The sequence below is a fragment of the Bubalus bubalis genome, chromosome X (genome assembly GCF_019923935.1).
Source record: "Bubalus bubalis isolate 160015118507 breed Murrah chromosome X, NDDB_SH_1, whole genome shotgun sequence".
NCBI lineage: Eukaryota > Metazoa > Chordata > Mammalia > Artiodactyla > Bovidae > Bubalus > Bubalus bubalis.
In genome coordinates, this window is record NC_059181.1 from 57,087,950 (window position 1) to 57,153,951 (window position 66,002).

The window sequence follows — 66,002 nt, forward strand, 5'->3', positions numbered from 1 at the left end:
AAGTACCTACAAGAGCACCTACCTGGATAACTACTTGGTGAATAAATGAATGAACAAAAGGGGAGTCGATCCTGGCCAGGCAATGATGCTGTTCCCCACACAAGGCTTACTAGCTAGATCCCCGTATAATCTAGCTCCTATCTGTGCAGAGAACAGTGAACCTAGCACAAGTGCTCTCCTAGGAGAGGCCTCCTGGCCAGTTTGGGCCTTGGCTGCAGTCTGGAAACCTGGATTTCAAGAGAGTTCTTGCTATTCTCTACCTGGTAAAGGCTGCTCACTGTGCCTAGGCTGCTTATGCAAACCCTATGGTTTAGGCCAAACTCCTGCTCTCCTTCTAGGAGTCTGGAATTTGGGGATGTTCCCAGAAGAGGGCACCTACATGACCAGCCCACCGTAAAATCCTTAGGTACTAGGTCTCTTACAAGCTTCCCTGACTGGCAACATTTCACATGTGTTGTTGCAACTCGCAACTAGGGGAATTACAGGTGTCCTGTGCAACTCCACTGGGAGAGAGTCTTGGAAACTTGTGCCTGGTCTCCCCCAGACTTCACCCCATGAGCCAACTTCTCTTTGCTGATTTTGTTATGCATTCTTTCACTGGAAGAAATCACAGCCCTGAGTATGACTATATGCTGAGTCCTGTGAGTCCCCCTAGTGAATCACTGAACTTGGGACCCCCAACACACTGTCCCAACCAGCATTCATAAGAGGTCAAGGGAAAAGAAAACAGAAGATGAAAAACGGTGGATTCAATGGAAGGGTACTCAGCGTTCATTGAACGAGTGACAGAAACTGAGCAAGAGCTGAAGGAAAGAAAAAGGCAGTAAAGCCCCCTTTCTAGGAAGAATGGGAACAAAAGACAAGAGGAAAACAAGATGACAAAGTACCACCTCCACCCCCCATCACACTCACAGTGACATCCCAGGGCCGGAACAGAAACTGTCTGTTCAAATTTGACTTCTCAATGGTGTCCATGTCTGTGACAACAATTTCTCCATCTTCTGCACAGCCCAGCCCAATCATGGCAAAGTTCTTGAGCAGTTCACAGCCAATGGCCCCTGCACCCACCTAGAAGACAACCAAGAAAAGACACAGAGTGTCTGAGTCAGGGTGATGCAGGTCAGCGTGAAGTCACTCATCACTCTGTACTCTCACTCCCCAGAAGACAGCAAGAGGGGTGTCTAGTGCCACATCTTTAAGTGCCACGACTGTGAAAATAACCTAGTCATCTGAGGGTGGGGGCACAGATGGGGGAAACAGAAGGACATTCTAGGCTTTCCCAAGATAAAAAAAAAAAGGCACAAGTCATGTGATACAGATAAAAGAACCAAAAGACACTCCCTCAGGTGGCAAGAGACCCCATAACAGGTAGCCAGGGGATATGAAGGAAGCAGGTGTCCCAGCGGATCACTCACCAGGAAGTACTTCTGCTTGCCCAACCTCTCCTGCAGGTCTGAGCCAAATACAGCCACCTGCCCATCATAACGGTTCTGGCGCTGAGGAATGCAAAGGGAGAAAGGTCAGAGAGAAGCCTCACCAGAAATGCCACCTATGTCACCTCCCCCAGGGCCCTACTCACATACCGGGAGGCACTTGTCCTCCGTGAGGGCCTCTTTGTCCTCAGGGAGACACTCAAGGGCATCAAAGTACAGCCACTGCATGATGGGCATAAACTTCCCAGAGCAAGCCTGGAGAATGGACAGGAGAGGGGAAGTAGTCAGTGCTTACCTGGGGCCTCATGCAGATGGGACAAGTGATAGAGGCAGGGAGGCGCCTGGCCTACCCCAACCCTGCCCTTTTCCACCTATGCTGACCTTCATGACCTCCTGGGCAGCAAGGCCCCCAATGAAGGCATTTATGGGAGCCAGGTCCCCAGCAGCCACATATGCTAGCTTCCGGATGAGGTCCTCATCCAGGCTGCCCTGCTGCACTGCGGGCAGGGATCGAGCGTTCACAGCCTGGGCTATGGTCACCAGCTCTGCTGCATCCTCCTAGTGGGGCCAAAGGAACCAAGAGCACGCCTGTTAGGTCACTGTGTCGGGGGCGAGAGGTATAGGCAGAGGAGCAGAATGGGCCTGCAGTGCCAAGGTCATCTGCCCTGGCTTGGCTCACCCTCACGCACCTCATTGTGGGGCCGAGGGGACCGGCCATGCTGAGCACAGAAATGGTGCAGGGCCTGGAAGCCAATGTGTAGCTGGGCAGGGCGGGAATACTTGGCGAAGTCTGTCATCACAAAGTCAGGCTCTGCTAGGGAGGCTGGCAAGGATTTCTGTGGGAAGCGGGGCATCAGGAAAAAAAAAAAATCAGAAGAGAAGAATTGAGAACCGTGAGATACCCAGCCCCAGCCCCCACATCCCACACAGCCCACCGCCCCTCACACTCACAAAGCTGATCTTCTTGGGTACTTTGACCTGGCTGACGATGCCTCCGCGGATGTAGTCAGAGAAGTTGGAGGTGTCACAGATGCTAAAGGTGTAAGGACCTAGGGTAGACAGGGAAATTGTCAGGATACCCACTCTCCCTAAAACCTACAACCACCTACGAGATGAGGGAAAATCCATTCCTGACCCAGTCGGACATCAGGAGTAATCTCCTCTCCATCCTGAGTTCTACTCGAACTTCAGAAACCATCTCCCCTCTACCCCAGACCCAGCACCCATGGGACCCCATGTCTCTGACCCCAAGTCTACAATGGAAGACGTTCTCTGTTCCCTGTCTGAATCAGCTCAGACACAAGTGGATCCTCTGATCTTTGTTCAAACACCAGAGACCTCGCCTCCCCTCAGTGCAGACATCAGGGGCCTATTCTACGAACAGCTCAAACACAAGACAGCACTTCTCTCCCACACCCTGCTGGGTAGACCTTAGGAGACTCTACCTTTGGTTCATCCCAAATACCCAGGATGTGTCTCCCCTCACGCAGAGCCCAGGGAAACGCCTCCTATGTCCCCTGGTTCCCCCCTGGCCCTAGCTCACCCAGAACTTTGATTTCCATAGGCTGACTTCCATTGAGTTCAATCATGCCCTGTACTTCCGAAAAGGAGACGAAGTCGCCACTCTCAAAGCCATGTCGGGCCTCATCCAGACAGGTAACAACACCGGGGTTGTCCTGGTTGAAGGAGGAGTACCTCAGAGGTAGGCTCAGGGTACTGGGAGTAGACAGGAAGGCCTGTGACCGCCCATCCGCCTGCCAGGACCCAAGGCTGGCCTCCTCACCTTGGTGACCATAGAAACCATAGCACTGAGCGGCTGCTCCCCATTGGAATCAGTGAGGATCATTTCCTCTCCAAAATCACAGAAGAGCTGCCTGTAGAGGGAGGCAACAGGGCTGATGCCCGAGTCCCATGCGCACTGAGACTGCACGTGTCCCTCAAGATGCAGTGAGTATTTGCTGAGCAAATCAGCCCATCACTGTTGGGAATCAAGACTATGCTCATGCTACGTGGGGCAAGGTAAACACACAGCATCCAAAACCCAAAGGCCTAAGGGGGGCTGAGGGCAGTCAGAGCTTGGGAGTCTTTTCTTGAACAAGGCAGGGGTCGGGGTGGAAAAGAGCGGGGGTACTCACCCGAACAGGCCCCGGGTGTCTGCCACCACCAGCTTGATGCCATGGCTGTGACAGAACTCACCTACCCGCAGCTGGTCCTCCAGGGGGCTGTTAGTGAGGACCACCACCTGTGGAGAGGTGGAAGCTCAGGCGAGGGCCCAGCACCAGGGTGAAGGGTAAAGGGAGCAATCATAGAGGAGGGCTGGTAGGAGGGCTCACGGGGTCCTTAAGGCTTTGCTGGTTCAGCTCTCTATCACAAACAGAAAGTATCTACCACGTATCAGATTCAGCCCAAGCAAAACTCAATGAAAGGAAATGTGAATCTCTAGACTATGGCAGGCAAGGTAAAGAGGCAACTGGGAGGACAGAGTCTGGATAACAGCTGACTCCTTCATTTGCCAACACCCACTGCTGCCTGTTTACAGCCCTGCCATGCCCTGGGAGACACAGAAGTAAAACTTTGTCCTTAGCCAAAGTCTGAGCTCACTCCTACCACACCCACTTGCTCCCAATTCTTAAAACACCTGCTCAGCCATGAGTCTCTGCTGAATGCCTACCCATTCCCATCAGGGTGAGCTCCCATGGCTACAGCAGGGTTCAGCAGCAGTGTCCTGGCTTGCTGGGACACCCTGGGGCAGAATTTCAGCTCCCACAACTCCTCTTTCTGGCCCAGAGTTTTTATTTAACCAACAACCAGCTGCTAGTCCATAGCCCTCACAAAACCTTTATCAAGTCAGCATTACTACCATTCCCATGTCCGCAGACAGACAAAGGCAGGAACAGGAGACTGACTCCATTACCGGCCCGACGTTATGCAAGTACAATGAGAGACTCGTGCCAAGGCAGTTTGGCTTCAGTCTGTGCACATAACCACTATGCCTTCCCGCCTGCTGGCTTACAATATTCCTCCTAAAGAGGCAGGCCCAGGGTCTAAAGCCTGCTCGCATTCCCTTGCTGCAGCCTTAGCGGGAAACCTGACTCACAGGCTAGCCCATTAAATGTTTATCAAAAGAATAAACCAGAGCTGGGCTCTGAGAGAACTGGGCAGGAGGCCCATGGTACCTGGAAGTCACTGAGAAAGTCCTCCACAAGGGGCCCGGTGTAGGCACTGACAGGCACATAGCTGTTGAGCTCAGCGAGGCGGGGCTGGGAGACCTCAGCTCGGTTTTTTCCTATGTCTTCTTCCCGCAGGTAGAACTGCAAAGGAGAGTGTAGGAAGAAGTGAACTGGCTGTGTAGCCCAGAGGGCTGGGGCCTTGGCAAAGAAGGGGGATGGAAAGAGGAACCTGGGAGGAGAGGTCGGCCCACTGGGCAGTGCCCTGGTCATGCAGGGTGACAGCCTTGACCCCACCGAGGATGATGTTCTTGGCAATCTCCACGCCCAGGCCCCGAAGGCCTGATACCAGTACGCTGGAGGTCTGGAGCCGCTTCATTGCCTCATGGCCCAAGACATACCTGCCGGGTTAGAGGGTGTCACAGGTCAGAGTCACGCCCTCCTGACCCTATCCACTCAGAGCCCCCTCCCACCTCACAGTCCAACTTCAGCCTCACTCACAGCTGCCGGGAGTAAAGGCCTTCATCTATGTCTGCGTCACTGACATTTTTCGCCATTCCCTAGAAATGGAGGGGAACACTAGGTTCAGGGAGATGTGCAGGAGGAGGGACGGGACAGACAGGACAGGGACACAGAAGATGTTCCCACCCACCACCCCACCTGCCAGTCTCTAGGAAGAACACACTCACGTTAGTTGGCACCGAGGGCACTTCGGACAATACGGAGTGGGCAGGGGAACAGTTAGAACCCGGCTTTGGATCAGGCCCGGACACGCGACGTTTCTTGGACAGCGGCGAGCTGGACATCTGGAGAGCATAAAAGAAATCAGAAGTGAGCCTGGGGCACGGGGGTGTTCCTGCTGGTTAGTGATGACTGGGGGGGAAAAGGGAAGATGTAAGGGCTAATATCCCCATTTTACAGAAGAGGAGACAGGTACAGAGAGGTGAGGCGACTTTCCCAGGGTCACATAGCTGTCAGAGCTAAGATCTGAACCCAGGTGGTCTGGCTTGCAATCCATGCTGCTGACCACCAGGCCATTCGCTTTTCTCCCCAGCCCAGCATAATGAGGGAGAGACTCCAATCCTGTGGGGGGAAAGGAGTGACAAGAATGTACTTGTCGGGGAGTCAGAGGAAGGATGTAGCTTCAGGTCAGACCTTGCCACTCCTCAACAGATATCATTTAACCCTTATGGGCTTGGTTCCCTTGCCTGGAAAACACAGGTGAGAATACCACTTACCTACCCCATGGAGTTGAAGTGATGAGATATAACACAGACCAGAGAGCCTGACATGGAGCAGGGAGGGAAGCAACAGCAAGGAGCCATTCTCCTCCCCCTTAATCCCAACGACCGGGGTTAGAGAGGGAAACGTGGCTTGGACATCCACCAGGGTGGCATGATGGCAGGAAAGATTATGCCAAGAACTCAGCTCCCAGAGGGGCTCACAGAAAAGAGTTTCACAAAGTCCAACCCCCTCCCCACCACCTCCAGCTCCAGGAGGGGAAAACACTCAGAGCCAATAAAAGAAGTTGCAGACAGAAAGAGGAAATACACACTTCCCAAGCCTTGTCCCTGTGTGGAGTCCTTTAAACAGGTCAACAACGATAAATGAATATTTATTAGGAGTCCTCCTTGTGCCAAATATCAAACTAAGCACTTTATGAGCTATGCCTTACTTTGTCCTCAGGGCACCTCTGTGGGGTTTGGACTACTATCAGTAAGACCGCCCCCCAGCTCACACTGGAAGAAAAAAATCCACTCAGGGACTTTGGAGACTTGACTGAGGTCCCCACAAAGTGAGTGGCCAAACTGGAATCATACTAGGACCTGCTGACCCTGGAAGCCCAGGCTGCTTCCTAACCTTATGGTGTTTCATCTACTCAATGGTCCTGACCCTGCGAGGCAGGGCTGAGTGTCCTTGCCAGACAAATGGAAAAACCTGAGCTCATGAGGACTAGGTCCCAGAGACAGAATAATGCAGCCTGTTGTGAAAGTGAGATCTTGGAGCAAGGGGGTGACTGGACCCAGAGGCTGGAGATGACAGGACTCTGAATCATTTCCCCTCATCCCCAATGCACCTCTAAGCCTCTGTTCTCCTACACTGAGCCTTTTCTGACACCCAATCACACCAAGTACCCCCACTGTACCTGAGGCCACCTTGGCACTTGTCATATGCTAGCACTAAGCAAGATGACAAGAGCACCCTAACATCTACTAGGAGCTTACTGCCAATCAATCTCTGGGTAAGGGGCTTTGTCTAGTTCTAACAATGCTCACAAACCAAATAACCTTATACCTATGCCACAAATAAGAAAACAAGGGCTCAGAAAACTCCAGTCACTTGCCCAGCGTCATGCAGCTGGTGCTAGACTGTTTGCCAAATGCCTCCTGGGGGAACAGAGTCAGGACCCAGCTTGGGGCACAGTCCACATGGCTGACAGATGAGAGGTGAGGGAGGGGTACCCAGGAGGCAGGAGGCTGTATACAGTCCAAGGCACCCAGCTGAACTGCTGGGAATACCAAGAACCAACCTAGGTAGAAGAAGCTTGGCGAGTTAGTTGGGAGACCACGGCAAATCCTGAGACAGAGTAGGGAGCTCATTTCCTTTGAGCCCCATTTTTTTCCCCCCCGCAAAGCAAGGACAAATGGAAATACCCTCAAGGGGCTGCTAGGGAGGTTAAAAAAGTCAAAGTCTGTGGTCAGAACTCAGCGACTTAAGCTCCTCCCCAGATACCTCCAGAGAGACCTCTATTACTTAGTTATCTCCTTGCCTTGCCATTGATTTGGTTGTTGAGCACACACCATCTCCCTGCACCTGAAATTAAAAATGGTCCAGGGCCAGAGAGATCTCTGCTATCTAGACTTTGACATCGGGATCCCTAGTGCTGGCAGTGAGGGCCTAAGCAGGTTTCAGCAGATGGTCTGAGAGATTGCAGAGATTGGGAACAGGCCAGTCTCAGGGCAAGCAGAAAGGGGTCTGGGGCAGAAACCCCAGAGCAGATCTAAAGATCCTCCACCCCAAGTATAAAATCAATACCTTTTCTCTCTCAACACATGCTCAGGCCCTAATTAGGACACACGTACTACCAAATGTTCAGCAAACCTGAACCAGGACTCAGAGAGCTTCAGAGCTTGCCTGAGATCTCCAAACTGCTGATTTTGAAGCCTGAGCATTCTCTACCACCCAAACCAGAGGCGGTGTGAGGCAGGAGCCCTGGAGCAGGCTTGAGAGCAAGCAGCCACAGGGTCAAGACATCAGCATGGGGAGAAGGTAGGGCACAGGATGCTGGGGCCTGTCAAGCCTCCTAAGAGGGATTAACTGAGAAATCCCTAGGAATATAAAAGAGAAGAATCAGGAAGCGGTTGCCTGAGCCTCTGGAGGGTCAGAGGGAGACAGGAAAGGGGATGTTACAAGTCCGGGGCGGGGGGTGGGGGTGGTGTGTGGTGGACAGCCAGGGTGTGACTGGGCAAGGTTGTTAAGACTTAAATCAGGGTCTTTGGATAAGGAGCTTTCAGGAAAGGGCAGGAAAATTGCACTGGAGGCCCCAGTGGCTACACAGGGAATGGATGGGGGATTCTGGGGCCCATCCTCCCATCCAGGAGGTTTCAGGAAGATGATGGGGTCTGGGGGGCAGGGGTGCTCTCCATGAGGAGAATGCTGGGGCCCAGGGGGTCTACACTGGTGGCAGAGGGAAATCTTTGACCAAAATTAACAGGGACTTGCAGGGGAAAAGGTGTCTCTGACCTCGATGTCAGAGATCCAGGAGGCTACAAGGGTGGATGCCGAGTGTGGGGTTGTGGAGGGATTTCTAAAAGAGCAACAAGGCCTCGTGTTGATCTCTGATTGGTACATGCTAGGTACTGCAACGGCTCTGAGGAATGGAAAGGGGAGGTTGAGCCCAGACAGTTCTGGCCCCAAAGATTTCAATAAGCAGGGTTTCTCTGACCAATTATGTGGAAGCCCATGGAGGCTCTGAGAGTCAGTGCTGAGGAGGGGTTTTCTACTCTGATGGAGAACAACTGGACCTGTTGTGGGAAGGGACAACTGACCATGATGTTGGGGTCCAACGAAGCTGAAACCCTGAATGAAGATGCTGGGATCCTGGAAGGCTCTGAGGGCAGATTCTGAGGCCTGATGCAACATTAAGCGATCTGTGAGAGAAGCTAGAACCCTGGTTGGCTTTTGAAGGCAGAGGTTGAGTGAAGGGTGGGATTTGAGAGGCAAGTCTCTGATGCAAGGGGCTAGGAGCCAATAGGGTCTGCAAGGGCAGAGGCTGGCAGAGACATCGCTGATGGAGGATTATGTGTCCAAGCAATGCCTCCCTGGTGTCTGGTCCCCTGGGAAACTCTGAGGGAAGATACTGAGGGTTAGGAGTGTCTGATGGGGGAGATGTTGAGGCCCACAAAGGATAGTCTCTAAAGAGAATACTTGGACCACAAGCCAAAAGGAGGCACTCTTAAAATAAAGAAGTCTTTAAGGACAGATTCTAGGAAAGAAAGCAGTCTCTAAAGGTGAATGCTGAAGTGGACCTCTGAATAGAAATGCTGGCCCAGAAGGGTTTCAGAGGGAAGATGCTAGAGCCAAGGTGGGTTTGGAGACCTCTGATTTGTGGAGGAGTTGTCTCTGACATGGAGGCCAAGCACAAATAGCCTTTTACAGGGTCTAGACTCCTTGAAAGCTCTAAGGGCAGACTGTGTGTGTGTGCCTATGCGTGTGGAGGATGGTTCTGAAGGAAGATGCTAGAGAAGGTTAAATGAAACCAAATGGACCCTTCCTGAGGTTTGGCCCCTCTTGGAAGCTGCGAGGACAAATTCTGAGGAACGAAGGGTGAATGAAGAAAGCTTCTGGGGGTAGGTCTTTAATGACATACACCGGTAGGAGGCTTTGACCAGGAATGTCGATCCCGTTTAAGTCTCCATTGCTGACTAGGGGAAGTTCCGATCTGCCATATAAGATGCAGGACAGAGCCAGGTCCCTGATTAGGAATGCTGGCTGAGTCTCTAATAGCAGATTCTGGAGGTCTGAGCCTAAGGTCAGATTTTGGAGCCCGAGGTACTGGGCTGGTCCCAGATGGGGAATATCGGCCCCGCCCAAAATGGACCCCCGACTTCTCTTCAACGATCCCTCCGTCCAAGTCATCACCACTCGCCCCGACATTAGCTTGGCCCAGCACCGGCCCAACACCATCCAATCCCGAAACCCCTGCCCCGGGCAAGGCGCTGAGAAAGGCCGTTTGTTACCAATGCCGGTTCCCCGGGTCGCGCCGCCGCCAACTCCTCTAGGAGCCGAAGACAAGCCCGGCCGCCACCCTCCTCCTCCTTCTCCTCCTCCTCCTCCTCCCCGCCGCCTGGGCCGCCTAGAATCACCGCCGCCGACTTCTCCTCCCGCGTCGTAGTGGTTCTGCTCGTTCCTGCCACCTCCTTCACCTCAGCCGCCGCCGACACAAGATGGCGGCCGCGAAGCCTGAGGCCGGAACAAAACCTTGGGCCCCACCCCCCAGAAACCCGGATGTACGCAGGCCGCGCCCATTCATGAATTATGTATGATGGCCCCCGTTTGTAACTCATTCGAAGGGGAATACCACCATCTCCTGGCTACTCTGGCAGTAACTAGGCAAACAGGTAAGACGACATAGAGGGCACGCCCGTCAAACGTGAATAATGAATACATTGTTACAGCCAGGCTACCATGGAAACCCAGAAAGGCCACCAAAGACACACTTCCTGATTGTGAATTATGCATGAGGCCGGGTGGCTGGTTGACTAACACCCCGCCACCAGAAAGCCAATGTTAAAACATGGAAGCCACACCCCAATGCTCATGAATAATGAATAATCTTGCTGCAGCCTGGAAGCCAAGGAGACTGAGGCCACATCTCATGAATAATGCATAAGGTGGGCAAGGACAAAAGAGACAGGTCCACCCACTGCTGCATCTAATACCCTGTAAACAGGGAAATAGGGCTAACACAAGAAAACACTCTCACCTGGCTCATGAATAATCAATAGTGATACTGCAGCAGCCCAACCTGGAAACTCAGAGAGGTCAAGAAAGGTCCCACCCAGTTACTCATGAATTATGCATGAGGCTGCATGGCCAGAAATACTCCAGCCAGCCCCGCCCAGCAAGTAAGGATTATGGTATTCCAGCCAAGACAACATGGTCACCGCTTCCTGTTCATGAATAATGAAAGATGCTGCAGAGCCGCAGGGGAAACCCAGGGGGAAGTGGAGCTGCCTCCTCCCCACCGTTAACTAAAAGCACGTGAACCAGAGCTGCTTTGGTCCACCCAAATCCAGGTTTACTACCTGCGTTTGGCAGTTGCCTCAGTTTCTACAACCGTAAAACGGGGGTAGTAGTAGAACCCACCTACATCATAAAGGCAAAATATGTCACTATGAAAACCAGAGAGTATAAACTATGAAATGAACTCAGAGCAGTGCTGGCACAGAGCACTGTTACATTTTTAAAGTATTATATATTAATGTAAAGGTAACATGTAAATATAATATTTTGTATTGATATAAAATTAGTTATGGGTGAGGGTATACCCAGACACCAGAGAAACCCCCAATCTGGGGCATTATCTAAAAAATAATGCTTTGAAACACCCTTACAGATTTACACTGTAAAACAGAGCACTGAAAAAAAATAAAAATAAAAATAAAACAGAGCACTAAGGTCACCAATGTTCGTTAAATAGGTAGCACAGACTACCAGGTCACCAGAGACACAACTGTATACCAAAGCCCCAGGGACATGATAAACACCCACTACATTTCTATTTAATAATAATAGATCACATTAACCGATCGCCTGCTATGTGGTGGTTCCTTTGGTGAGTCCTTTCCATGCGTTGTGCCACTTGTCTCAGGAATGCAGAGCAGGGAATCAGTTCCTTCAGGTCTCAGGTCAAAGGAGACCTGAGTTCTCAAATCCTCACAAAAATCACTTCCACCCATCGATGACTAGCTTTGTGACCTGGGACCAGACACTTCTCTGGGCCACTGTATCCCCACCCATAAAATGAGAACAATAGTAACCTACCTTGTGATGAAGTTTAAATGAATAAACATGTAGAAAGGGCTCAGAACAGTGCCTGGCCACTGGTGCTTGCTATATGACTAACAGTAGTAGTAGTAGAAGTACCAGTGAATTGGGTGGGTGGGAGAGAGACATTATGGTATTTAAGACTACAGACTCTCGAACTAGACTAACTGGATTTCAATCCTGGCTCAGCCACTCACTAACTGTGAGTAACCTTAGGCAAATTACTTAGCCTCCTGGTGTCCCAGTTTCCTCATCTATAATGTGGGACGATAATAACCTACCTCCCAGGGTTGTTGTGGGGATTAAATGGTCTAATAAAGCTGCTAAATGAGTGCAAACTAACCTGATCACCATTATGCTCAGACTCATTTTTTCAAGTTCACAGATCTGCCAAAGATCACACAGCTGGCAAGGATCGATGTAACTTGAATCTAGAGTCTTTGTTGATAACCTGGGATTATCGGGCAGCAAAGAATGAACAATGCGCCAGGCCTCATCCCTCCGTGAGACGCAAAACTTTTAAATCCTGAAACCTCTTAAGGAAAAGCTAACAGCGGATCGTGCCGACGAAGCCCTAAAAGCTACGCCCCTCATGAATTATGCACAATGCCCCTAGACAAGCCACAGAAAACTCCGGCCGCTACTCACCTTTTTACGCTTCATCAGTGTGATCTAAATTTGCCCGGCAGACTGCAAGGCGCCCCTTTCAGCACGCCCCTTAAGCACAATGAACCGCTCCCTTGTGAATAATTCACAAGCTGATACTTCCAACGAACCAGGTGTGAAAAGGGCCAAAATCGTCCTCCTCAACAGCTCATCTCCTCATGCATAGCGAATAAAGCCATGGCAAAGGAAAGCCGGTGACACTCTGTCCCCTCGGAAGAGCCTAGCACACTAGGCTCCAGCGTCCCTTCTACAGCCTGGGCTGGGGGCTCCTCCTCCTAAAACAACATGTGGGCCCCAATGTGTCCGGTCTCTCAGCCTTTAATACCCAAGCGCGGTGAGACATCATAATAGAAGCAGAGGTCACAAAGGCCATTAGATACCTCCACATGCCACGTCGGTCCCGCCTGTTCCCACCGTCACCAGGACCCTTCCTGAATCAAGCCCTCCCCAAATTCCGCCTTGAGTTCAGGAACCTCAAACTTTGCCTCTCCCCTTGGGAAGCACACCAAATCCTACCTCACGGACAAGAGTATTCATACACGGATCCTAAGGGTCGCCCCAAACATCCCCCTAAACCCAGTATCTAAGGGGTATAAACCCTGCCTCCGAGGGACGCTCCGAAAACAGACTTCAAAGTCCCACCCCGGAGTCCCTAACGCCACTTGCGTCCCCTCAAAAACAGCCACCTCTAAATGCCACACCGGGCTCAGAGCTCCCAAATATGCCCCTTCGAGGATCCCCGAAATTGAGCTCCCTCCTTCAGATGCTGTTCAGGGGACTGGGGGGACCTTGATCCAGCTCACCCCCTGTGCCGGGCTGAAGCCTCGCCTTCCTGCTGGAGATGAGCCGAAGCCACGGGGCAACGGAAGAGCAAATCACCTCAGGCGTAGAAGAAGAGCCAGAGTTTGCGCGGAGCTCGGAAGCGCGGGGCCTTGGAGGGCCCCCGGTTTGGGACGTACCACAGATGCTAAGCTAGAGGGGAGCCCTCCCCTGCTCCTGCTCTCTTGGAGCCTGTGTCAGACCCAGACACCCCTATGAGTTGTGGTACTTCCCGAACGCGCGAGGCATGCTGGGGGTCGTAGTCCAGTTGGGCCGGTGCCTGGTGCACGTGGTGAGCAGGAGCTCCCAGGGTACTGGAAAATGTGAACTTGGGCTGTGGAATTCCGGGAGCTGTACTCTGGGGGGTGGGGTGGGTAGGAAAAGGAATCAGAACATGGAAGAAACTCCAGATGGAAAGGCACATTCATCCTACAGATGGAAAAGCTGAGGCTCAGTTGACCAAAGTTCATTCATTTGACACTTATAGAGCTCAAGCTGTGGGCCAGGTGCTAGGCATCTTCCTTGCCCTCAGGGAGCTGACAGACTAGAGAGACAGCCCATAAATGTAAAAATTTTATCTAATAAAATGTATCAATATTTGTAAATGTTACATGATAACTAGTATCAATATGTAAATAATTTACATCTGTAGGGAATTCCCTGGCAGTTAGGAGTCTGTGCTCTCACTGCCCAAGGCTCAGGGCAATCACTGATGGGTCAACTAAGATCCCACAAGGGAGCAGTGCTGCTAAAAAAAAACAAAAAACTATATATATAATAAATATATCACATACACACTGTGTATAGTCTATATTCATATGTGAATATGCAATTACATAGATATGTAAATATGTGTTGTGTACTGTGTATAGTCTATATTCATATGTGAATATGCAATTACATAGATATGTAAATATGTGTTGTGTATATGTGATAACTACTACGGAGAAAAATAGAACAAGGTAAGGGGAAATTAGGCTTCTCAGGTGCCGCTAGGGGTTAGGAACCCGCCTGCCAATGCAGGTAGACATAAGAGACACAGGTTTGATCCCCGGGTCTAGAAGATCCCCTGGAGTAGGAAATGGCAACCCACTCCAGTATTCTTGCCTGGAGAATTCCATGGGCAGAGGAGCCTGGCAGGCTACAGTCTATGGGGCCTCAAAGAGTCTGACATGGCTTAAGTGACTTAGCATGCACAAGGGGAAATCTGTGGGGGAAGGTTGCATTTTTAGATAGTCTGGTTATGGAAGGCCCTCCTGAGAAGGTGTTGCTCCAGCCAAGGTAATTAACACAAAATGCCTTTATTGCCTTATCCCAAATTCTGTATCACATATCCTGTCCTCAAATCCTCCAAATTTGCTCATCTGAAAAAGATTCATTGAGTGCCTACTAAGTGCAGGGCTCCGGGAACACAGCAAAGAACACAGCAAGGAGACTCAGTTCAGTTCAGTCACTCAGTCATGTCTGATTCTCTGTGACCCCATGGACTACAGCATGCCAACCTTCCCTGTTCTTCTCCATCTCCCAGGGCTTGCTCAAATACATATTCATTGAGTTGGTGGTGCCATCCAACCATCTTGTCCTGTCATCCCCTTCTCCTTCTGCCTTCAATCTTTCTCAGCATCAGGGTCTTTCCCAATGAGTCAGTTTTTCACATCAGGTGGCCAAAGTATTGAGCTTCAGCTTCAGCATCAGTCCTTCCAGTGAATATTCAGGACTGATTTCCTTTAGGATTGACTGGTTTGATCTCCTACTCCCCTTGCAATGCTCAAGAGCACTCTTCCATCACATCTTTTCCTTCTGATTTATCATTTGCCTCTCTCTGAGAGATCTTCCCTGATGCTCCATGTAGAGTAGTCAGGGAATAACTCTCTGAGGAGGTGGCCTGTGAAAAGTGAGAAAGCAAACCATGTATATTTAACATGGGGGAAGCATCAGATAGAGGGAACGTCAGGTGCAAAGCCTTGAGGTTGGAAGTTCTTGAAGTGTGTGTAGCTGGAGAGGAGTGAGGAAGGGAGAGCACTGGGAGATGAGATCCAAGGCCATGTCAAGCAAAGCCTTGTACGCCAGGCTATGTGTTTGGTTAGGTTTTTATTCTAAGACCCGTGGGGAGCCATAAAAGGATTCCATGTAGGGAAGTCACATTATATAAATTATATTTTAGAATAAACAATCTGGCTGCTCTGTGTGGAAGGAGAAAAAACTGTTGGGGGAGGGGGATGGGCAGAGAGAGGAAGCAGAAAAGCCAGCGAGAAAGCTACTAGAGTCCAGGAAGAGATGAGAGAGTGTCAGGCCAGGGGGGATGTGGGGGTGGGGATTCGATTTTTCAATTTATTTTGAAGGTAAAGACACCAGGGTTTGCTGAGAAATCAGATACAGGGCATGAAAACTAGAGAGGAGCCCTGGCTGACCCCTGGGTTTTTAGCCTTAGCTGCTGGAGGGATGGTCTTGTCCTTAACTGTCAGGGGAAATACTCCATTAGGAGTAGTCATGGGGCAAAATCAGGAGTTGGTTTTCATATGTGTTACATTTTCAGTGCCTGTTAGATATCCAAGGTCTGGTATATGTCAGTTGAGTGAAAATTTGGGGGACTAGATCTGAGATGCAGGGGTTGGATTTGGGGGCCATCATAGGTGGCAACTGAAGCCATGGGCGTGGCCAACTTCTCTGAGGAATTGACTGCCTTCAAGTGGATCAGTAGGAGTAATTGAGACAGGATTTGGACTTTCCCAAGTGAGAAGGAAGGGCACTGTAGTCAGAGGGAGCAGCTTCAACAAAAGCCTGTGGAAGTAAGAAAGCAGGGAGAGAGAGAAGTGGGGGCGACAGCCACATATGAGAGTGCAGCTGGTTTATTGCCTCACTGAGCAGATTGTCAAACCTTTGGATGTTTGCCAATCCAGTATAATTATAATATTCGTTTCTCTTACTAGGCATGAACTTGGGCATCTTTTCATAGATTTAAAGGTATTTGTCGTTCTTCTGGGAGTTTTCTGTTTGAATCCTTTATCCATTTTCTATGGGGTTGTTGTACTTCTTATGGATTTTTAGGGACTCTCTATGTATTAGCCTCTTGAAAATGGAGTCTTGAGGATGAGAGAGATTTGAACAGTTGTGGTGTGTATATTTATTCGTGCTTCCAAGGTCCAGTATGTGCCAAACCCTGTTCAAGGCATTACAGGCACAGTGGTGAGCAAGACAGACCAAAGTCCCTTCCCTCACGAAAGCTTTCATTCTAGTGAAGGAAACAAATAATGTAGGAAAAAACATATAGTATATTAGAAATTGAGAAATATTATGGAGAAAAAGAATACAAGGAATAGGGCATAGGAAATATTGACAGGGCAGAGTTTGGAACCTTAAATGGGGTAGCCAGGAGGTGACATTTGGAAATTCAAATGGGATATCTCCTTCAGTCTGGAACAGTTCTTCAATCTTCCCTTGACCTTCATGACACTGACACTTTTGAAGATTATAAGCCAGGAGTTTTGTAGACTGTCCCTTAGTTGGACTTCCTCTGACATTTCCTGTGGTTAGATTCAGGTTCTGCATACTGTCTAGGAGTATCACAGAAGCAAAGCTGTCTCCTCATTTCATCCTATTGGATGGCTCAGGATTTTAATACTGCTTTATTGACTACGCCAAAGTCTTTGACTGTGTGGATCATAACAAACTGTGGAAAATCCTTAAAGAATGGGAATACCAGACCACTTTACCTGCCTCCAGAGAAATCTGTATGCAGGTCAAGAAGCAAAATACAAGAACTGGACATGGGACAATGGACTGGTTTAAAATTGGGAAAGGAGTACAACAGGGCTGTATATTGTCACCCTGTTTATTTAACTTATATGCAGGGTACATCATGCGAAGTGCCAGCCTGGATGAAGCACAAGCTGGAATCAAGACTGCCAGAAATATCAATAACCTCAGGTATGCAGATGACACCACCCTTATGGCAGAAAACGAAGAAGAACTAAAGAGCCTCTTGATGAAAGTGAAAGAGGAGAGTGAAAAAGCTGGCTTAAAACTCAACATTCAAAAATCAAAGATCATGGCATCTGGTCCCATCACTTCATGGCAAACAGATGGAGAAACAGTGGAAACAGTAACAAATTTTATTTTCTTGGTCACCAAAATCATTGTAGATGGTGACTGCAGTCATGAAATTAAAAGACACTTGCTCCTTGGAAGAAAAGCTGTGAGAAACCTAGACAGCATATTAAAAAGCAGAGACATTACTTTTTGGACAAAGGTCCGTATAGTCACAGCTATGGTTTTTCCAGTAATCACGTATGGATGTGAGAGTTGGATCATAAAGTAAGCTGAGTGCTGAGGAACTGATGCTTTTGAACTGTGGTGTTGGAGAAGACTCTTGAGCATCCCTTGGACTGCAAGGAGATTAAGCCAGTCAATACTAAAGGAAATCAGTCCTGAATATTCATTGGAAGGACTGATGCTGAAGCTGAAACTCCAATACTTTGGCCACCTGATGTGAAGAAATGACTCATTGGAAAAGACCCTGATGCTGGGAAAGACTGAAGACAGGAGAAGGGGATGACAGAGGATGAGATGGTTGGATGGCATCACCAACTGGATGGACATGAATTTGAGCAAGCTCTGGGAGTTGGTGATGGACAGGGAAGCCTGGTATGCTGCAGTCCATGGAGTCACAGAGTTGGACACGACTGAGTGACTGAACTGAATGTTCACTTTTTTCCCTTCATTAAGATGGTATCTGTCAAGTTTCTCTACTGTAGAGATACTATTTTCCGCCTTGAAACTTTGGAACTATGTAAATATCCAGCACCCAAAGATTTAATCACATTAGTTGAACATCATTACTGTACTGATTATTAGTTGACATTCTACTGTAAAGGAGATATTTCTCTTCTCCATATCTCTTTAATTTCTGTGAGTATGGATTTATGGATTCTTGAACTGTATCAAATGCTATTTCTGTGGTTGCTGTTTGTTTTAGTCTGTTTATGTAGTGCTATATATATATATATATATATATATATATATATATATATATATTCTCTATTGTTGACCCAATTTTGCATTCCTGAGATAAAGTATTTGATTAAGACATATTTGCTAAATATACTATTGGATTCTTTTAGCTAGGATTTTATTAAGGATTTTTACATCTACAGGTTTAAGTGGCCTGAAATGTTTTCTTGTATTATCTCATCTGTTTTGGGGATCAAGATGACACCAGTCTCATAAAATAGACAGCTTTCATTCTTTTTTCTTATATCTAGAACAACTTTGTATGAGATAGTGATTAACTGTTCCTTGGGAGTTTGGTAGAGTGCACTTATAACAACCATCTGGGTTCTTTTTTTGGCAAGAACAGGGAAGATTTCAACTTCTTTACTACTTTGCTCTATTCAAGTAATCTGTTTTTTCATGGAACAGTTTTGGCATTTTATATCCCTCTACTAATATATTCATCTCATCTATATTTTCAGATACACTTTCTCCATTACACCTGTAGTGAATTCCCCACTCTGGTTCGTATTTTGTATTTGGTTTGTTTGCTTCTTTTTAAATTGATCAGTCTTGCCAGAGGTCTGCTTTTCCTCTTAACTTTTGCTTCAAAGATTCCACTCTTGATTTTATTAACCTGTTGTTTCCCTCCCTACTTCATCTATTTCTGCTCTTCTATTATTTCCTTTCCTGTTACTGAGGTTTGCTTTGGTGGTCTTTTTCCAACTTCTTGTATAATTTATATGACAAAATGCCCAGATTTTAATTATATAGCTTATTGAATGTATACATAGTTATACACCCATGTGACCAGCACCCCAGTCAAAATACAGAACATTTCATTTTTCTAGAAAGCTGCTTTGCAACTCTTTCCAGTAAGTCCAGAAAATCTCTATCACCACAAATGTGCTGATTGAGAACTTGATATAAACAGAATCAGTGATTTTGTCACTTTTTATTGCCAGGTTGTATTCTGTTATATGAATATACAATTTATCCATTTTCCTCTTGCTGGATGTTTGGGTTGTTCCCATTTTGTGGTTATTCTGAACACAGCTGCTGTGAATACATGTAACAAGTCCTTTTGTTGACATGTTTGCATTTATTTGGGATAAACATCTAAGAATGGAATTTCTTGTTCACAGGGTAACCTTATGTGTACTTTTCTATGAAACAGCCATATTTCCAGAGTGGCTGTACCACTGACTATTGCCAGCCATGTATGAGGCTTCCTCGACATGGGATTCCTGGGACCTACACTCTGGGGAACCGCAACAGGGAAGGGAACATGGGGGTGTCTCCAGACTGAAAGCCACCCTTTCAGGTGGCCTCTTTCTGTTCCTATTTCCTCTCCCTTTCCCACTGGGCCAACACCCCCACCCCAGATCAGCACCATCCCACTTCTAGGGGGCCCCATCTTTCTCATCTGTCCCTGCCACTGGTGCAGGGTGATGTCTCAATGCAGACTATTAAGTGGGGGAGGGGCTTTGAGCCAATTGCTATTCCTACACCACCTCCCTTCCTATCTTACAGCTTGTATGTTTGGGGGAGGGGCAGTTCCTGGCCCTGTTGCACAGCCCAGCCCCCTAAGGCCCAGAGAGGGCAGGCCCAGCTTTGTGTTCTGCTGCACTCAGACCTGTGCTAAGAGCACATACATGTATCTGTGAATCACAGGGTGTAGATTGGTTAGCATGACTGGAGTGGTAGGGCACTGTGGTAAAAGCCATGGAGAAGACTGGGACGTGGGTGGGCCCAAATGGTGGGGCATCCCTGGGACCTGAGTTTGGTAGGTTGACTTCTCTATCTCCATGACTCTGGGGTAATCAGCCCGTTGAGAGCACAGGGCTCACTGGTGCCAGAGCGCCCATCATCATTCACTTAGAAATGCCCTCAAGCACTTTCCCCACACCTAGGGAGGGCCAAGTACAGTTTAGCCTCCTGACTGTACAGCAAGTGTAGCTGTGGGGTGGCAAGGCCAGGGGGTGGGGGTTCCTCGTCCTATCTCTGATCCAGAGGGACAAGCCCAACAGTACCCTGGTGGTGCTTGACTTCCTGGTACAGTCTAACCTGCTGGACCCAAAATGGTGAGGCGCTGTGACCAGATCTTGCATGTTGGGGCACAGGCCAGAACACCATGTCCTGCTACCAACCCTCACCAAGCTGGGAGCCACCATGAAAATCACTGTGAATGCCACCACTGCCACCCACCTCCGCCTGACAAAGCCTTGTCTATCTGTGTTTATGTCCCCATGTCTGCATGGGCCACAGACCACTCTGGGACATGAGAAAGAGACACAAGCTGTGGACTTTTCAGCTTTTATTACAAAAACAAGGGTGATTCCAGCCCAGTTTTCCAATAAAAGTCTGCAACTCAAAGTTTGACTTGGTCACAGCTTCTCTGGCTGGGGAGTAGGGCTGGTAGACAGGTGCAAGGCTTTGCTTTGACCACCCAACATTTCATTTTCCCCCGCCCCACGCTGGACACCTGATGCAAGTATAAGTAGGTCTTGCAGCTGCTCACTGGGCCTCATTGAAGCGGGTCACCATTGTCTTGTGCAGCGTCTCCTTGTAGGACTCAGTTGACGTGACCCCATAGGAGCTGCCTCGGGCACCCAAGCCAGAGCCCCGCACCCGTGTCTGGGCCTGTGTGAAGGAGGCAGACTCTGTTAGTCAGCCAAGGCTACAGTGGAGAGTGCTGGAGGATGGGGACGGGATCCCAGCAGGCTCACCTCAATGGGAGTCACAATGCCCTGCTTCTTGCGGCCCAGACCACTGCCCTCTTTCCAGCCCATGGCTTGGAGCATGCGACTCCCAATGTTGTCACTGCCCAGCCCATCCCGTGTGGGCTGCTCAAAGTCCCTGCAGGGGACAGGGGCACAGTGTGAGCGGCAGACCTGCTGGCCCCACACTTCCCACCTGGCCCTGGATACTCACACGGAGGCCGCAGACATGCTGCTGTACTTTCTCCTTTTGGGCTCCGGTGGCTCAGGGATGCCGTACTTCTCTCTGCGTTCAGCTGCGCGGTCCCGGTACTTCATTTGCTGAAACAGCGTTATGTGTGTGAGAATGAAAGGGCTGACAGCTCTTTCCAGGAAACATGGGCACAGCTGGGGTGGGGGGCCCACAGGGAATGAGATCTGGCCAACAGGTCTGAGGTCCTGCAGCTGCCAGTCGCCCGCCAACACGGGGTAGTTGGGAAGAAGCTTGTGCGTGGGGACAGATGTGAGGTGGCTGATGGCAGCCAGGCTGTGTCTAGCTGAGGAACTTGCCCGCACCAGTTGCCTGCATGACAGATGGGGTGCTTGGCAAGGGACTGATGGATGGAGCCGGGGAGTGGGTCACACCTCACCTCCATGTCATTCTTCTCAAGTGCCTCCAGCTCGTTTTCTGACAGGTGGGCTCGCCGGTGAATCTCAAGGTTTTGCTGTAAAGGAGGACAGGAGGAGAGTAAAGTGGCCGGGTCAGGCCAGGCTGGGGTTCCCTGCCAGGCCTCCCTCAGTCACCTTGTGGAGCCCGGAGAGCTGCTGGTGCCGGATGAGCGCTTCCTTGCTGGGGAACTGGCGCCGGCAGAGCAGACAGGCCAGCTTCTGCCAGTCGGTGAGCTTCTCCTCCCGCTCTGGGCCCCCGCGTTCCTGCTCCTCCTCACTGTCACTCTCCCCGCTGTAGGCTGCCACCAGCCCCCTAGGTGGGCTCTGGAAAAGGGGAAGGCAAGAGGTCAGGCTTGGCTAGTTCACAGCCCCCACCCTTCTTTCTGCCCCAGGCACTCACTGGGCGGTCATCGCTGGCCAGTTTTGGGAGGTCCATGCTGGTGTGCTGTCTCTCAGCTAGTGCTCCCTGAGGTGGAAAAGTGGAAGTGTTAGTTGCTCTGTCATGTCTGACTCTTTGCAACACCATGGACTATAGCCCGCCAGGCTCCTCTGTCCATGGGATTCTCCAGGGAAGAATACTGGAGTGGATTGCCATGCCCTCCTCTAGGGGCTCTTCCCGACCCAGGGATGGAACCCATGTCTCCTGCATTGGAGGCAGATTTTTACCATCTGAAGCATCAGGGGTGGAGGGACAAGGAAATTCAGGGACTCCACAGAAGGACCAAAGGGATGACAAGCCTGGGGACAGAGCACAGATGGACGGCCACAACACACCTTCTTCTCGAGGATGGCGTAGCCTGCATCCGCGGTGGCTGACTCCCGCCTTTCATCATCTCGCAAGTTGCTGATGGGCTGGAAGCTGTTTTTGAAGTTTTCTTTTTGTTTGTTGAGGCTGCGGGCCCAGCGTTCCATGTCCTTCGCAATCTAGGGATGAGGGTGGTGGGGCGGTGAGGCTCCTAGGAATCTACCAACTGCTGGGGTCACCAACTCCAACCACTGCCCTTGTTGCAGCCCGCCCCTTCCTGCCCTGCAGCCTCAAGTGGAAGGAGAGAGAGGAAGAGGTTGAAGTCCCCATTTCTCTGTCATCCTGTCATTAGTGCTCCTCAGCAAGCCCCTCCCTTGCTGTGTCCCTATTCTCCTCACAGGTGTCCACGCCACTAGGGTCGCTGTGAGTTCTTATCATTCTGAAATGCATAGAATGGCTTGCTCTGCATACAATTTTAATTAACAGGTATGATTCTACACCACATTCCGTATTGATGCCCAATCCCCACCCAGGCCCACCATCAGTTTTAGAATTTACCAGGCTATCAAGGGAACACGAAGTTCTTGCTTCTAAGTGTTGCACCCAGACCGTCACACTCTTCCTCCTCAGACAAGACATGGAGGTTCCCTCCAACTGCCCACCACCACAGAACACTGCAATGGCTGTTTTCCTGCCCACCCCCTGATGGGCCTGGAAGAAGTTCTCTGGCATGTGTATACACAGACAGATGAATACACACCATCAGGTGGGGTTCGGGCCCACAGGAGCAGACTTGTGCATCTGTTTCCCTAGGCAGCCTTAGCCTGGCTTCAGGTGTGCCCAGACCAGCCCACACTGTCACCAACAGCACAAAGGTTCCCACCAGGGGACAGGAAAGTGGATAGGCTGCATTTGGATGGCAGTAGCCACCTCAGGAAGATGGGCAGCCCCACCGTGTACCGAGGAGACTGCCCTGGCTCAAGGTCACACAGCACAGAGCAGAGCCAGACCAGGAGCCGGGTCTCTCTCAAGCACAGATACTGCCCAGAAGACACCTAAAGGACAGACAGTGACTGCTGGGCTCCCAGTGTTCACCTGTTGGGCTGTCTTGGTCTTGTGCTTTTCCTTCTTCTCTTTGCCCTCCTTGGAGGGTGCTCCTGTCTCCTTATGCCCATCAGCTGACTGCTCCAGGGCAGGGACATAGGTCCGCCTCTCCCCATCCCAGTACAGGTACTGCTGGCTCTGGGCATTGTAGTAGTACTGGGGTGATGGGAGAAGGTGTGTGAGGGAGGAATGAGACGCTGAGGAGCAGACACCACCCCCTCCCAGGCTGCCCCATCACCTGAGAGTTGGGATCATAGTAGAGGCCGGTCTGGGGGTCATAGTAGTAGCCAGATGTCTCATCATACTGGTAGGTGGAGACGTCAGGAACAGCTGGGGAGTGACAAGTGTGGGGGAGTGTCACACACCTTGCTGCTTTGTGAAGGAGCCCCCCGCCCCTCGCTGCAGGCTGTGGCTACTCACGGTACTGGCTGTAGGACTCCTGGGCAGAGGGACTCGTGGCCGGTGGCAGGGAAGAGCTGGGATGGGTGGGACTCTGGAGCTCTGACTTGAGCACAGCGGGTGATATGATGGTGTATGACTGGTCATGGGGGCAAGAACAGGGAACAAGGCTCAGTGTCTGCCAGTGACCCCATGTCACCCAGGAGCCCCCCAAGGACCCCTCCCCCTTATTTCCCTCACCTGGCTGTTGGCAGCGCCCTGGCTCCCGCTTGCTTCAGCTGCTGACTGCTGGTAGACGCCAGGAGTGGCACCAGGCTGGGCACGGGAGAAAGCCTGTAGGGACACAGAGTCCACCCCAGGCTCCAGGGAGGTCTCAGGACCTGGGAAGGGCAACGGAGAAGAGAGAATGTGAATGGCGGGACCCAGGACCCTAGGCCTGCCAGTGCCCACTGTGGGTTTGGGGGAGACGCTGACGCTCACCTGCTCCAGCCGGGTCCCCTTTGGTTCCGGTGATGCCAGGGCCCTTTGCGCCCTTGAGGTAGCCATGGGCATAGAGAGAGGACTCTGTGCCCTGGCTGCCGCCATAGCCCTCATCCTGTTGGTAGTAGCTGTAGTCGACCGTTGGCTCCTCGGGGGTGGCCCAGGCACCCTCCCCACCCTGGGAGGCCTGAGGGGCAGGTGGGAGGGGCTCATTAGCAGAGGAGGTGGTGTAGAGGGGAGGGGAACCGGCTAAGAGGCATCTGCCCACAAGGGAAGCTAGTATCTGTCTGTTGACAGAAAGCATGCAGCCTTCAGACAAGGAACACCGGGCCACAGTGGAGTGGGGTGGTGACAAAAGCAAGACTGGAACAATGACATGTGGCAAAACACTCCCAGAGCTGACACTGCTAGATGCGCTACGTGTTATATGGGTTGGGGGTCAGACCCTCCCCTCCTATATTTTCCTCTCCCAATTTTCTTACAGCCACTTCTAAGTTCCCTTTTGTCAAAAAAAGTTGAAACAATTTACAATGACACATGACCATCAAACAGAAGAGAAAAGCAACTGCGTGGCCCTGGAAAGGGAAGCCTGGGAGGAGGGGCTGGGGAATGGAGCTGCCATGAGGCCCCTGCAGCCCACACCAGCAACCACCGGGAGAGGGTTTCTGGTCCACGGGAAGCCGCTACAGCAAGGCAGCCCTCCTGTTTGCAGAGAGGGAGCGGGAGGGTGGAGGTGGCCCAGATACGGGGGAGCTGGGGTGGAGGGGAGTCTCTGAGTACCTGTGAGATGGCCCACTGGGCCGCGGCAATGGCAGTACTGGCCACAGAGGCAGCATTGATGCGACTGCCTTCGTTGGAGGCCATATCCCTGGGGAGGATGTCAGAGACTGGAAGTGAGACAGGAGGCCCCAAGCTGGGGGGCAGGCTGAGAAGGGACACAGGTGGGGCCCTGACCTCTTAGAACCCTTGGCAAACTCAACGTTGATGGTCTTGCCGTCGATGGTGAGTGGTGGGTGTAAGGCCTGCAGGATCTGTAGCAGCTGGGCTGCCTCCTGAGGAGGGGGGGGGGCAGGCAGAAGGGTCAGGCCCGGGGAGGCCCCCGGCTCCATTGCCCCATTTCCAGGTTTGGGGCCGCGGTTGGGGAGCTAGGGTCAGGGTCCCTCCTCCCTGCCCTGGGGGCCGGGACTCTGGCTGCCCGGCCCCCCCCTGTGCCGCCCTCACCACGATGGTGGAGAGCTGGATAAAGGCGAAGCCACGGTTCAGTTGGGTCTGCTTGTCCTTGATGACGCGTACATTGGAGGAGGACAGCACTGCGTAGGGTGCCAGGGCCCCCAGGATGGAGTCCATGGTGCTGTGCGGGTTCAGGTTGCGCAAAATGATGGCTGTGGGAAGGGACCAAGCATTAGGGAGCACCGATAACCCGCTCCAGCCCTGCCCTCTGCTGGCTCCCCACTGCTTCCTATCCCTGGCCTCCACGTTCTTGTACCTGCTGCTTCCTCCCACCTCTTCCTCTCTGCTTGTCAGCCCAAGTCCCAGCTCAGCCACCTGCCTTGTGAGAATCGTCTCAACACACCCTTCAAGTAGAGTTTGGTAATGCTCTTCTTCTGCTCTCCCTACATTATGTGTCTGATTCCAAACCCGTGGGACCCCCAGGAAGACTAAGTCCTGGTCACCACTGTCTCTCTGGCCTCGGGGAGCCCAGCCTAGACACCCTATGGCAGAGAGGAAGGAGCAATGGACTCACTGTCGTTGGCGTTCTCCGAGCTTGGCTCCGAGCCCTGTGACAGGGCCTGGGAGGCCAGCACTCCCTGGGCCTGGTAGGGCTGTGGCAGGGGCAGCAGACCCTGGCTTAGCTCCCGACCCCCCAGTGGCAGCGTCTGCTGATCCAACCTCGCTCCCAGGGGCAGCTTCTGCTCCGCCTCTGCTAGGGGCATCAGAAGAGAAGCCGGTGACAAATGGGAAGGAGCTCCCAGGCAGGTCACCCTCCTTCCAGAGCTGTGGCCCGTCACCCCTTGCCCCTCTCCCCACAATGTCCCAAGGAAGAGGGAGGTAGGAAGGCCGTACCTGACTTGGGCACCCCACATTTGAAGCACTTCTCGCGGCGTTTGAAGTTCTGGACGCCACACTGTGAGGCACAGGCCAGGCTGTCAGAGGCAGCAGGGGGTAGGGGGTGGGAGCTTTCCATTGCACCCTCCAAACATGGATCCAGAAATCTTCCAGGGATCCCGCCATGCCCCAGGAAGGTCCCAGGGTCGGGGGAGGGGGGAGCAAAGGGCTTTGGGGAATGGCTATCATTCTCAGACACACGACTCTTTACATGGTTTCAAATTTCTCCTCAGCGCCCACCCCTCAACTCAGGAGTCCGTAACCCACCCCCCACCTCTGTTACCAACTGCTGTCTCCTCCAAGGGACCAGCTCAGAGACGTTTCCGCCTCCAAAGTCCTTTTAGTAGGTTCCTCTTCCCAGAACGTACTTTCCTTCTCAGAAACCTTCATCACTTTTCTATCCTTAAAAAGTCAGTAGCCCCTCTCCTGCCAGGCCTCATCCCTTCATCTCGAGGTTGGATCTTGCCACTCTTGAGAAATAAATCTGCCTTGGGTATTGCAGCCTCTGGAGACCCCCAGTTTTCACCACATTTCGGTCTCTGATCCGCAGTCAAGTCCTGAGCACTGTTCCCATGCCAGGCTCTCCGCAGCATGCGGCCTAACAGTAGGGAGCTGATGTAGCACAGAGGGGCAGCAGGTCAGTCTGGAAATGGTTACCACCAGGGACTCCAGGAGAGGAGTGGGCCTTGAGGCCCAGCTTACTCAGCTGGGTATAGTCCGCATGGCTGTTTCACCTGGGAGGCCCAGAGGTTTGGTTTTGCTGGGAAGCACTTGCTAGCAGAGGACACAAGACATTTTGTGTAGCTGGTGTAGGAGGGTGGGGAGAAAGGCAAAAGCCAAGGCTGGAGAATAAGGTGACACTAGATCCCAGAGGAGCATCACACTCACGTTCAGATATGTGCAGGTTTTTGGCAGAGAAGGGACATGGTCAGAAGTGGGTGTGAGGAATGCCAAAGGTGAGGGAGTGGAAGACAGGCAAGAGGCCAGAAAACCAGAGAGGGGCCCATGGCAACTGTCTGGAGGAGGGGTGAGGACCGGCCTGCACAGTGGGAATGGCAATGGAAGGCATTTGTGTGATGGACGTGACAAGACCAGAGAGCAATAGGATGCGGTAGATAAAGGAGAGGAAAGAACAGACTGCCCTAGTTTCAAGGAGTATCTGAAAACACAGGAGAGATGGAGTGAGTCCTCCTGTCACTCTCTCCGGAGAGTTTGGACATCTGCCTTCTGGTGTTACTCTTTTCATTTTCAAACAAAGAGGCGCCCCACCCTCCACTTTACTAGGCAGAATTCTTCTTGGGGAGAGGCTCGGGGCCCCCTGCAAGCTCTCAGGACTCCCTTTAGGTCTCAGGGCTGCCAGCCGGCTGTGGGAGGTGAGGTTGGCCTAAGGGGAGACCTGAACCCACGGTGGCACCCACAGCCCATGATCAGGAATAAGACACAGCTCAAGGTTCCATCTCTCTGAGCCTCAGCCTCCTGCCAGGGAACATGACCGCAAAGACCTACAGCTTGTACAGTCAGTTTCTGTGGACCTGGCTTTGTCAGGGGTTGGGTCACCTGACACAAGCTCTCAGAACACCCTACACGTTATTCAGGACAGCAGCTGACAGGTGCTGTTCCAAGTGCTACCCTCTCATCACTGCATTTCAATCCTTCTGACCACCTCTGGGTATTTAGCATTTGCATTTTCGAGATGGGGAGAGTGAGGCAGAGAGAGGTTCAATACTCTGACCTCAAGGGAGATTTTGAGGGAGTCTAATTTCAGCCAGTCTGGCCCTGATGCCCACTTTTCATACACCATGTTATGCTTCACCATCACTAGTCACTCACATAAATGTCTGTGTGATGTCTACTGGGGCCTCAGGCAATATCGTGCTGCATGAGGGCAGAGCCTGGCACTGAGTGAAAGCTCAGTATGAATTGGCAGCTGGCTGGGTGGATGGGGAGGGGGCTCGGGGGGGAGGCAATGAGCGGTGCTGCTGGAGCTGAGCCAGTTCCTCCATGCCCCACACCACTCAGAGGCCCCAGGGAGACAGACACATCACCACCCTGCCGTGGCTGTCTCAATCCACGGCACCTGCTGCCCACTGCCCCTGTACCTTATTACACAGCCAGTCCTCATTGATCTTGGGCTTGGGGTCGCTGTAGTGCATGGATACCTTCTGGCCCAGGATGTTGAGCGAGTGCTGCGGGGAAAAGCAGAGCACAGTGAGGCCTGGGCAGCAGTGCCCCACGCACCGTTTCAGCACAGGAGAAGAGAGTGAGCGAGCCCTTCAGCTGGATGGATGAGGGACAGGGAACGGAGGGAGGTCGGAGAACTGACAAGGGAAGAAGGAAGGGAAGGAGGGAGGGAAAGAGCCACAGCCCTCGGGCGCAGCTGTTTGCTGCCTTTCCAGGCACGCACACGTGAACACACTCCACCAGGCACACAGTGCTCGGCTGCCCGAAGCTTGCCGGACAGTGCGGCAAACCCCCACTCAGCCCTAACACTGCCAGGCCACACCCAGGGCCAGCACTACACAGGCTACACTTGGGATGAGGGGGGACAGGGAGGGGAGGGAGAGGAGGGGAGAGAAAGAGAGAGAGAGCGCACGCGCGCTAGTGCTGGAGAAGGGGAAAAAGAAAGAGCCATATTTAAAAGATGGACGGTCCTGCAGTGAAGCTGTCTTCCCATGGCCAGCTGGGTCCTTGGGCCCACTAGCCTGTGGACCAGCAGAGATGGCCCCAGGGCCGCCACATTGCCCCATCGCCCCATTCCCCTTCCCCCAGCCCGAGGCACAGTGCCCCATAGCAGTGAGCTGGGCTCTGGGTGGGTGAGCAGAAGCTTTGGGTCTCTGAAGGCCCCAAAGCTGTTGGGTTAGGAGCCCATGCCAGGCTGGGGGAGTGAGCTCCCTTCCCTTCCAGACAGTAAGACTCCTTGCTGGGAGGGCAGGACCACTGGAGACTCCTGGGTGGGCCAGGTACAGTGGGAGGGGTGGGGCTCCAAAGTGAGTCCTGGTGAATGAAACTATGACCCCTGACTGGTACTTTAGATCAATAGAACCCTGCTGGCCTGTCCTATGGAAATCACAGGGCCGAGCTCACAGGGAGAGAGCTGGCAAAACGGGACTTGCTAGTTAGTATGCCAACAACTAAGTTTCCCCAGCAGCTGGACTTGCAGTGGTGCCTGAGTGAAACAAAGTCCTGGCTCTGCCTCATCCCAGGGCAGGGTGGTCCCCCGGGGAGTGGGCACCTGGGTGGAAAAACCCCCCTACCACCCCCAAGGCAGCCCTTCCTCTGAAAACTCAACTGGGAGAGGAGGAGAGGCAGAGCTAGCGCCTGACCAGCAGGAAGGGCCAGTGGCAAGTGTGGGCTCTTAATGGGAAGCCCAGTGGGTAGCGAGAGACAGGAAGAGGAGATAGTGAGGGTCAGGAAGGGGTAGAGAGAGGGGTTGGGGGGGATGGGACACAGGACCACAGGGCAGGGAACTGTGTCCGTAAGAATCAGGCGATGGGGAGCGCTCGATTACAAAGTAGTATTTGTTTGGGGGGGGGTTCAAGTGCGGCAAAGCAACCTGATTGGCTTCCATCCATCGTGTAGCGTCCTGCAAGTGACTAAACTCGACGAAGGCGAAGCCCCGGCTCTGACCTGGAGACAGCATTCAGATACAGACGCAGTGGGTTAGTCAACAGCTTTGGACACACGGCGTTCCCGGGGGCGGGACCCGAGGGGAGAGGACTGGGGGTGGGGGCAGAGAGGGAAGTGGAGAGAGGAAAAAGGAAGAAAGGGAGAGAGAAAAGCAAAGAGAGAAAGACCAGGGTGTGGGAGGTCAGGGAGATGGTCGGGAGGGGCAGGAAGGAGGGAAGAAGGGAGGCAGGAAAACACAGCCGGAGAGGAGTTGGGGGCGGGGGATATACACACGGTAGCTGGGAAGAAAGACAGAGATGGGGGCTCAGGCACACCTGCCCAGACAGCCTGGGGTGACAGAGATGGAGAGAAGGAGCTGGGAGGGAAAAGGTACAAGGAGAGGTCTGTCTCCAGAGAAGGAAGGAGGGCAGAGGGGCAGGCTGATGGTTTCACCTGGGCCAGAATCAACACTGGAATGGTGGGGCCCAGTACGAGGCCAGGGTAGCCCAGGAGGGGTCCCGCAACAGGTGTGTAATGGAAGGAGCAATAGAGAAGCGGGGCTAGGCTGCTTGGTGAGGCTGGGGAGGCTCCAGGACCATTAGGAACCAGGGGGAGTCAGGGACACAATGTCCCCCTCAGCCTCACCACCATGCAGGGAAGGTGGGACTCCCCAGGGAGCCACCTCAGGGCAAAGCTAGGAAGACTATAGCCACCCCAGTCCACGTCCTCCAAGATGGCAGGAGAATGGGGGCCAGGTGGTCCAAGGAGACCTTTAAGAATCTAGGGCCATGGTAAGAGCACCCAGGGCCACAGAGGAGGCTGCACCTGGGACACCACCCCAGGGAGACCAGAATCCTGCCAGCCTGGCTAGAGTGCAGCAGAGCACGACCAACATGCTACCAAGAGAGACTCCAGGCCTGGCCAGGGCTGGGAGAAGGATCCAGGGCTTGAGGCCGCCGGAAAGCAGCTCCTCCTTTGGAGGTGCACACACTGGGAGGGCTTAGACACGGCAGGGCATGCTTGATCTCCAAAAGAATAACCGTTAGGATGCACAGGAGGATGAAATGGTATAATTACAGAGAGAGTGAGAGGTAGGGACAGAGATACACACACACACACACACATGCGCGTGCGTGCGCACGCGCGCACACACACACACACACACACACACACACACAGATGGAGGAGTGGGGAGGAGAATGAAGATGGAGAGAGAAGCCCAGGCAGAGCGAGGCCTCACTGGGCCTGACTTGGGTAGCCTGGGCCGGAGATCCTGCAGAGACACCCCACCCCGCCCACTAACCTCAGGCCAGCTCCAAGCAGCCTGCAAGAGGGAGGGAGGGAACGAGCAAGGCCAGCGACCTGGGCTGTTCCTTGGGATGCACTCTTGGACAAGAGCCATCCCCTGCCTCCCCTCCTGGGACACATGGGTGGGACCTACTTTCTGGTCAGAGTCTGTTACCAGAACAGTGTCAGGGAGAGCAAGGAGCAGGGGAAGGAGAAGAAGAGGGAAGGAAGGGAGTCTATGAGGGGGATGGGGTTACCATCTCAGATTCTCAGAGTCCCACAGAGGATGATCCCCGGAGCCTGGCCCTGGCCCTGCCCCTGGGGAGCACTCAGCACAGCTCACAGCTGCACCCCCTCCCTGACAGCCCCGCATCAGAGGCTCCTGGCCAGAGCTGTGAGGAGGGTGGGAGGAGGGATGAGAGAAGAGAGGGTACCCCCAAGTGGCCCATTCCCAGCTGTGGCAGGAAGGCAGGGTGGGGAGGGTGGGGGAGAAGGCAGAGGCAGGAGGGAGACTCGGAGGCTGAGGCTGGCCAGCAGAAGGGGAGGGTACTGGAACGAAAGCTCACCTGAGGATTTGTTCCGCATCAGCCGGACCTCCCGCGCTTGGATGCCATGGGATTGCAGCTGGCCACGGATCTGTATGGGGTGATATGGATTGGGGCAGGCTCAGCACAAGGAGGCTGTGGGTACCAGGGGCTGGTTGGAGGTCTCTGGGACCCCAAGGGGGTCACAGGGGTTGTGCGCACACTGTATCCACTCCCTCTCTCACAGATTCTCCCCCAGTGATCACAGCCCCGGCCCCCTACCAGTACCCAGTCTCAGCTTTCAGCCCCAGACTTGCAGAGGGAATTAAAGGAAGGAAGGGGTGGGCTGCAAGGTGAAGCATGGCAGTGTAAGGACCTTCAGGGGTGGAGAATGTCAAGAGAGCAAGTGAGCCAGCAGCTCAAGAATGGTGGGCATGGGTGGTCTGCCAACGGGCTTAGTGCAGCCACAAAGCAAGGAAAGCTGGGGCGCAAACCTGGCTCTTCATGAACGGACTGCCCTCCAGCTTGCATTGAGAGAGACCCATGACACAAGCCCCAAACTGGGAAGAACTGGGGTCTGAGCAAAGCCCAGCCATGGGCACTAGGATCACGAACAGAGTGGGAACTTGGGGTTGAGACCAAAAGGCACAGCTGTGGGGTATGGAAAGCTTCCTGGATGACCTATGCCAGGCGAAGCTGCAGATGCAACCTGGGATTTGGACCAGGTGAGGCAGGGTCCTGAGGCCAGTGGCGCCTCTTGCCAACAACTGGATGCCTGTGCTGGGCATTCTGGGCCAGTGGCCATAATGCCTCTGGGCCTCAGTGCCCTCACCAGGGTCAGCAACAGATTGGAGGTTCAACAGGCACACATGAGAATGGAGAAGAGAGATACACAGGAGATCAGGATCGCAATACTCAGGGAGGGCTCAGGAAATGGCTGGAACATGGGCTCTGGAGCTCAGCTGCCCAGTTCAGACCCCAACTCTGCTCTGTCACTTGCTGGCTGTGGGAACTAGGGCCAGCTGCCAGGGGCCTGGCCTCCTCATCCGTAGGATGAAACACACAGAGGACCTTCCCTGCAAGGTGGCTGTGCATGTGGCCCACCATGTGACAGATCCTCCACAAATGAGAGCGTGCAGCTACCGCCTGACCCTGAAAAGGGCAGGTGGGCCAGACCTGAGAGCTCTCAGACACACGGGTGGGGTTTTCTCTGCAACAACACAGGCAGCCAGCAGGTTTCAGGGGAGAGCTGAGTGGAGCCTTCACAGGCCGTGAGGAGGAGGAGGAGAACTGGGTAGGGTAGTGAGGAGGCTATTCTAGTGGCCCCCATGGGGTTTTCCTGCTCACGAAGGGAAGTCGGTACGGACAGGGAGGGAATGTCACACAGGCAGACGGGGTGGGTAGGCTGCAACAGCAGTGAAGGAAGGAGGACCCAAGGCTCTGTGGTTGTGCCAGTGAGGAGATCTGGGGCTGCTGGCAAAAGAGAGCAGGTGGTAGGGAATGATAATAAAACCTCAGAAAATCCCATGGAGAGCCTCCCCAGCCTGCAGGGTCTCCACATCACCTCTACCACCAGCGATATCTGGCAGCGGGCCTGGTGAGCATCTGGCCTTTGATCGGCATATGCAGAAGGGATGGATCACCAGCAGAATGTGTGGAAGGAATGCTCTGTTCCCTCCCACAGCCACCACCGCAGCCCCCTGGCCAAACCAGCCTGTGCCACGCTCCTCCCTTCCAGACTAGGAGACGACGGGGCCTACCCCAGGGGCAGAGCAGTGCTGGGGGACAGGGCTGAGGGGAGAAGGGCTGAAAGGTGCCGAGGAGGTGGGGGGTAAGGGAGGGGCTGAGGGCCCTGGAGGGGACCCAGCCTGGCCTCCTGCTCTGCCGCCTGCCCGGGGACATGGGGAGCACGTACGTCATCCTCAGTGGCTGCCTGTGGCAGCATCCTCAGCATGACGATGTTACTGGCCTTCTCCTCCTCCTCCTCCTCCTCCTCCTCCTCCTCCTCCTCCCCTTGCTCGGTCCGATAGTCCTGGTCCCGATAGTCGCCGTCTCGGGGGAAGCCTGGCGGGCCGGTAGGGCTGTGCCTGTGCCGCCGCCGCCGCCTACGCTGAGTCTCGGAGCCCGGGGAGGCCTCGTAGGAATCCTGGCCAACAAAATGAGATGAGAGACACCAGGCGGGCAGTCAGTCTGAGGGTGGGCCTAGGGGCTGGCCGCTGGCTCTCCGAGGCAGGCAGGCTCTGAAAGCCAGGGGTGGGCGGGCTCCGGCTAAAGGCTCAGGGCAGGCAAGGTGGGCAGGCCTTGAACTGCAATCCTCCTGGGATTGGAAATTCTCCCTCAGATGCTTTGGGGGGGCTGCTTTGATGGGGAGTGGGGGAGAAGCAGGTGGCAGTGTTGGTGTGGGGGAGGAACTCCCACAGACAGGTGAGCAGACACCACTGAGACCTCCCTGGGAAGAGACTGTTGGAGGTTGGCACACTAAACCCTGCACTCTTTCTGCCCCCTCCTCCCTCGCCAGCTCAGCTAGTATAAGCACAATTGTTCCCTGTGCCACAGAAGGCCACACGTCACTTAAGACTCCCAGCCTGGGCCCTGTCACCAAGTTGTGGGTTTAGGAATCGCTTAAGACCTCCACCAGAGACAGCCAGCAAGAGCTGGCAAAGACTGCGAGGACTACAGCGCTGCCCCTCGGTCCCTGATCCTCTGCCTGGCCAGTCCTCCATCACCACCACGCTCCTTCCTAACAGGGTGTGGTCACTGGATTCCTGGGCATTGCCCAAACCCTTTGCTCAGCACTAAGCAAGGCAGGCCTGGGTCCATGCCCATCCTGCCCTCACCGGGGCCAGAAAACTCAACTCTCCACTCTTCCTGGTCCACCCAGGGCCCACCCAGTGCTCTGGACACATCCAGGCACAGCTCACAGTTGCCACCAAGGAAGCCTGACTGCCCACCATGGGGGTCTTTGTGCTGGACCCCCAGAGGGTGGCTGGCCGCCCATATTCTGCTTCCCAGGGCTGGGGTTGCAAGGGTACCCTTCCCACTCCTCTGTGCCTGTGTGGACCAGGGCCCTGAGTACCCCCTCAACCTGGGGTTCGCATAAGGCAAGGCTGCTTCATCCCCTCAGATGGGGGCTCCCTGATGGTGGGCATCATGCCTCCCCCTCAGGTCAGGGCTAACTATCCAATATGGAAGTGGCTGGCTGGAGCTCAGAGGAGAGTCCTGAGGGGGCTTTCCTTTCTGTCTAGGGGCTCTGCCACCACTGGGAATGCCCACACTCAGCCTCCCAGAGCCACTGTGCTTGCTGATACCCACGTGACATCCAGGTGCCCTCTTGACCCTAGACGCTGGGGTCCCAAACTGGCTGGGAGCAGGCAGTAGAGGGCTTGCAGTGAACCCTGAAGAACAGGGAAGAAGGGAGAGAGGTGGTGGCCAGGGGACCTCAGAAGTACAGAGCCAAGCACGTGGAGGTCAGGGAGACCCAACCTGGGAGAGGAGCCCTCAGAGAGGGGAGTGGGGACAGACCCTTCAGGTGAGGCAAAGCCCTTGAGCACAGTCTGAAGGCATGGGAATGGAGAGCTACTGCACGCGGGGCTGCAGCCAGATCGAGGCCCTGCAGGAGCCGGCCCCCCAGCCCTCACCTCTGCACTCTGCTCCTCAGACGAGTCATCATAGTCATGCTTGCCCTCCTGGCTGCCGTACTCGCGGGGATATGAGCGGTAGTCCATGTCCCTGTAGTCATGATCCCGGCTACGGTTTTCCCCACTGTCATCCTGTGAACGATCGGTGGCTCCGTAACGGCCAGTCCTGTCTCCACGTCCCCCTCTGGGGAAAGAAGGATGGGAAGCAGAATATGAGGCCAGTCCTTTCCAAAAGAGGCCCTCAGCTCCACCCCTACAGGGATCCCTAAGGCCAACCCCTAATCCCCAGGCTGCCACCACCTCTCCTTCAAAGCCAGCCCGCTTCTCTCCTTCCCTTCCCCACCTCTCCATTCCCTCACTGGGCCTTCAGGTGTGGCCCCCTGCCTGGTCTCCTCACCCCCCACCCAGGCCTCCTCCAGTTCATTCTCTCTACCCTCAAAGCAAGTGAGTGTTTCATAAGGCAAAGCCAATCAAGCCCAACCACAGTTCTCCTCCGACGGCTCCCTCTTATTCTCAAGACACCAAAACGCTCACCAAGATCCTACAAGGCCTGCAGGGTCCTGTGGGCTGAGGTCCCTGCCGACCTCTTTCCCTCCAGCTCCTTGGGCACTGCACCACTCTGCCCCTCTGTTTCATGGTCACCTTGCTAGCACTGGCAGCTGTTTTGTTAAAATTTCTCCTACTGAAATAACTGTAAAATAATTAGCTCAACATTGATTTAATGTGCATTTCTTTGGTGATTTAAAAAATTACTAGAATGAGTCTGGGGAAGGGACCACGCCTGTTTGGTTCACTGCTGTATTTCCCAAAGCTTAGCTTAGTGCCTAATACTCAGCAGGTGCCCAATAATTCTCTTTTGATAAAATAATGACTCTAAAGAGCACTAAGTCCTAACCACTGGACCAGCAGGGAACTCCCAGTATTCTAAATGCAACCAATACGTATCTACTTAAATGAAGAAAAACTGGACATCAACATAGACTACTACTAGAAGGATCGTAATCCTGGTTAGAAATGACACTAGAATGCCCATTATCAACACCATAATTATTATTCTAAGAAACTAGCTAGTAAACAATTAAACAAAGGAAAAAAGAGATTAAAAGCTGGAAAGGAGATGGTAAAATTACTATTACTTGTAGATGATATGAGGATGTATCTGCCTCTGCCTAAGAGAGTCAATGGAAAAATCATTACAAATAAATCAGTAAAGATGCCGTGTTCAGAAATTAATATTCAGGAATAAATACCTTGCTGGTATTCAGAGAGCCACTGTTCAGAATCAGAAGATTACAAATATAATTGCATCAAAAGGTTAAATACCTAGACATATGCAAGATCTTATGACTATATGTCACACCAATGAGCCAGGATTCATCTGAAATCAAAGATTTAAATGGAAGAAATGAAACCAAAGAAGAAAACACGAGATAGTTTTTTTTAATAATCTTGAAATGGGGAAAACTGTGACCCAAATCAAGAAGCCATACAAGAAAAAGCTATCAGATCTGGCCATATAAAAATAAAACATATCTGTTTGGGAAAAAAACAAAAACAGAAAAACAAAAACCATCACGAGCCAAGTCAAGACAGACAATAAACAAGGAAAAGGTATGGGGAAAAAAGAAAAAGAGAACTGGATTTACAGAAAATAATACAGTTGACCCTTGAACAAGCACTGACCCTCTGCTCTGTTGAAAATCCGAGTATAACTCATTGCCGACCCTCTGCATTTGTGGTTCCTCTACACGCTCAGATTCAACCAACCATGGATTGTGGCGCACTGTAGTTTTTACTACTGAAAAGAATCTGGATATCAACAGACCCATGCAGTTCAAACCCGTGTTGTTCAAGGGTCAACTGTACAGATGGTTTATATTTGAAAAGATGCTCTATCTCACTCAACAAAAGATGAAAATTAAAACTATACTGGACAGTTCATTTTTATAACACTTAAAATTTATTTTTGTGTATTTTCCCAAATCTTTTTTTGTGATAAATTATATACATAATTAACAAAAATGTTATCATTTTCAAGGGTACAACTCAGTAAGTGGCACAATGTACACTCACAATGTTGTATAATCATCACTACTACTTCTCATCACCCCAAACAGAAACTCCATACTTTAATTAAATAATCATTCCCCACCCCACCTAGCAACCTCTATTCTCCCCTGTAAGTTTGCCTTTTCTATGCACTTCATATAAGTGAAGTTGCTCAGTCGCGTCCGACTCTTTGCGACCCCATGAACTGTAGCCTACCAGGCTCCTCTGTCCATGGGACTTTCCAGGCAATAGTACTGGAGTGGATTGCCTTTCCCTTCTCCAGCGGATCTTCCCGACCCAGGGATTGAACCCGGGGCTCACGCATTGTAGACAGACGCTTTACATCTGAGCCACCAGGGAAGTCTGTGTCTGGCATATTATCTCAGCAGAATGCTGTCAAGGTTCATGTTGCAGAATGTATCAGAATTTCATTTCTTTTTATGGCTACCACATCTGTTGACACATTTCCACCTACTGGTTATTTTGGATACCGTGTATAATGTTGCTATGAACAATGGTATACAAATATCTGTTTGAGTCTATTTTCAGTTCTTTAGGGTACATACCCAGGAGTGGAACTGCTGAGTCCTATGGGTTTCCCAGGTGGCTCAGTGATAAGGAATTCACCTGCCCAATGTAGGAGACACAAGTGATACCAGTTCGATCCCAGGGTTGGAAAGATCCCCTGAAGTAGGAAATGGCAACCCATTCCTGTATTCTCGCCTAGAAAACTCCATGGACAGAGGAGCCTGGTGGGCTACAGTCCATGAGGCTGCAACTCTAATTTTTTGACGAACTGACAGTGTTCCATAGCATCTGTACAGTTTTACATTCCTACCAGTGATACAGTTGCCAATTTATCCACATTGTCATCAACACTTGTTACTTTGCCTTTTTTTCATGTGCTTATTGGTCATTTATACTTCTTTGAAGAAATGTCTATTTGAGTCTTTTGCCCATTTTTGAATTAGGTTTTTCTGGTACTGTTGTAGGAGTTCTTGATATATTCTGGGCATTAATCCCTTATAAGATATATGATTTGCAAACACATCCTCCCACTCTTTAGAATGTCTTTTCATCCTTTTGAATAGTGTTCTATGATGTACAAAAGTTTCTAATCTTTTAAAAAATTTTATTTAATTTTTTGGCTGTGCTTGCTCTTAGTTGTTGCAATATGCAGGCTTATCCCTAGTTGTGGCATGTGGGCTCTCTAGTTGAGGTGTGAGTTAGTTGCCCTGAGGTATGTGGGATCTTCAGTTTCCTGACCAGGGATCGAGCTCATGTTCCCTGCACTGGAAGTGTGGAGTCTTAACCACTGGATTACCAGAGAAGTCCCAAAGTTTCTAATCATGATAAAGTTTATTTAAAAAAATGATAATTTTAGACTTACAGAAAAGTTCAAAGATAATAGAATTCTCATATACACTTCACACAGTTTCTCCTCATGTTAAGAGAACCATGGTACATTTGTCAGAACAGAAAAGTTAACTGATCTACAGATTTTATTAGCATTTCACTATTTTTCCACTACTATCCTCTTTCTGTTCCAGGATCGAATCCAAGACACCACACTGCATTCAGTTATCATGCCTCTAGTTTCCTCTGGCCTGTGAAAGTTTCTCAGTCATGCCTCGTGTTTTTTTTTTGTTTTTTTTTTTTAATGACCTTGACAGAGTTTTGAAGCACGCTGGTCAGGTAATTTGTGGAATGTACCTCAACTTGGGTATATCTGATATGTTCTTGTTATTTAGACGAGGTTAACAGAGCTGAGCCACCCATTTGATCACACTACATCTCAGGTGCGTGCTATCAACGTGACTTACTACTGGTGATGCTGAACTCGATCATCTGGTTATGGTGGGGTCTGCTGTAAGTTTCTTTTTCCCTTACACTCTATTCTGTAGAAGCAAGTCACTAAGATCAGCCCACACTCAAGAGGAGGAAAAATTAATCTCTACCTCCTAGAGTGGGGAGTATCTACATATATTATTTGAAATTCTTCCCTAAGGAAGATCTTGTGATCAAATGTTTTCAAATCTTCAGAAGTCCAAATGTTTAACAACAAACTGTTGGCAGGGCTGTATGGAAAATAGGCACTCTCATATTGGTGGTACGAGTGAAAATGGAATGATCCCCATGGAGGGGAACCTGGCAATAGCTGGCAAAACTAAAAATCTATATGCTTTCCGACCCCCAATTTTCCTTCTGGGAATTTAATGTGCTAAACCACTAGTATGTATACAGAAATAGTATTCATTGTGACACTATTTATAATAGCAAAGGACAAGAAACAACTTAGAAGAGTCAGGAAAATTCTGTTTAAAAAAAAGACTAATGATGGGGAGAGGAACCCCATCAACTATTAAAAACGTATTATAAACATCCTAAAAGGACATTTTTGGAACAACTGATGACATCTGAAAACAGACTTAAAAGAGGAAAGTACTGAATCAATGTTAAATTTCTTGATATTGATAAGTATCCTGTGATTACGAAAGAGAAAGTAGAAGGAACTGTAGTATTTTCTATAGTATCTACTGCTCATGTCTTCCACTAACTCAAAAGATTCCAAAAAAAAGGTGTTATGTATAGAAAGGGAGAGGGAGAGGGGAAGGGAGAGGGGAAGAGAAAAAAAGAGGGGGGGAAGGAGGAGGGAAGAAGGAATAGGTTTGTAGGTAGGCAAAGCAAATGTGGCAAAATATTTACAGTTAGTGCTTCTGGGTAGAGGATTAAGGGAGTTCATTGTACTTGCAATTTTTTTTTGGTAAATCTGAAGTTTTTTCAAAATAAGTTATAAACATACATATACATACCATGATCAAGGAGGGTATACCTTAAGAATATCAAGGATACAATTTAATGCAATTATGAAGTTGATAGACAAAAGGAGAAAAAAGCATGTAATTATGAACTTCAATACTCATTTCTGATCGGTTTTAGCAAACCAAAATTCGAGAATTTTCTTGACTTATTAAAGACTACATTTTAAGAGCCTACAGTACACATCACACTTGATGCCAAAGCAAAGGAGGTTGCCTATCAGGCCTGGACTGATTTAGAAGACAATCGAAATCAACAATGATTGAGTAGAAATAACAAGAGAACACAGCAGAGATAAGGTAATTTACAAAAATCAACAGCGTTCATTTACCCCAGCAAATACCAGCTTGAGAAAAAAAAAAGATGCCAATAAAAACTACTGAAGCACCTCTGAATTACTTTAACAAACAATACACAACCAGATTAAATTTAAAATCTTTTGCACAGCAAAGAAAACCATCAACAAAACAGAGACAACTGACTGAATGGGAGAAAATATTTGCAACCAGTACGACCAATGAGGGATCAATATCCAAAATACATAAACAGCTCATACACTCAATATCAAAACAAACAAAAACAAACTTGATTTAAAAACAGAGAAGACCCGAATAGACATTTTTTCCAAAGATGACGTACAGATGGCCAAGAGGCACATGAAAAGATGCTCAACATCGTTAATCATCAGAGAAATGCAAAAAAAATTTTTTTTTGAGAAATGCAAATTAAAACCACAGTGAGATACCACCTCACACCTGTCAGAATGACTATCATCAGAAAGAACACAGACAACAAATGCTGGTTGAGAATGTGGAGAAAAAGAGGACCTTCATACACTGTTGGTGGGAATGTAAACTGGTGCAGCCACTGTGCAAAGCAGTATGAAGGCTTCTCAAAAAACTAAAAACAGTCTACTCCTGGGTATATATCTGAAAAAAAAAAGATCAAACACTAATTCAAAAAGATACATGCACCCCAATGTTCACAGCAGCATTATTTACAATTGCCAAGATAAGGAAGCAACCTAAGTGTCCACCAATAAACTGAGTGGATAAAGATGTGTTACACACACACACACACACAGGAATATTAATCAGCCATAAAAAAAAAGAATGGGATTTTTCCATTTGCAATAACATGCATGGACTTAGAGGGTATTAATGCTAAGTGAAATAAGCCAGACAGAGAAAGATAAATTCTGTATGATATCACTTATATGTGAATCTAAAAATTAAAACCAGTGAACATAACAAAACAGAAATAAATTCACAGATATAGAGAACTAGTAGTTACTAGTGGAGAAAAGGAAAGGGAGAGGGACAAGACAGGGGAGAGCATTAAGAGGTACAAACAACTATGAATAAAATAAATAAGCTACAAAGATATATTGGACAGCAGGGGGAATACAGCCAGTATTTTGTAATAATTATAAATCAAATGTAACCTCTCAAAATATATCACTATGCTGTGCACATGAAATAATGTACATCAACCATACATCAATGGGGAAAAAAAGGAGTACCCAAAACCTGTATTTTGGTTTATTCAGATTTTTATGTCCTTTAAATGAACCTTGTAGGTATTTATGACCTGTTTAAGAGGATGAGATGACTACTTACAAAGATAACAATTCTCCTGAAGTATATAAATTTTATGCAATCTCAAAGTTCTTGAACTTTTAGAAAGACTTGGTAACTTTTTACATAAAGCTACAAAATGACTAAGTCAACTTCAAAAAATAAGAGAATAGGCACTATTAAGACATTCTATAAGGCCACAGAACACTAAGGTTCTGCACAAGAATAGCAAAAAGACCAATGCAACAAATCAGACCACTCAAGACAGATCCATGTACATGAGGGAACTTGAGATGAGATGAGGTACCACAAATCAATAAAGAAAGAATGACCTATTTTGGGGGTGATATTAGGAACACTGCCCACTATATGGAGGAAAATAAAACCAGAACCTACATTATAACATATTTAAAAGTGGACTCTAGATGGATTTAAAGACCTGAATGCAAAAGGTAAATAAAGTTAGGGATCCAGAGATAAGAATAGAGAAGATTTTTCAAAGGACAGATTTAAAGACAAAAAAGTGATGAATTTTAGCACACCAAAATTAAGAACAGGTATCCACCCTTGAGAGAATTATTAAATAAGAGGCAGCAGACACACCCCATGGTGTCCTTGGGACCAATTAGAAGCAAAGCACTAACATACAGGTAGCAATATAGACAGATCTTTAAAATGCAGTGCTGAATAATATAAAGCTCAGGAAACAGAATTAAAACTAACATTCTGCCATTTGTGTAAATTGAAAACACTCCAAACAAAACCACATATTTTAGAAGGATACATTTCAAAGACAACAGAGCAGCTGCTTACAGCTATGGGAATTGCAAATAAAACAGGAAAAAATAAATATGGCAAGAGGTGGTCTTGTACCAATCTGTGATAGAAATGTACCTTGAACTGGAAAAGTATGATTAACTCAAACCCTTGCACTTGAGGTTCTTTAAAAGCCAAAAGAAAGCCAGTGGCTTTACCTCATAATGAAGTCTAAGGCAAGTAAGCTACCTACTCAAAGTCAGAAATTGCCACACAGCACTTCTATTGAATACCATCCAAAATCGAATGCCTTTCACAAGACATTTTGAAAGGTCAAGGCTGAATAACACCTGATGATAACCACATCTCAAATTCGGGCTCATCACTTTTCAGAAACCAAAACATTATAATTCTACATTTTTCAAAAGGGGGTGGTAGCAGAAACCCTCTGTAAGGCAATAAAAAATTATTTCCTCCTTGACTTTTTCATATATCTACTGACTTTTGATAGAGGCTCTCTGGGACAGTTAGGTCTACTTTTCTATACAATCTTTAAATATCAGGAATGAATCATCTACATTAGAATCAAGTAAGGTGATCCACCAGTATGGTAAAGGTATGATCTGGCATCTCTGTATTTTACCAAGTGTCCCAACTGTTTCTGGTTAGTCCCTGAGTTTAAAAATAACTGGATAAGAGTGTCCACACCAACTTCAGCCCATCCTGTCCCTGAATCCCAGATCTTAAAAAGGCCGTGGCTGAGTAATACTATCTGACCTGGTTTGCCCCATACATTTTCTGGGCAAATTTCTGACTCTGAAGGCAACCCCTCCCCCATCCATCCCTCAAACCCAAAGCTACAGCCCACACCTCTCCCCTGAGAATCCACATGCACTTACAACCCAACAACTGCCCACCTGTCACCCACTTTTGTCTGTCCTGCGGTGGCTGTCCATACCTTCCATACCTACCTGCGTCATCCAAAGTGGAAACCTGGGCATCAGTCTCCATGCCTCCCTTTCTCTTGATCCCTTCCCGCCCTGCAACCGCACGTGGCACCTATCAACCAGAAACTGTGTGGCTTCCCTTGTGAGACCCTAAGTGAGGAGAAGGCTGCAATCTTATTTGTCTCGTTTATCAATGCACTCCCAGAGCCCAGTACATGTCCTGGCTCTTGAGTGCCAAGTACATGTTTGCTGAAAAGAAACCAATCATCTGCAGCACTGTTTGGTTTTTTCTTGCCCAGATGCCCCCTCCAAGCACTTTCCTGGATCGATTCTCACACCGGGACAAACCTAAGCTGCTTGGGGGAGGGTGGGGGTTAGAGGGGAACTCACCGTCTTTCATACTCCATGTCCTGACAGGGCCTGCGAGGGCTGCTGGGGCCCCTCCTCAGCCGCTGGCTCCGTTTCACTTCCCAGCCACCCCCAGTGCTGCCACCATGATCTGCCAGCCTGGGTGATGCCTCCTGCAGGGACTCTGGGGAGAGCAGAAGGAAGAAAGAGGTCAGGGAAGTTATGGCAGAGAGGGTCTCCTTGAGAAACACTTGGTGCCGAGGCTCTCTGCTGTCCCCAAGCCCAGCAACACTGTATCCCAACTCCTAGGGCTCCTGAGGATTGGAGCAGGAAGGCAGCCCTTATTTGGCCTGCTGCTTCCCTTCCCTACAAACGCGAGGCTAGAGCCGGCCACCCTGGAAATAGCACGGCCCTCGGCAGGCATGGAGCATCTTGCAGAGAGACCTGGTGGTGCCACCCATCCTGGGATCACGGCTTTGCCATCTGAGACTGGTAGACAAGCTCAAGCCTGGAGCTACTTGGCCGGGAAGCAGGGGGCTCTCGGTGCTGGACGACTTGTCTGAGATTGGGCACACTAGGCATGGAGGCAAGTTTTCATGACAGGAGTCCCAGGCACCCACCAGGCTCCTTCCATGAGCTGCCAGGTGCCATTTCATCCTCCCAAGAAGATGCTGGCTGCCCACTATGAGACGGCAGGAGACCATGAAAGGCTCCGGGGGGTAAAGGGGCGAACTTGGCAATGAGACAGCTGCCGCCTCCCTAGGTTCCGGGCCAACACAGTTTTGGCCCTCACTTGGCAACTGGCTCGGCCCTGAGCCTGCCTCTTATGCACAGCCAGGTTCCCCAAGACGGCTCCCTACCCAGAGCTCTGGGCCCAAGTTATTCAGAGGTTAAAAGCAGCCCTTTTGGAGCCTGTTTTGAAGCACTGTGTTATTCTGCTGGAATGGGAGAGCAGTCACTTCAAGGCAACCCTCAGTGTTGCGGTGAGAACTAAGGAGGGCCGAGAGCCATGTGACTGGGCCAGGGGTCACCACAAAGTATCCCTGAATCTTCAGGCCCCACCCTCTGAACAACAATCAAGCAAAAGTCAGGCGTTAACAGTACCTGCCCAACACTAGGTTGCCACCACACCTTTCCTTCATGTATACACTCCTATCAATTTTCTCTTCCTCCTAAAGTCTCAGGGAATGAGACTTACCTGCTCCCAGATGGGTAAGACTTAGAATCACAACCAGGGAACCCAGTGGATGAGAGCCAGAGACAAAATCCTCAGTACATCTGGCAAAAGCATCCATAACAGATAGGGACCCAAGTCACAGACTCGAGCCCCGAAGAACTACGGGCCAAAACCACGGACAGGGACCCACAAAAATACGGGCCATAATTACACAGCCCCCCTCCCCTTTCACAGAATAAGCATCAGAGTAACCAATATGAACCTCCCCTCCCCCCTCAAAAAGGAGCAGTCAAGTCTTACACACCTTCCTTGCACTTTCCGCCCCCACCCAGTAAGTGGATTATGGCCAGTCCTAATAAGACTTTCTATGGGTAAGGACCCCCTCCCCATGGATAACCAGAGTTACAGAGGTTCCGAGGATAGAGATCCAAGTCAGACCGACGATCTCCCTTCTCCTCCACCCAGAGCCACAGAACACTTCCCCATGGGTTGGTTAGTACCAAAGTCACACACAAAAGCAGAGAGCACACTTTTTTGGCTAAAAAGAAAACTCGCAGTCAGCGGCCTTCCACGGAAAAAGTTCGGCGTCGCAGACACAGCGAGCCATAGGAGCCCACTCCCATCCGTCCCTCCCTTCCCCCAAGCCGCGTGCACCCATCCAGTGCCCCAATCGCGCACGCGCCTCTGCTCTCAAAAGGAGAAAAACAAAAAACAATAAAAAAAGACACCCTCTCCCAGGCTCAGACTGTGCCAAGCATCGGTCGGTTCTGCGCGAAGCCCAGACCCATCGACCACAGTCCGCCCTTGCGGTTCCTCTATGCAACCCCCTCCACCCCCGGCCCCTTACCTCCGCCCCCACGACCAGCGTCGACTCTCACCTTCTGCGCCCGGGCTGTCAAGGGAGGGCTCCCGGACATCACCTCGGCCCGCCGCCACCTCCTCCAACTCTTCCAGCTCTGCCCGAGCCGGTCCGCCCAACTACCAAGTCCGAGGCTGGAGGCAAAAGGGCGGAGGAGGGGGAGGGGAAAAGCGCTAGGCGCGCTGCCCTCCCCGGGAAACCCACCGTCGCCTACTCCCAGCCGGCCGCGATCACCAGCACAAAATGGCGACGATGAGAAAGGAGCCGGCGCTTCGACCACCATCCACCTACTAAGGGAGCGCGCTCTGGCCAACCCCGTCTATTGGTCGCTGTCAGCCCTCGGTCATCCCTGGCCTACTCTGATTGGCAAGCATATTGCCACCTCCCCGCTCCCCTTGCGAACGCCCGCAAGTCGAGAAAAGCGGTAGCTATTGGCCAATCCGGCGAGGCTGTCGTTTTAGAAGCTTGGCTTCCTTCGAAGATGAAAGAGCAACGGAAGCTCCGCCCTTCTCGCCGAAGGGCGCGGCAACTCTCCGCGCGATTGGTTAGGAACATCTACGCAAGTGTCATTGCTTTCTTTTCGTCAAGTAAATTCCACAGCCTAGCGGTCAGCAGTTCCATAGTCTGATTGAGAGGATTAGAAGGTGGTTGCTTCCCTGAGGTCATGACAGAGTGAGGCAAAGAGACCCTCTCACCATTCGAAAGCAAAGTTCCGATTCGGGACCTATTTAGTGCGGCGGGGGCGGAGCGACAACTCTCGCGCTTAGGACAACTGCAGCTGCGCGGAGTCACACTTCCGTCCCCGACCCCGAGAGCTTGCAGAACGATCTGTTATGGCGGCTGGGATGTTAGGTTTGTGCGGCCGCCGCCTTTTGGCAGTAGCGGCGACGCGAGGGCTCCCTGCTGCCCGTGTTCGCTGGGAATCCAGCTCCTCCAGGGCTGTGATCGCCCCGTCCACTCTGGCGGGAAAGCGGCCGTCAGCACCGACATTACGCTGGCAGGAGGACCCAGAACCCGAGGACGAAAACCTCTATGAGAAGGTGAGAGGGAGGGGAAACGGGACGCCGGAAGGGTCAATCGGGGACCAGCGGATAGGGCGCCGTAGAGGACGGTCTTAGTCGGCTGGGAATTGCGCAGCTGGCGAAATTTTCGAAGATTTGGAAAATCTGCCCAGCTTGTTTCCTCTTTTGTATGGGTTCAGGGTCAGAAATTGGCCTTATTTTGCAGACAGACATCAAACCTGAAGTGGGCAATGTTCAAAGCACGTTTGAAGCAATATAGAATAACAACGTTACTAAACACTGGTGTGGTGCTTACTCAGGTGTTTGAAGCACTTTACATACATTAACTCGTTTAGTTCTCATAATAACCGTATTTCGAGGTAGGTGGTTTTGGTGTACCCATTCTACGGATGAGGAGACTGAAGCATAAAGATGTTAAGTGACTTGCGTAAACTCACATAACTGAATGTGTGGCAGAACCAGGTTTGCTGTGCTATCTGATAGCGGACTGAAATCAGAATGCCGTAGTTGGAATACAGGCATTGACCTTGTGCAAGTAGCTTAAGCCCTTGATGCTTCAGTTTCTTTGTAAGATGAGGAAAGTATTAGGACATTTTCTAAAAGAATAAAATACTACATGTGCCTCCGGTATTTAAATGAGTCAAAATGCTCAAAACAGCAGCTGGCACTTAGTACAAATACTTACCATTAGAAGGTGTTGCGCTTTTTTTTTTTTTTTTTGCCACTTTCCATCTCACTGGGATATTGTGCAATTTGTGCTTGTGAAAAGGCCTGGCATATAATAGATGCTTCATCCATACTGACCTCTTGTTGAGGGGCTTGGATATATAGGATACTCATTCATGCATTCTGTAGCTATGTATTGAGGGCCTGCTGTATGCCAGGCTAAGTTCAGGGTGCTATGAATTCACCAATATAGAAATCAGATAAAGCTCTTGCTTTCATAGAGCTTATGTGGTAGTGGAGAATACAGAAAATAAACATGTAAAATATTAGAAAACATTAAGATAGGGTATGCAACCAATAATATAATGTGATCAGAGTATTTGAAGGATATGCTACTTTGGTAAACTAATAAATGCTTGAAAGAAAGTTAAATAAGATAAGTGGATGGAGAGTGACTTGGGGATAGGGAGTTACGAGGTTGAGGAAATAGGAAATAGCCAATACCAATCATTTTTGACCTGTAAAAATGTCAATTTCCTGTAGGTCAACTTAATAGATAAGGTGACTAGGGAGTGCCTCCTAAGGGGAATGAAGATGAAGCCAAAAGCTTGAATAAGGAGACAGATCCAGCCCTGACTAAATCTGGGGGAAAGGCTTTCCAGACAGAAGGAACAGCAAGTGCAAAGGCTCTGTGGTGGCAAGGAGCTTGACAAGTCCTAAGAACAGACAGGAATTTAGGGAGGGAGGAGAGATTGTTCCGAGGTGAAGTTGGAGACCAAGTTATACAGGACCAGCATCAGGCTTTGTGGAGCAGCAGGAAGCCCTCGTTGACTTCTCTCTGCCATAGAACCCAGACTCCCACGGTTATGACAAGGACCCTGCTGTGGACGTCTGGAACATGCGGGTTGTCTTCTTCTTCGGATTCTCCATCGTCTTGGTCCTTGGCAGCACCTTTGTGGCTTATCTGCCTGACTACAGGTGCGTGGGGTGTCCAAGAGAGTGGGATGGGTGGGGACAGAGGCAGGGGTGGATACTGAAGGAGACCGCCAGGAGTCCATTCCCTGGGGAACTAAGATGGGGATTGATGTCCACTGAGGCTCCCTCATGTCTTCCCCCATGCTACTGCCTCCAGGATGCAGGAGTGGGCCCGCCGGGAAGCTGAGAGGCTTGTGAAATACCGAGAGGCCCATGGCCTCCCCATCATGGAATCCAACTGCTTCGACCCCAGCAAGATCCAGCTGCCAGAGGATGAGGAATAACTGGTTGCCAAAAGGGGCATAAGAAGCACCACCTTCTCTACCCTGCCTGCCATTCTGCCCTCTCCTCAGAGCCCCTAATTAAAGGGACTGAAAGTGTGACTGGCTGGTGTTGCTTCTGTTGTGAGAGGGATGTGGGAGTGGGGGCGTCAGAGTAGGGGTGCCTTTTCTGGGTATTCTGGTTATCTGTTGCCATGTGACAAACACCCTAAAACTTGGTGGCTTAAAACAATTTAGTATTATGTTTCATGGTCCTATGGTTGACTGGGCTCAACGAGGTAGTCCTTCTTGAAGATTTGGGTGGTTGCAGTCAGATGGTGGCTGGGGCTGGAATCATTGGAAGGCTCAACTGGGTTGAACGTCCAAGATGGCTTCTTTATTTCCATGTTTGGTACTTAAGTCTTCTATGTGGCTTCTCTCTCCAGCAGAATAGCCTGGGTTTTTTGTATGGTGGCTCAGGCCTCCTCTGCATAGAAGTGTAGCACATGGGAAGAAATGGACAGCAGCCATCTTTAGGAAAAATCTACTATACTGGGACTGCATATGTTGGAAGAAGGGCCAGGGTGACCAGGGACTGAGGGTGGTGGTTCAGAGCTGGGCATTTCTATTGCTGAGGATGAGTGTTTGTCTCCCTCCCTGCCTTCTTCTCTGTTTTTCTCAGTGCTGGGGTTTTCGCCTCTGCCTTGCGTCTTGGTGAATCTGGATGCCTCTCTCTTCCTCTCTGTCCCAATCTGAGTGGTCTCTGACTCAGGATGCACATCTCTCTTGTCTGTGCATGTGTGTCTATTTCTCTCCCTGCCCCCTTATCTGTCTCTGTCTTTATCTGTCTCTCTTTTGCACAGCCTTTCCCCCAAACATTCTTTTTTCTGGGAGTAGGCCATCTGCTTGCATCAGGGACTCATTCTTAGACTCTCTCTGTCTCTGGATCTGGAAGATGGAGTTGGATACTTGCTCTGGCTCTTTGTTTCTTTCTGGGGAATATCTCCTAAGATCACTGTTAACTCGCCATCTGGGCTGCCCTTCATGCCCCTGGCATCTCTGCCCTCTTCTCTGTGGCCCCCTTCCACAGCTCCAGCTTGCACATTCCCACATCATGCACTCATTGCTCCCATCTCTGTGAGTGTCCCTGCCTGGAATATCGGAAAATGCAAGAGCCCCCAGTCACTGGCTACCGGAAGAACATCTGGCCTAATGAACCCTCCACTACAGGTGATGCGTATCCCTAACTTCTGAGTCGGGAGGAGTCGTAGTTCACTTGTATGTGGCTAAGGTGAGAGCAATGTCCATGTGAACCTTTGGAAGTGAGCAGTGTCATTCCCTGAATACTCTCCTGTGGGGCCAGTCTCCCAATTTGAGGGCAGCTCCAGAGCAGACAGTACTAGTGTGTAAAGGGAGAACTCCCACTACTGGGCATATACCTTGAGAAAACCACAGTTCAAAAAGACATATGTATCCCAATGTTCATAGCAGCACTATTTACAATAGCCAGGACATGGAAGCAACCTAGATGTCCACTGACAGATGAATTGATAAAGATAATATCTCACACACACACACACACACACACACACACAGGAATATTATTCAGTCATAAAAAGGAACAAATTTAAGTCAGTTGTAGTGAGGTGGATGAACCTAGAGCCTATTATACAGAATGAAGTAAGTCAGAAAGAGGAAAACAAATACCATATATTATACAGAATGAAGTAAGTCAGAAAGAGAAAAACAAATACCATATATTAACACATATATATGGAATCTAGAAAAATGGTACTGATGAACCTATTTGCCGGGAAGGAATGGAGCTTCAGAAGTAGAGGACGGTCTTGTGGGCATGGCAGGAGAAGGAGAGGGTAGGACAAATTGAGAAAGTGACATTGACATATATACACGATCATGTCTAAAATAGATAACTAGTGGGAAGCTGCTATATAACAGGGAGCCCAGGCTGGCGCCCTGTGATGACCTAAAGGGGTAAGATGGGAGCAGATATATATATATATATATATATATATATATATATATATATATAATTATGACTGATCCTCACTGGTGTATGGCAGAAACCAACACACCATTGTAAAGCAAAAATCCTCCAGTTAAAAATAAAAAAAGGAGAATGTGAAAGAAATGCCAAAAGCTCCCTTCAGGTCCAATCTTCCACCCCAAGGGTAATCACTTTCTGGACTTCTAATTGGGGTAATCACTTTCTGGACTTCTAACAACTTTTGATCTTATGATGTTGGCACGATGGAGCCACGTTGTTATGGAACTTGTGGTTTGCCCATGTTCACTGCTGTATTCTCTTTCATTGCTGTGAGTAGATCACACTTCATCTATTCCATTGTTGATGGGCATTTGGGTAATTTTCTATTTGGGGCTATTAAGAATAATTCTTCTGTGAACATTCTTGTATATATCTTTTGATGGATATATGCAGTCATTTCTCTTGGGCATATACCCAAGAGTGCAATTGTTCAATCATGGGAGTAGACATATGATCAGCTGTGTAACTCATGCCAGTTCTCCAATCTATGCTTCCCCAGTGGTGAATGCCACGTCCTCAACATCACATGGCACTCCCCATCTGTTTCATCGTAGCCATTCTGCTTACTGACTGACCTTTTACGGACCACATTGGGATGAAGGGCTGGGAGTTGAATGCCTACTGGTGCCAAGCCCTGACAGGATGCCAGGAATGACAGATACCAGGATCCCTGTCCTCGGGAATTTCACAGGATTGGGGTGGAGGCCAGTGTGAGTGGTCAGAGACTTAAAGTCAATGTTTTCATCCTGCTGTTTGGCTCCAAGGATATTTGAACCTTGGTATCCAAGCCAGGCTTCAGCAATATGTGAACCGTGAACTTCCTGATGTTCAAGCTGGTTTTAGAAAAGGCAGAGGAACCAGAGATCAAATTGCCAACATCCGCTGGATCATGGAAAAAGCAAGAGAGTTCCAGAAAAACATCTATTTCTGCTTTATTGACTATGCCAAAGCCTTTGACTGTGTGGATCACAATAAACTGTGGACAATTCTGAAAGAGATGGGAATACCAGACCACCTGATCTGCCTCTTGAGAAATTTGTATGCAGGTCAGGAAGCAACAGTTATAACTGGACATGGAACAACAGACTGGTTCCAAATAGGACAAGGAATATGTCAAGGCTGTATATTGTCACCCTGTTTATTTAACTTATATGCAGAGTACATCATGAGAAATGCTGGGCTGGAAGAAGCACAAGCTGGAATCAAGATTGCCCAGAGAAATATCAATAACCTCAGATATGCAGATGACACCACCCTTATGGCAGAAAGTGAAGAGGAACTAAAAAGTCTCTTGATGAAGGTGAAAGTGGAGAGTGAAAAAGTTGGCTTAAAGCTCAACATTCAGAAAACTAAGATCATGGCATCTGGTCCCATCACTTCATGGGAAATAGATAGGGAAACAGTGGAAACAGTGTCAGACTTCATTTTTGGGGGGCTCCAAAATCACTGCAGATAGTGATTGCAGCCATGAAAGTAAAAGACGCTTACTCCTTGGAAGGAAAGTTATGACCAACCTAGATAGCATATTGAAAAGCAGAGACATTACTTTGCCAACAAAGGTCCATCTAGTCAAGGGTATGGTTTTTCCTGTGGTCATGTATGGATGTGAGAGTTGGACTGTGAAGAAAGCTGAGCACCGAAGAATTGATGCTTTTGAACTGTGGTGTTGAAGAAGACTCTTGAGAGTCCCTTGGACTGCAAGGAGATCCAACCAGTCCATTCTGAAGGCGATCAGCCCTGGGATTTCTTCAGAGGGAATGATGCTGAAGCTGAAACTCCAGTACTTTGGCCACCTGATGCGAAGAGCTGACTCATTGGAAAAGACTCTGATGCTGGGAGGGATTGGGGGCAGGAGGAGAAGGCGACGGCAGAGGATGAGATGGCTGGATGGCATCACTGACTCGGTGGACTTGAGTCTGAATGAACTCCGGTAGTTTGTGATGGACAGGGAGGCCTGGCTTGCTGCGACTCATGGGGTCGCAAAGAGTCAGACACAACTGACCAGCTGAAGTGAACTGACACCTTGAAGCATTTGTTGATCATGATTCTGTGTCAAGAGTATTTGTTGTCTGGGAAAAGCTGAGCTGAGGGGGCTGAGCAGATCTGTTGTCCCACAGGGTCAAGATTTATCAGTTTGTAGACCCAGTCTCCCTGCTCACTGAAGTAATATTGGAGACACATGACCGCCCCAAAGCATGAGCTTCCAATTTCACCTATAGCTGCCTCTAACTCTCCATTTACTTGTTTTGTTTCCTGACATGGTTTATTCCTTTTGGGAGAATAAATCTTTGGGATGAGGCTCAGAAGTTGTCTGGCCACTAATTGCACTGTAGCCTAGCATCTCTTTTTACTCTTTGTGAAATCTAAACTGCTAGGACTTTCAGGGAGGCTTCCCTTGGGGACCTTCCTGTGGGCTTCCCTGGGGACTTCCCTGGTGGCTCAGATGGTAGAGAGTCTGCCTGCATTGTGGAAGACCTAGGTTCGATTCCTGGGTGGGGAAGAGCCCCTGGAAGAGGGCATTGCAACCCACTCCAATATTCTTGCCTGGAGAATCCCATAGACAAGAGGAGCCTGGTGGGCTACAGTCCATGGGAGTGCAAAGAGTCAGACATGACTGAAGTGACTTAGCATGCACATGTGCTTAGGAATAAAACATGACTGAGTAGCATATTAAAAAGCAGAGACATTATTTTGTCAACAAAGGTCCATCTTGTCAAGGCTATGGTTTTTCCAGTAGTCATGTATAGATGTGAGATTTGGACTATAAAGAAAGCTGAGCACCGAAGAATTGATGCTTTTGAACTGTGGTGTGGGAGAAGACTCTTGAGAGTCCCTTGGACTGCAAGGAGATCCAACCAGTCCATTCTAAAGGAGATCAGCCCTGGGATTTCTTTGGAAGGAATGATGCTAAAGCTGAAACTCCAGTCCTTTGGCCACCTCATGCGAAGAGTTGACTCATTGGAAAAGACTCTGATGCTGGGAGGGATTGGGGGCAGGAGGAGAAGGGGACGACAGAGGATGAGATGGCTGGATGGCATCACTGACTCGATGGACATGAGTCTGAGTGAACTCCGGGAGTTGGTGATGGACAGGGAGGCCTGGCGTGCTGCGATTCATGGGGTCGCAAAGAGTCGGACATGACTGAGCGACTGATCTGATCTGATCTGATTTGGGGTCAAGCTTTGCTCCAGCAACATAACAGGTAACAAACACCTTCATCCTTCAATCTAGGGGAACATTTATTATCGGCAAGGCCCAGTGAACAGGATGGTCACAGTCCCTGTGGCAGACACTGTCAGTTCCCTGCCCATAACCCTGTGACCTCACTGCTTTACCGTGTGCTGGTCAACTGGCAGCTGCCTGGGTTTGCATTTCTTGGCTAGAGGGCTTCCTCTCAAGCTGCAGAAGGCTGTTCTGCCTCGGGGTCTCACCGGCTGGAAGGGGCCCGGAAATGAACACCTCCTGGTGGCAACCCTCAGCCAATGACTGACAAGAGCTGGTAGATAAATACCCCTTCCCCCTTGCCCCTCAGATGGGACATGCCTGAGGTCTATGTTCTCCATCAGTCCTTAGAACTCCACAATGGGAACAAGCCCCAGTGCTAAGTCGCTTAGTAACACTCTTCATCGACTGCCTTCCCTTTGTCTCACTTCCTTACTTTCCACTGCCCGACAGGTGCTTCCTGGAATCACATTCTAGATAAGCTGCTTGACTTCAATCTTTGTCTCAGGGTCAGCTTCCAGAGGGACACAAACGTAGACAGTCTCTGTCCTCATGGACTTTACTTCAAGGTCGTGGGTAAGACTGAAGTAAACAAGCATGGAAACCAACAGAGGAGATAAATTCCACCAGAAGGCCATTGTGGCTAGAGTATTGTGCTTACTAGAGTCACTGGAATCTTCCTGCAAAAGAATAGTTACAGATGAGATTATAGAGGTGGTCATGAGCCATATCTGTAGGTCCCCATGGGCCATGGTTAAATGAAGTTTAGATTTTTTAAAATTGAAGTACAGTTGATTTACAATGTTAGTTTCAGCTGTACAGCAAAGTGATTCATACACACACACACACACACACACACACATAGGGGCTTCCTTGACAGTGGTAAAGAATCCGCCTGCAGGAGACCCCAGTTTGATTCCTGGGTCAGGAAGATCTGCTGGGGAAGGGATAGGCTACCTACTCCAGTATTCTTGGGCTTCTCTTGTGGCTCAGCTGGTAAACAGTCCATCTGCAATGTTGGAGACCTGGGTTACATCCCTGGGTTGGGAAGATCTCCTAGAGAAGGGAAAGGCTACACACGCCAATATTCTGGCCTGGAGAATTCCATGGATTGTATAGTCCATGGGGTTGCAAAGAGTCAGACACGACTGAGCGACTTTCATATGTATATAGATATAGATATAGATGTCCATATATATATATATATGTTTCAGATATATATTGCAGTTATATATCAGATACTTTTTTGTTATAGGTTATGACAAGATATTGAATATGGTTTTCTGTGCTCTACAGTAGGTCCTTGTTAGGAGTTTAAGATTTTGTACACTATACAAAGTTGACCAGAACCTTACTGAAAAGCCAGCTTAGCAAAGCCCATTCCAGACAATTCCTGAGTGTCTAAGGGGACTGCTTACAATTTTTCTCCTGGATTACCCAGGAAATAAAAACAAACTATCTTACCAGTTTCATAATGACTATTACTGATAGACATAATCACTGCAGAATAAACTGACCACAGCTAAAATTGATAGATCCACTGCTCTCAAACCAAACATGAACTTGCAAATTTCAATCCTGAAATATTAGACTGGGTGAAAACTTGTCACAAATAAAGCTCAGAAGAACTAGAGCTGTTCATTCAACAAACATTTATTGAGTACCTACTGGTTGCCAGGCACTATTATAGGCAGGAGGGGACACAGCCAGGAACAAAAGATTCAAAACTTCCTGCCCTCGTGGAGCTTTTATTCTAGTAGAGGGAGATAGACAATAAAGAATGCAATAAATTACATTATATTTGTATATTGGGGTGTGATAAGTATGAATTAAATGAATAAAGGCAGAAGAGGGATAAATTAAGACTTTGGGATTAGCAGATATGTAACATTATATATAAAATAGATAAACAACAAGGATCTACTGTATAGCACAGGGAACTATATTTAATATCTTGTAATAACCTATAGTGGAAAATGGAGAAGGCAATGGCACCCCACTCCAGTACTCTTGCTTGGAAAATCCCATGGACGGAGGAGCCTGGTAGGCTGCAGTCCATGGGGTCGCTAAGAGTTGGACATGACTGAGCAACTTCACTTTCACTTTTCACTTGCATGCATTGGAGAAGGAAATGAGAACCCACTCCAGTGTTCTTGCCTGGAGAATCCCAGGGACGGGGGAGCCTGGTGGGCTGCCGTCTATGGGGTCGCACAGAGTTGGACACGACTGAAGTGACTTAGCATAGCATAGTGGAAAAGAATCCGAGAAAGAATATATATATACATATGTGTGTGTGTGTATGTATCAGTTCAGTTGCTCAGTGGTGTCTGACTCTGCAACCCCATGGACTGCAGCACGCCAGGCTTCTCTGTCCATCACCAACTCCTGGAGCTTGCTCAAACTTATGTCTATCGAGTCAGTGATGCCATCCAACCATCTATCTCATCCTCTATCATCCCTCCAATATTTTGGCCACCTGATGCGAAGAACTGACTCATCAGAAAAAAACCCTGATGCTAGGAAAGATTGAAGGCAGGAGGAGAATGGGACGACAGAGGATAAAACATATATGTATATGTATATGGCTGGGAAAGATTGAAGACAAAAGAAGTGGGCAGCAGAGGATGAGGTGGTTAGATGGCATCACCGACTCAATGGATATTGAGTTTAAGGTAACTCCAGGAGATAGTGAAGGACAGGGAAGCCTGGCATGCTGCAGTCCATGGGGCCCCAAAGAGTCAGACACAACTTAGTGACTGAACAACAGTGTGTATATAATTGAATCACTTTATACTTGAAACATTGCAAGTCAACTATATCACAATTAAAAAGATAAATAATTTTAAAATAAAGGTAGTAAGGGGGATTCAGAGTACAGGATGGGAGAAGATTGTATTTGAATAGGGTAGTCTGCTTAGGCCTTGTTGAAAGGCGATTTTTTTTTTTTTTTTTTTGAGGAAAAAAAATATGAAGAAAGACTACAGATGCAAGAACATTTCTGGCAGATGGAACAACCAGTACAGTTCCTGAAGCAAGAACGTGCCTGAGATGTTCAAGGAGCAGCCTGAGGTTAAGGAGATATCTGGGGCAAAGCTATTATTGCTGAAATATGACACAGATAAGAATGTGTGGATCTAATCATCACTATAAAGATTAATCCGAAAGTGAGTCATCCCAGTGAAAATAATTTCAGAAAGTGAAAATGGCCAAAATTGGCTTTGGGTTAACTTCATCACTGTATGGCATTGAATGAGGAATTACATTGGCTCAAAATTCACTCCAGGGCAAACTTTCTCAATAGAAATTCATCTGAATTGGTATAATTCTGATTTTAAACGTTAATATTTGTAAGCAGAGCCAATATATCTGCAGTAAATAGCATGGGAGTTTGAAGGGTGAATCCAGGGCCAGCCAGGGTCCAGGCAAGGCAGCCTGGAATCAGCCGTCATTGGAAGGGTTCATTCACTCACTTATTCATTCATTCCACAAAGGAAGGGTTCATTCATTCATTACACAAATATTTGCCAAATGCCTACTGTGTGACAGGGGACACAACAACAAATAAAACAGGTGAAAATTCTTGCCCTCTTGCAGCTGACTGCTAGTGCAGGAGACATATTAAATGTAAAGAACAAATAGTAATTTGTGATAATAATTGCTAGATAAATAAATGAAATGTGTAATATAGTGATAAACATTGAGAAAAATTACTCAAGAAAGGACATAGTGAGGGAGTGTGTGTGTGTGTAAATTTTAGCTAGAATGGCCATGGAAAAGGCCTCACTGAGAGGACATTTAAGAAATCACAGCAGGATCCTCTATGACCCACCTCCCAGAATGTTGGAAATAAAAGCAAAAATAAACAAATGGGATCTAATTAAACTTAAAAGCTTCTTCATAACAAAGGAAATTATAAGCAAGGTGAAAAGACAGCCTTCAGAATGGGAGAAAATAATAGCAAATGAAGCAACTGACAAACAACTAATCTCAAAAATATACAAGCAACTCCTGCAGCTCAATTCCAGAAAAATAAACGACCCAATCAAAAAATGGGCCAAAGAACTAAATAGACATTTCTCCAAAGAAGACATACAGATGGATAACAAACACATGAAAAGATGCTCAACATCACTCATTATCAGAGAAATGCAAATCAAAACCACAATGAGGTCCCATCTCACGCCAGTCAGAATGGCTGCAATCCAAAAGTCTACAAGCAATAAATGCTGGAGAGGGTGTGGAGAAAAGGGAACCCTGTTACACTGTTGGTGGGAATGCAAACTAGTACAGCCACTATGGAGAACAGTGTGGAGAATCCTTAAAAAACTGGAAATAGAACTGCTTTATGACCCAGCAATCCCACTGCTGGGCATCCACACCGAAGAAACCAGAATTGAAAGAGACATGTGTACCCCACTGTTCATCGCAGCACTGTTTATAATAGCCAGGACATGGAAGCAACCTAGGTGTCCATCTGCAGACAAATGGATAAGAAAGCTGTGGTACATATATGCAATGGAATTTCACTCAGCCATTAAAAAGAATACATTTGAGTCAGTTCTAATGAGGTGGATGAAACTGGAGCCTATTATACACAGTGAAGTAAGCCAGAAAGAAAAACACCAATACAGTATGCTGCTGCTGCTGCTGCTGCTGCTAAGTCGCTTCAGTCGTGTCCGACTCTGTGCGACCCCATAGACGGCAGCCCAGCAGGCTCCCTCGTCCCTGGGATTCTCCAGGCAAGAACACTGGAGTGGGTTGCCATTTCCTTCTCCAATGCATGAAAGTGAAAAGTGAAAGTGAAGTCGCTCAGTCCTGTCCGACTCTTAGCGACCCCATGGACTGCAGCCTACCAGGCTCCTCTGTCCATGGGATTTTCCAGGCAAGAGTACTGGAATGGGGTGCCATTGCTTTCTCCCACAGTATACTAATGCATATATATGGAATTTAGAAAGATGGTAACTATAACCCTGTATGCGAGACAGCAAAAGAGACACAGATGTATAGAACAGTCTTTTGGACTCTGTGGGAGAGGGAGAGGGTGGGATGATTTGGGAGAATTGCATTGAAACATGGATAATATCATATATGAAACGAATCGCCAGTCCAAGTTCGGTCCATGATACTGGTTGCTTGGGGCTGGTGCACTGGGACGACCCAGAGGGATGGTACGGGGAGGGTGGAGGGAGGGGGCTTCAGGATGGGGAACACGTGTATACCTGTGGTGGATTCATGTTGATGTATGGCAAAACCAATACAATATTGTAATTAACCTCAAATTAAAATAAATAAATTTATATTAAAAAAATAAATAAAAGCCTAAAAGTCCCAAAAGGCAAAAAAAAAAAAAAGAAAGAAAAAAAAAGAAAGACCTAAGGAAAGTATCTATTTGAAGAAAGAACTTTGAAACAAGAGCCATGATTGCAAGACAGTCATAGGGGTTAAGGGTATGGATTCTAGAGTCAGACAGAGTTCAAATCACCAGCCCTCTCCATATCCAGTGTGTAACCTTATATTCCCATCTTCCTCCTTTATCAACTGGGGTTAACAACATTAATTACCTATGTGTGTGTAAAGTGGTAAAGAATCTGCCTACCAATGCAGGGGACACAGGTTCCATCCCTGGATCAGGAAGACCCACTGGAGGAGGAAATGGCAACCCACTCTAGTATTCTTGTTTGAAAAATTCCATGGACAGAGGAGCCTGGCAGGCTACAGTCCATGGAGTTGCAAAGTCAGACACAACTGAGCAACTGAGCACACAAGGATCTTGAGAGGATTAATCTGAGAATACTTACAACACTGCCTGCTGCAGATTGGGTGTTTGTAAATGTTGGTTGAGTGAATGAATCCTCATTAACATTAATGTAGTGGCCATGGACATGCCCTATAAAATGAACTTGTGGTAGTCATGGTTTTGGGGATGTTCAGGTTGTGGAGTTGGTATGGACGGTGGTTTGGAACCCTGGCAGTCAATACTGAGAGGTTTAGGGTCTGGTATAGAAAGTTGTGGTTCCAGGAGACAAGGTTTGAAAAATTACTTAAGCCAGCCTGTTTAGTTACTTTAAGTAGTAGCTATTGGAAAAGCTGCATGATTCTTGGAGTCAATTGTCTCAAAGGTATAGAGGGTCTGCCAGGGTTGGAATGAGGATCTCGGGTCTCAGCTGAAGTTTAGGAAGAGAGCAGCCATCAGTGAATGCCACAAGGTGTCAGTTAGAGGTACACCTCTGGGGGCCCTGCAATGCTCTGGCCTTATCTTTTTATTCTTTTTCCAACTCCTTCACCTCCTTCAATTCTTTGCTAAATATCAGCTTCTCAAAGAGGACTCCCCTTATTTAAAAGAATAATCCCCCTTACTATTCATTCTGGTTTTTTTTTTTTTAGTTCTTTTTTTCCCTTCATAGCACACACAAACTGTGTTATGTGTGTTGTCCTTGTAATTGAGGTCATGTTACCAGTAATTAAACAAAAACAAACTAGATTGTTATTTTAATGAGGGGGAGAGAGAGAAAAGGAGAGGGAAAGGAGGAGGAGAAAGAAGAGAGAGGAAGGGGGAATGAATTTTCAAAAACCCTAAACCCATCAAGGTGGGGTAGGAATGGTGCTTTGGGGCCAGATCATACTGGACTCCAAATGTCACACCAATGTTTGGCGTGTGTGTGTGTGTTTCAACAAATTCCATCTAAATGAAAAACATCCTCTACACAGTTTCCAAACTCTGCTTCTGCCAAGATTCTAAGACATAACGACCTCTGGGCCACTGTCTTTTCTCACCTGGAATCCACTTTCTCCAGAGAATTTTTCAGAAAATTCCACTCACCCTACAAACCTGGCCTTTTTGGGGGGAAGAGCTCACTTTGAAAAAAAAAGCTCAGAGGGGTCGTTTGGGCTCTGACCTTGAAAAAAGCTTTTGATTAATGAAATTTACCATTTTTAATTTAAAGTCTATTTTGTCTGATAATGTAGCTACACTTGTCTTTTTTTTTTAGCAATCATTTGCTTGAAATACATTTTTCCATCCCTTTGCTTCCAGTCTATATGTATCTTTAAGACTAAAATGAGTCTCTTGCAGGCAGCATATGGTTGGGACTTGTATTTTTATCTGTTTTACCTACATCCTTTGATTAGAGCATTTACTCTATTTACATTTAAGGTAATTATTGATAGATAAGGATTTACTATGAGTTTGAGCAAACTCTGGGAGATAGTGATGGACAGGGAAGCCTGGCATGCTGCAGTCCATGAGGTCCCCGAGATGGACATGACTTAGCAACTGAACAACAAGGATTTACTATTGCCATTTTGCCCATTATTCTCTGGCTGTCTTGTAAGTCCTTGTTCCTTATTTCTTATCCTGCTGTCTTTGTGTTTGTGTGTTTTTCTGTGTGTGTATTTGTGTGTATGTGTGAGATGTCTTTCTGTATCAGTATGTTTGGACTTTTATCATGTTCTTTTGTGCAATTACTGCAGGTTTTCCCCTTATGGTTACCATGAGGCTCAAGTAAAGTATCTTAAAATTATAACACCCTATTTTAAGGTGATAACTTCAATAAAATTTTACACTTTTCCTTGCAATTTAGGTTTTTGATGTTACAGTTTATATATTTTTTTATTTTATGTAATCAATAAGAGTATTGTTCAGTTCAGTTCAGTCGCTCAGTCGTGTCCGACTCTTTGCGACCCCATGAATCGCAGCACACCAGGCTTCCCTGTCCATCACCAACTCCCGGAGTTCACTCAGACTCACGTCCATCGAGTCGGTGATGCCATCCAGCCATCTCATCCTCTGTCGTCCCCTTCTCCTCCTGCCCCCAATCCCTCCCAGCATCAGAGTCTTTTCCAATGAGTCAACTCTTCGCATGAGGTGGCCAAAGGACTGGAATTTCAGCTTTAGCATCATTCCTTCCAAAGAAATCCCAGGGCTGATCCCCTTTAGAATGGACTGGTTGGAACTCCTTGCAGTCCAAGGGACTCTCAAGAGTCTTCTTCAACACCACAGTTCAAAAGCATCAATTCTTCGGCGCTCAGCTTTCTTTATAGTCCAACTCTCACATCCATACATGACCACTGGAAAAGCCATAGCCTTGACTAGACGGACCTTTGTTGGCAAAGTAATGTCTCTGCTTTTTAATATGCTATCTAGGTTGGTCGTAACTTTCCTTCCAAGGAGCAAGCGTCTTTTAATTTCATGGCTGCAGTCACCATCTGCAGTGATTTTGGAGCCCCCCAAAATAAAGTCTGACACTGTTTCCACTGTTTCCCCATCTAAAGAGTATTGTAGTTATGGTTATTTTTTACTACGTTAGTTTTCCAGCTCGAGTTGTAAGTGAATTCACGCAGGTAAAATTTCCCACGCAGTCTGAAGGAAAGCCAATACCTAAGCGCCAGGTTGAGAACACCAAAGCAGCTCAGCAGCTCGCTGAGTTAATCTTTAAAAGTGTCGTGGACCCACCCCCAGGTTTTTGTTTTTCCAGAATGCGGCTGAGTGGAGACTCGGTCCCTCTGCGCTTTTCGAGTCTGGGAAGCCAACACTGCCCCAAAGTACCCCTTCCCTGGTCTAGACGGGCCTCCAAACTGGACATCTTAAAAGGACCAGCAGAACAAAGCTGGGATGGACGCAGAGCCTGTTTGTGGGCCCGTGGCTTCGTGTCAATAGATGTCTGGAAAGAGGCACAGCCAATCGTGACACATCTGTGCGCTAGTGACAGCCTTTGGGATAATCAGCTGTTGATCACAGCAGCTTTGCCTCCTTTGGCGGGGTGGGTTCTCCATTTAAAAAGGGCAGCAGGCGGCCAATCAAAAACTCTGGCTCCTGGGGGCTCTGGGTGTGCTGAGCCAGAGGGTGGAAGACTGATTCAGCAGCCACCCTGTCTTTGAGTACAGGGTCTGGACCCACTCCTCTTCTGCGAGTAGGGGGCGGGAGAGGGACTTGATTGATAGCCTTCCAACCAGTGAGAACGGCTGAGTCACAGGGCACGTGTCTATTGGCAGTCGAGGGTAGGGTCTTGCTTTGACTGACACATTATCATCCAGTAAGCATGCCTGCTTGAGTTGGGGGGGGCGGGACGGCTCGTGGCAGAAAAGGCAGGGTCTTGTCCTTGACTGACCCTTGTTTTGTTTAATGAGGAAACTGAGATTTCACAAGAAGCCCCCGCCCTTTTCTGTTTTTAAAAAGGCTATGATACTTTACAAAGTTGGAAAATTACAGCTTTAGAGCAATTTGGCTTTCTCATGCTGGACAGAAACGGCAGCCTCACTGAATCTGTGAAAAAGAGCAGCCCCTAGGAAAGGTGATCTTAGGGGTGGAGACTGGAACTGGAAGTGGTTCTCAGAAGCAGCTGAACAGCAGTTGGCATAGAGTTGGGACTTGATTTGAATTTTAGGGCTTCAGAGACTGTGATGGAGAAGGCGGTCTAATACAGGGTCTCTGGTGAGAGTGATGGGGGTTTCTGAGGACAGTGGTGGGAAGTCTGTAATGGATGGTGAGTGGTTGAAGTCAGTCTGGGTGACCCGTGTTGACGATGATAGCTCAGGTTTGTTCTTTGATGAGACCAACTGGAATCAAGCAATGGATGGAGCCTGCACTGTCCAGATCACTGCTGCTACACCTTGGACATGGCATCATATCCACCACCAGAGACTGGGTACAAAGCAAAAAACTCTGTGTTGCTAATGCAAACTGTTTGCAATTTGACAGTGGTGCACCCAATGATGCTTCCTACTATCATCAGATATCTGATATTGTTGAACATTGTGTGTTGTGTTTACTCAATCATGTCTGACTCTTTGTGACCCCATGGACTGTAGCCCACCAGGCTCTTCTGTCCTTGGCGATTCTCCAGGCAAGAACACTGGAGTGGGTAGCCATGCCCTCCTCCAGGGGATCTTCCCAACCCAGGGATTGAACACAGGTCTCCTGCATTGCAGGCAGATTCTTTACCATCTGAGCCACCAGGGAAGCCCTGAACATTGAACAGCCTCCTAAGAAATGAACTGAAGGATTTCAGATGCTACCTCTCCCACCTCTTCCTGGTCCACACACTTAAATAAGTCAATTTGCTCACTGAATGTGACTGTCACCTGAAAGGGATCATTGCCTATTCGGTACCTTCTGGGTAATGGTTAGGATAAAAGTGGTGACAACTCAGCCCAAAATGGGTCTAGGGGATTTGAACTTCATTCTGGTTCAGTCACCTGGATTTTCTTGTTGAATGGACATGGTTATAGATCATAAGCATGATGACCACTTAATTGGAGACACTGTTCACTGAATTCCCCTCCAGTGGCCCACAGGGGCCAAGATAGATGACATTTAAATAATCTCATAAATTTTATAAAAATGCCTTTTATCCTCTTGCATCTGACCCAGTGTCTGGATGAAAGGTCTGTGTGCAAACAGGAGATGATTTAATAAAAGTGAAGTTATAGGCACTAGGATGGGAAACACCAATTTCATGGCTATGGAAGGAATGTACTTGGGGAAGGAAAATCTTAGACCCTGAGAGGTGTGAGATGGGAACCAGTTAGTATTCTTTGTCTCCTACATTGAGCACTAAAACCTGGCAAAGCAATCGAATGGTTTCCCAGAGTCAGGCAGACAGCTAGCAATCTGACCTGCTACCAGGTGTGTCATCCCTTCCTTGGGATGACAAAAACAGAAAATCTCACTTGAACATGGCTGGTCTTAAACTATTCTGCTGTGCCAGAGGCCGTCAATGTCACCTCCTGAACACAGACACCCTCATCACTGTACAAACACAGGGGCCAACATGACTTTGTTTAGATCTGACTGATACAAATTCATATTCTCCTGATACCTGAGAGGTCTTGGATTATGCCACATTTAGCGATTGATGTTACCAAGCATGGGACTTAACCAAATCCATGTTGTGGTGTTCCCAAATAGATCTAACAACAAATTCTGAACTGAGTTGAACCATGTCCCTTTGGGTTATGTGTTTGTATATGGAGGAAAGACGGGGGTGCATATCATCTCTCCACTGGGATTGGGGTTTGATTTTGGACTCTGTCATTGTTGCTGGTGACACCAAATGTGCAAAAGTCAGTCTAAACTCCTTGTGTGGGTTGCAGTGTAATAGCCTGGCCTTAGACTACTTTGTGGTTGTCGAAGAGTGGGCTCTGACCACTTAGCCATTTCTCAGGGCTATGTTGACAGTGAGGAATCTTGAGGGATGAGGTCATGTCTCCCTCTGGGACAAAGAGCTGCCTGGATTCCCAAGTTCAGCTTTTCATGGCTGTGATGTAAACCCACTGTGTGTGCTACATCCACCAGGGTCCCTCTGTGTCACCTCTGTGGGACTTAGAGGACATGGGGCGCTGATATGGTGTGAGTGCTGCACCCACGGTGAGTAGTAAACTTCCTTTGTCTCTGCCTCAGGAATCTCGTGTCTTCTGTCATCATCTCTAAAATTTGCTATCCTATAAGAGAGTAAAGTCTCAGACACTTTATAGAAGAATCTTGACCCTGACTGGGTCAGTCTCTCCAGGACTGAGGGATGGTTCTGTATATTCTGATAGTCCCTGTGATTTGGCTATTGGCAGTTTCGGACGGTCAGTGATCTGCTGCCGGTGGTGTCAGGAATGCGATTCCAAAATTTTGAGTCCTGAGGTAATTAGTGACTGGAGACCTGCAGGGCTGCTGGCATGTGACTGTCAACCACTGGGAGGGAGGCTGTGCTGATAGAGTTTATGAGGCAGGGGGCAGTGACGAGTAACACTCTGATGGGGTTTTGTTGTCTCCTTCGTTGGATTCTTTGAGGGTCAGTGTTTGGGGCTGGGTCATGGGTGTTTGGGGATTTTGGAGGACCCTGTGGGAAATAGAGCTGTCTTCAGAAAGATATGGAATCTTCAGGGA

General features: G+C 49.0%; 3 protein-coding genes across 14 annotated transcripts in view; 1 reads left to right on the forward strand and 2 right to left on the reverse strand.

The window, feature by feature from the left end:
* Positions 1 to 13,269, reverse strand: part of UBA1 (ubiquitin like modifier activating enzyme 1) — a 22,043-nt gene extending 8,774 nt beyond the window's left edge. Inside the window, exons 1-14 of one of the 3 annotated variants that reach the window (XM_006058780.4) lie at positions 13,120 to 13,269; positions 5,290 to 5,406; positions 5,102 to 5,160; positions 4,833 to 5,001; positions 4,610 to 4,744; positions 3,569 to 3,675; positions 3,217 to 3,307; positions 2,977 to 3,109; positions 2,385 to 2,482; positions 2,123 to 2,269; positions 1,815 to 1,991; positions 1,584 to 1,688; positions 1,416 to 1,496; positions 913 to 1,068 (exon numbers count right to left, since the gene is read on the reverse strand). In XM_006058780.4, coding sequence (XP_006058842.3) covers positions 913 to 1,068; positions 1,416 to 1,496; positions 1,584 to 1,688; positions 1,815 to 1,991; positions 2,123 to 2,269; positions 2,385 to 2,482; positions 2,977 to 3,109; positions 3,217 to 3,307; positions 3,569 to 3,675; positions 4,610 to 4,744; positions 4,833 to 5,001; positions 5,102 to 5,160; positions 5,290 to 5,406 — 1,575 coding nt within the window. In that variant the 5' untranslated portion in view covers positions 13,120 to 13,269. Of the gene's footprint in view, positions 1 to 912; positions 1,069 to 1,415; positions 1,497 to 1,583; positions 1,689 to 1,814; positions 1,992 to 2,122; positions 2,270 to 2,384; positions 2,483 to 2,976; positions 3,110 to 3,216; positions 3,308 to 3,568; positions 3,676 to 4,609; positions 4,745 to 4,832; positions 5,002 to 5,101; positions 5,161 to 5,289; positions 5,407 to 9,840; positions 10,083 to 13,119 lie in introns of those variants that run through there. The other 2 variants (XM_006058779.4, XM_006058778.4) reach the window with 2 other exon arrangements.
* Positions 13,270 to 20,426: 7,157 nt separating this feature from the next.
* RBM10 (RNA binding motif protein 10) lies at positions 20,427 to 46,374 on the reverse strand. 10 transcript variants are annotated; one of them, XM_044937469.2, is made up of 24 exons: positions 45,903 to 46,368; positions 43,921 to 44,062; positions 35,382 to 35,565; positions 33,659 to 33,889; positions 31,786 to 31,855; positions 29,880 to 29,953; positions 28,426 to 28,512; positions 26,285 to 26,345; positions 25,965 to 26,144; positions 25,442 to 25,602; positions 25,175 to 25,272; positions 25,001 to 25,088; positions 24,221 to 24,335; positions 23,981 to 24,120; positions 23,762 to 23,879; positions 23,580 to 23,671; positions 23,333 to 23,497; positions 22,267 to 22,416; positions 21,893 to 21,958; positions 21,628 to 21,816; positions 21,474 to 21,548; positions 21,059 to 21,165; positions 20,854 to 20,983; positions 20,427 to 20,767 (listed from the first exon to the last, which is right to left on the reverse strand). In XM_044937469.2, exons 1-24 carry the CDS (start codon positions 46,195 to 46,197, stop codon positions 20,642 to 20,644), a joined length of 3,144 nt encoding a protein of 1,047 aa, XP_044793404.1. In that variant the 5' UTR covers positions 46,198 to 46,368; the 3' UTR covers positions 20,427 to 20,641. The 10 variants fall into 10 exon arrangements, with proteins under 10 accessions (XP_044793404.1, XP_044793402.1, XP_006058831.3 ...); XM_044937467.2 differs by having other exon boundaries at positions 24,221 to 24,407; positions 25,445 to 25,602; positions 45,903 to 46,367; XM_006058769.4 differs by having other exon boundaries at positions 24,221 to 24,407; positions 45,903 to 46,367.
* A 130-nt stretch (positions 46,375 to 46,504) lies between these two features.
* NDUFB11 (NADH:ubiquinone oxidoreductase subunit B11) lies at positions 46,505 to 48,960 on the forward strand. Its single transcript, XM_006058768.3, has 3 exons — positions 46,505 to 46,954; positions 48,450 to 48,580; positions 48,735 to 48,960. The coding sequence occupies exons 1-3, from the start codon at positions 46,748 to 46,750 to the stop codon at positions 48,859 to 48,861; spliced, it is 465 nt and encodes a 154-aa protein (XP_006058830.1). The 5' UTR covers positions 46,505 to 46,747; the 3' UTR covers positions 48,862 to 48,960.
* Positions 48,961 to 66,002: the final 17,042 nt, after the last annotated feature.

Coding starts and splice junctions, on each gene's coding strand:
- RBM10 (XM_006058769.4), bottom strand. CDS start 46,197: ATGGTGGTCGAAGCGCCGGCTCCTTTCTCATCGTCGCCATTTTGTGCT. Junction 25,089..25,174: donor TTTGCCAAGGGTTCTAAGAG/GTCAGGGCCCCA, acceptor CATCCTCCCCAG/GGATATGGCCTCCAACGAAG. Junction 23,498..23,579: donor ACTATGATCCCAACTCTCAG/GTGATGGGGCAG, acceptor CCATCACCCCAG/TACTACTACAATGCCCAGAG.
- NDUFB11 (XM_006058768.3), top strand. CDS start 46,748: ATGGCGGCTGGGATGTTAGGTTTGTGCGGCCGCCGCCTTTTGGCAGTA. Junction 46,955..48,449: donor ACGAAAACCTCTATGAGAAG/GTGAGAGGGAGG, acceptor TCTCTGCCATAG/AACCCAGACTCCCACGGTTA. Junction 48,581..48,734: donor GCTTATCTGCCTGACTACAG/GTGCGTGGGGTG, acceptor TACTGCCTCCAG/GATGCAGGAGTGGGCCCGCC.